We start from the raw sequence: 72,089 nt of genomic DNA, 5'->3' as shown, positions 1-72,089 counted from the left end.
GAAATCTGACTAGAGCAGAGTGACATCATAGAGGAAAGATACTGAGACTCACTGAAACAATATGCAAATACTCAAAGAATAAAGATGTAATTGAAGTAACAAGAGAAACATGTATTTGAATATGAAGAAATCGTATATGCAAAGAAGATTGGGTAGCCTTCGGATTAATAAATGTATATACGCAGAAACGCAAGGTAGATGAGACATATAGAGGCTTGCTGCAAAGGAAAGCATAAAATGGCTAGAGCGGCCATGATGGTAAGAAGGACATCAGCCTCACATTAAAACCATTCAAGCTACCTCAGGGACAGATCAGGGCTGCAGAGTTAGAAGACACAGGAAAAACAGTATTGTGTGAGGAATAAAGAGGAGTCTGTTGGCTTGGGATCAAGGATGCTATTTAAAGGAATAATTGCAAGGCACAAGGGGACTCAAAAGCATAAGACACCCAACACAATTAAATCAAATAGCAGTTAATAGAAGGTCTAGATGGGCAAATTTGTGGCCTCCTCACATATGATTCAGAAGTTGCAAACAAGAGCTATTCATTAAGACCAAAAAAAGATAAAAGTGTGCCTACACTACCTTGAATGTCCCAGAACAGAGAGCAGGCTTTGAGGTCAACTACAAAGAGAAGCCTTGGTTTGGGGCCTGACCGATAAGAGACGATGGACTGATTGTGAAAGTGGGGTGTAGTCTGATGTTGCTTGCTGCACTTGCATTTCATTGTGCTTATGTGCTGCTCACAAGCCGAATGTCCAAGGTTGGGAAAGCATGCCAACCAATCAGAGGGTCTATGATCAAAAACTATTTTTCCACTATAATCAGTAGTATACATATTGTTAAATTGTATTTCTAATCTCTGACCTGATGGGCAGAGGTTTAGGAGTCCACCGTAGTTTAGTGGAACAGGCGAACCTTCTGGACTAGCCAGACCAATCACGGTAGCTTGGCAAGCGGACAAGACTAAGTCTCAGGAGGTTTGAGAGTGATCAGAAACCCACAATTTCACATGCAGTAAAACTCCACAGAATATGCTTGAACAAAGGTATATCAAAAATACATATACATTTGTCATAGCCCTTAATAATTAAACACGGATAAAAAACAGTATTATCAAACAGTTACCACACACGCCTTTCACTATTTAACATATATACAAAACATTTTGGCAAATGCGGTAAAGGGGAAAACACAGCCACACCCCGTAACAGAAGAGTAGGTTAACACAAATATAACATTAGGCAGTTTTTCATAATCAATCTGTAACTCCTTGCCTATGACAATATTAAATGCTCTATTACTATTAGTCCCTATGAATTTTGATCACATTGACACTATTGTTAACTGCCTACATGCTCACATTGCTGCTAATATTAACTGCCTACCTAACTCTGAGTGGTTTGTTTGTAACCGTAGACACTTATGGAGGTCTATTGCCTCTAATCAACACTGCTAGGGCAATTGATATCTCTGCACACAGCTGCCTGTTGTTCCATGCCTATCACCAAATGTGTCTAGCAGTTTGTACCTATATATAGTCATAACTACGTAATCCACACGTGTGTTAGGTCACCACTACTTCACATGAACCAGTCTTCTTAAAAAGTGACTTTCTCACTAAGCTTTAGCATGTTCACTACAGCTATCAGCCAAATTATTTGCATTGCATTACTCATATTGAGCCTCAAAATCTGCCTTGCGAGAAATCACACACTGGCCCTTGGGGACCTACCTACTATGACAGCCCCCAGCTGTCCAAGAGCACTATAACTAAACAGCCTTTAGCTATGGATGACTCTCTACACCAAATTCCGAGTAACCTTTGTACAATGGAATCTAGGAATACTCGTCTTAGAGCTAGACTAGCCAAAATATATGAGCCCCATAGAAGCTCACTACCCTTCTCTATAGGAAAAAGGACACCTAAAATCTTGCCTGCCCTAATGCGTAAGTACTGAGTTAGCACACAACTGCCCTCCTAGGACAAAAAGTTGCATAGTCCAGCTCTTTAATCCTAAAGACCAGCTATCTTCCCACCCAGCAACTACAGCCCTCACTAGCCCACCTATTAAAGGAGCTCTAATAAATTCTAGATCCCTAGTAGCTCATGCCAGGGAGATTGCCGACCTGATTCTGAGGAATAACTTAGACTTCCTCGCCATCACCGAGACATGGGTCCATGCTGCAGCCGGCCCTGTGCTTATGCTAGCAGTCCCCAATGGTTATACAAGGGACTAGAGGTGGAGGTATTGCCATTATCTGTAAATGCAGCCTCTCTATGAGATTAGCCCCCTTACGACATTCAATCGTGTTAAGTATTGTCAGACAAAGTACCTTTGATTAACTCCCAAACCCTTAATATCCACTTGATGTATCGCCCCCGGGCCCAACTGAGACATTTGAGGAAGACATTAATACAATCCTAGCTAATAACCTCAAAAGCTCAACGCAAGTACTACTACTAGGTGACCTTAATCTGGGTTTCAATGACCTTTTGGATAAGCCTGCCCTAGCAACGGCGAATATTCTATCAGAATTAAGCTTCACCCAAAGAAGGACAACCCCACCCACAACAAAGGTAGAATACTAGATTGGGTGGCAGAGCACAACTGCCATGCCAACATCCTTTCCATCTCACTGCTAGCCTGGACAGACCACTATCTACTCTCATTTACGCTCTCCACCAACAGACCCCTACCCACACCTGCCCCCAAGGCTCCACCTACACTAACTAGAAATAATAATAGTAATAATTTGGCACTTATATAGCGCTACAAACCCTCAGGTATCTGAGCGCTGCTTATTATTACCCACGGTGTGTGGTGCTCATTTATCGACCTCGGAAGGATGAAAGGCTGAGTTTGGCCACGCCGGGATTCGAACCTGCATTAGCAGGCTCTGCACGGATGTCAAAGCGAGCGCTCTACTCGCTGTGCCACTTGATCAGCAAAATGAAAAGAGTATCACAGTGGATAGGCTTATCCCTGCCTTACTCCTACCCTTAACTCACTTCCTGACAGTGCTAACCCAGAGAGCTTGGTTGAGGAGTATGACAAAATCATGGCCTCCTCCTTGAATCAGATCTCCCCCCTTAAACTCAGACCAAGTAAGCCAAAAAAACATCTGAACAAATGGTTCACACCTTTCGTAAAAAACCTAAGACAACAAAAAAGAAATTGCGAGGCTGCTTGGAAACTACTACCCTCGGAAGCCAACAAATTAATGCTCACCAAACTGTCATCCCTCTACAAAAAAGAAATCTGCCTACCTAAATAATCATCCTACGACACTTATATCTCCCAAGCTAACTCTAATATAAAATAATTATTTACTATTCTCAAAGAATTAGAGACTTCCATCGCTATACCAGACACTTGTAACAAAGATAAAAAATGGTGCTCAGACATCCAACATGCACTTGCTAATAAAGTATCTACCTTACAAAATAAAATATCCCAAAAAAAAGATCCTTTAAAGAACCTGCCATCACCCAAAATAACTGGGAACACAGCCTAAGCCCAACCTACCCGATTCAACTTCGCCAAAGTATCTATCCTTGAAGTGGAAAGAATTATTCTTTCCCTCAATCCATCCAATTGCCAGGGTAATCTCTGCCCTGCACAGCTCATTAAGGATGTGGCTCGATACCTATCACCCTTCATATGCAAGCTTATCAACGCTTCCTTTGCCACCAGCACTATTGCCACTAACCTTAAACAATCATAGGTACGCCCACTCTTAAAAAAAATGACTTTAGATCTCTCAACACCTACCAACTATAGGCCAATGACAACAGTCCCCTTTCTTCTAAAAATATTAGACAAGGTGGCCTACACGCAAATACAAAAATATTTGGAATTACACCACCTGCTAGGACGTAGACAATCAGGCTTCTGCCCACAACACGGAACAGAGACTGCGCTCATTGATCTCAAGGCCCAATTCGATGAGTTTAGAGACAGTGGCAAATCAGCCTTGCTCCTCCTCTTGGACCTCTCAGCTGCATTCGATTTGGTGGATCATAAAATTGTATGTAACCATCTCGACACAGCAGCATACTTCTCTAAGGCTGCCATAACTTGGATTAGATCCTTCTTTATTGCCAGAACTATGAGGGTCTTCTCGCACTCTGCAGCGGCAGACCCCATACCCATCACTTGTGGCGTACCACAGGGGTCATGCGTTTCGCCCATACTGTACAATACAATATCTTCACCAAGCCCCTTTTCGATGATCTGGACCATCTTGGTATCACCTACACTAACTATGCAGATGATACCCAGATCCTCCCCCCACTTTCAGGGGATTATGACAAGGATGTGGCCTTGGTGAGCAGAGTGTACATCATCATACAGGCATGGATGGCCATGCACAGTCATCATCCTGGGTACCATTACTAACTTTAAAAAACAGGGACCTGACTACCTCTCATTTATATTCAACAGCAACTTCATTAAGGTAGTACAGGAGGTAAAAACATTAGATTTTTATCTCGACGCTTCGCTCTCATTTTCCAAACAGGTCAGCACGTTAGCATCCTCTACGGCCTATACATGCAAACTTATCAGAACAGGTAAGCCATTTCTCTCTAATAACAGCTGTACCATCCTGGCCAGAGCCCTCATCCTGTCTCGCTTGGATTATTGCAATGCCCTGTACATAGGTTCCCACAAATCCATCATTAGAAGAATCCAAACCTTTCAAAACAATGTGCTTAGAGCGGCACTAGGTATTTCCAAGAGAAAGCACATCTCTGAGAGTAGACGACAGAATAACTGGCTCCGAACCAATGACAAAATCCTCCTAAAAACTCTGTTGCTTACACATAAATCGCTTAATAACGCCACCACTATGTACCTCTCTGAGAGATTCCACAAACAGACATCCCTAAAACCTACCAGATCAACAAACAGGGATCGCTTGTCCATCCCTAGATTTAAACTATCCACGATTGGAGGTAACAGTTTCCCTGTTAAAGTGGCTAAATTTGCATGATGTATAACCCTCTGCCTGTGTAACTGAATTGTAACTAATAACTCCCACTGGTTACCTCCAAGTTTGCAACCTCTACTTGGTGTACTTTGGTGTACTTTGTCTATTACATCTGTAAATATTTGTATATCCTACCTTTGTAAGAAATTTATTTCATCTGATGATTCACCATATGTTACCCCGTGGCGGTAACTATAACTTTGTACATAATGCCTTGTAATATTTGTACATAGCGGTATGCCCTGATTTGTAAGTAATGTATCACACTTTATGATTCTCTGTAACTAAGCTTTGCATTGTCTTGTATCTGCTGCGCCCTGATACCCTTGTGTCTGGCACGCATTATAAATAATCAAACAAACAAACAAACAGACTTAAGCAATCCAGCCCTCCGAAGTGGGGAGCATTGTGCTCAAACATACAGTAGTGGGTTGAAAATGCATGACCGTTCATAATCAGGGAAAGCAGGTTCTCTTCAGGGAGCTGTAGCAGTTCAGGAAGGGTGCTGAGGTGATGTAGAACAGTGTCCTGGTACTATTTAAGGAGGGTCCACACTTGCAGGCAGAGTGACATTCGAGGTTTAGGAATAGCTAGGGAGCACATGTTAGCTGAGCTAAGGTGAGTAGATTTTTGTGCGTAAAGAACAATGGCGGTGCCAGGGGACCACTGGTAAGTGATGCAAGTACTCATTGACCCTCAACACAATCTTGGCCCAACTTTGCCAGTCTAGGGCAGGTCACTTGTAGGTTCAACCCCTGCAGTAGCGTGTGTCGCTCCGGCTATCAGTGGCCGCGAGGCGGGAGGATCGTCTGTGGGGGGACAGTAGTCTTTTCTCAGCTCTCGATGAAGAAAAGGAGACAGTTCCAGTGCAGCACATCTCAGGGCAGGAGGGCAGTCAGGCAAGACTCCTACAATGACTATCACCAGAGCAGGGCAACAGAGGGACCACAAATGCCCATGGCAGGGCACCCTCTCTTAAATCAGGGCGCAGGGGAGCTAGGACTATGAGATTTGGCGGGAGAGGGCACAGGACCACAATCAGTTGATTTCTCAAGTCTTGAGTGTCAACTCAGAACAGCGGCGCTCCTAGGCAATACCCTGTGTTTGAGCTGTTCAGTTTGCTGGATGGCCCAGGAACATTTCTGATGAGGCTGTTTGTGAAGGTAATCAGGAGGTGCCGAAATTAGTAGTCCCCACTACTCCAAAGGTTCAAAGCGCCCCTGCAGGCCTTGGGTGATCGATACAAAAGCAAGGGTCCAAGCACCAAGCCTTCAAGCACGCCTCCAGCAGTTCCATGGATCAGCCTTAGCATTTCACGATACTTGGTCAATTCTGTAGTTTGAAGTGAACTGCAGTTGATCAACCGGGAATGGATGCAGAGCTCTTTCTCTTATCCAAGATTCATTTTGCGCTCAAATCTGGTATAGCCAAAGGAAGATTTGCTCTCTTGCATGCACGCCAGACGTGGGCCAATAATGTGCGGATTGGGACCAAACAGTTACAATCCTCTTCCAGGGCACTAGCACACTTGGCATGCAGAAGCCCACAAACGTTGCGGTTTTCGTGGGAGGCTGCATGCCTAAATAACGAATTTCCGGGTCTGCTTGACCTGGGGGAAGGCAAAGGGACAAAATGTGCAAAGGACAGAACAAAAAACCACGTGGCATGGCAATTTTCGGTAATGGCCATGGTCTTGAGCCAAATGAGGTATGATTTATTAAAAAGAAGTAGAAATACTATAAAAGCACCATTGTACAATCACCCAGAAATCCTTAAAGGTGAAAACAAAAAGACCCCTATAGCGTGTTACTGTAAGGTACTTGGCACATTGATAACAAGTTACGAAGAAATGGCAACAAAGTCATAGACCAAGGAAAACATAGTTTCCCTGTGCTGACAGTTCGAAGGACAAGTCAGTTTCTCCATAACAGATGAGCAAAAAGCCTACAGTGCAACTGAAGGCTGTGCTCCACTGGAAAAAGTCAGGTTAGGTTAGCCAAGAAAGAAAAAGTTTGGGGGGTCCATAAATGGAGGGAAAATTGCACCTAAGGGAAAGCTTTCCTTACATGTATTTAGAGGTAGTTTGAGGTGTGCCCACCAGATAAGGGGCAGCCAATTAAGTTATTATCATGTATGTTTACTATAGGTAGATATGTTCCCCTAACCAATCCCTCCCTTCAATAGGTAATATGGAATTGCTTCTTATCAGGAGGGTCTCCAATCGTGTTTTAGCTCACTGCCCCCTTCACAGAGGAGAAATAACCATTTGCATATCAGTGTGGTCCCATGCACAAGGGCAGTCTGCAAGGAAATGCTAGGGAATTCTCTGAACAAGAGTACCATTAGCAACCCCAGACACATATTTCAGCCTTGTTGGGCCTCCTCAGTGAGGTGAAGCTGAGCCTCTCTAATGCACAGTGAGGAAGGGGTCTACAGCTGGATTCACCTGGGTTACCTAGGGTGAAAACCCAGGTTTTACAAATTAAGCAAGGATGCTGCAGCCCCTCTACTGAGAACAAACATGTGTCAAATACCATGTTCTATGGAATGTCTTCCGCTGAGGAGGGTCTACAACCTTTGTAACATGTCACTTTCCTATAACCCTTTACGCTTTGCATAAGAGCATATGATTAACTTTACAGTAGATCTGCTCCTGCACAGGTACCACTGGACAATGCCATTTCTCAGACAGCTGCACACGTTTCGAAATAGTAAACTTTGAGGGAACCAGGACAGCAGAAGGACTCATTCAAAGTGAATAACAGATGCCATACAGAGGATTTAATAAAGGCATTCTTATGACATGCAAACTCTTAAAGAAGTTCCTTTGCAGATGTGTAAATGGGCAGACATTTGAAGCACTCCTTCGATGAGATTGTGTGCAGTATCATATTGTTACCTGCCCTCTAACCCCCACTTATCAGTGAACAAATCATGTGGTGGGAAACTGCTACAACTTTTCACAACAAAGAGGTGTGAGGGAAATTACGTATTTACCTGTTTTATTGGGCACCGACACTCAACAAAAGGTTGTTAGCCTTTAACAAAACACACAAAGGCTCATAAACCGGAATCTAATTCAGGGACGAGCACCAACCCTTCAGAAATCCTTAAAAACAAGAACTTCCATAAACAAGATACTTCCTGTCACTCAGAGAATTCAACCTAATGACCATCACAACAATATAAAAAAAGACTCTTTTTTATTCATACACAGAATATAGAATACAGTTGTTCAAGGACAAATAAATTCACTGATTTGTCAAAAAGTACATCTTCATACAACAGACAAAGGACAGGTACATGTAAAAATATAAATAAACAAGGAAGTGAATACTTCCTTCCTCTTTACACAAGGCTCAAAAAGGCTTGACCAGTATGGCCTTGCTAACAGAAGACATATTTCAATCACCAATCCGCTTATACAACTCACAATTGATCCATTCAAAACCAAATTAATACATACCAACTCATCCCAACATGTTTCATTCCTCACACACAAATCATACCATCAAATCAAGGGAAATTCATCAGGGGAAACAAATGTCTGGGGAACATGTACAGTATACAACAAAAAAATGAAGTCACAACAGATAATAATCTAGTGAAAACCTGATAGCTGGATCTAAAGCTACTTCTTACACCGTAGAGTCATCAAAACTCGGTAGCAGCTTCAATGTTTGCTGCTTTGTGGAAGAAGGTGATGGTGGTTCTCACCTGAAGGAGAAAAGGAACATCGGAACTACACCTTCTGTCCTTAATATTAATTCATATTCACCATTGGGTAAGTCAAACGTGAACAACTATGGTCTTTTAAATTAAACCACATTGCACATTTATTAATGTGTTTGCTCATGGCTGGCTCTGGACATTAAAACAGTACACACTGTCACATTAGCTCTATTCCTCGTTGTCAGATAAACAAAGACAAAGTCGGATGGAATCAGACTCTTCATTTATTTGCACATTTTTTGATCCTGGGTGCTTGGACTCAAACTCTATGTGTTATGTCCGGGCCATTCATCACTCTAAACAATCCTACGATATCCCCTTTTTTGCGGTCTAACTCGGGCAGACATCATATTCTATTCGGGAACAACACAAATGTACACCCCAAGAGGGTACTCACCCATGGAAATAAGGGCGGGGTTGTAAACACTAGTAAATTGATCGTCAATCTCAGGAGATGAAAACAGACAAACACACCGGTGAATAAGAGCGTAGTTTTTATATGGTTTTTGTAGCTGCTGTATGTCACTACAATGGAGGCCAAAGCAACACAAGAAAAAGAAAACAAAAAGACTGATGTTAAAAACCAAACCCCTGACAAATCAGATGGAATCAGAATCATCGTGGGTTGAGCCTCCTAAATTGGTCATTAGACATGATCTGAAGTGTTACCAAATCCAATTTTCTGTGGGCGTCAGGGTTCTTTTATTCACGTCAGTGGATATAGGCACTGCATTCACTCTACTGAACCTACGCAAACTGTAGAGTCAAAGACATCAGACGGGAACAGTCAGTAAAAGGTTTAAATGAGTGGCTATGTCTTACTAAAAATGCAGACGCAACCCAAACAATCACCTGCGAACATGTGGTGTTGGCGACTGTTGGTGACCCTTATGTCGAGTACGCATTCAGATGTTTCGGGTTGTCAACGGCCTGGTCAAGTCAATCCAAATTTGGCTGTATTACACCCCTGGTTGCTGATGAAACAAACACGTGTCTCAGTATTTCATTCGCCACAAGTGCCTGTGAATGCAAATAACATAGAGGAATTCTTGTTACTCTCCTATACAGAAATTCACTAACGATTTACATATCTCTGAGGGTGTTGCACGGTTGCATTAAAATGTCATGATCACACAAGATCATGATCCCAATGGAGCACGTGTTGGCACCATGCTTACCTCAAAAGAACTTGTAGCGTCACCCAACTCATACGTCTCTTAATCACGGCTTAGTAAACTGGCATTCCTTTTGTCGCGCGACCGCCTCCATCCCGCAATCAACGAGGCGACTAGTGGGTAGAGGGTCAACCGCAGGTATTAATTACACCGTGCCGTGACTGCATCGACTCCTAGTCACTTGATTCAGAAGGTGTGGTCTCGTTTGGCTCCGGCTCAGTGTTTAAAAATTATTAATCAATGAGACCGCTAAAATAAATTCAGCGAGTCTCAACTAGACCATAACGTGGAAAAGAAACTCGTGTCACCACAGGGCGTGACTGCACGAAAACAATTAACAATGTAACCACTGACATATGTTCGACAGGTCTCAGGGGGACCATAACATAAAGGGGAAACTCCAGTCACCAAGGAACGTCACAGCCTGAATCACAGCTAACATCCTTCTTCTGTCGAGTGCGCTCAACAATGACCCAGAATGGGATCAGCATATCCAGGATAGTGCTCAAATGTAAAGGAGCATGTATTCCCGAATGCTATGTTATCAAATGGCTTTTTATAGCATTTGCTTTAGAGGAAAGGACATCGTTGATTTACATGGAACTATTAGTAGTGCACTAGAGATGATTTGAGAGCACAGAAAAGGTCTGCAGCACAGAGTGAAAAACTTAACACTTTGGGCCTCATCACAAGTATGGCAGTAACCCTTAAATGCGGCAGTAGCGCTATTACTGACGCATTTAAGGGTCCGCCAGATCATGGCCTTGGCAGATTTCCCCCCAGCTATGAGCTGGGGGGAAATCTGCGGCAAATGTGCTGATTATCAGCGTGTTTCCAGCCGGCGGGAAATCCGCCAGCGGTAATAGCGCAAATTTTCCCCATTGGGCCAAACGGGGAATGAGGATTCCTGATTTGGCCAATGGGGAATGGGCAATAACCGTTCCTCCAAACCCGTGAACCAGCGCTAGTAGCGCCGGGGGGTTTGGCGGTAGGGCTATTAGCATCGGCGCTAATTGCGCTGGCGTTACTGCCCAACTCGTGATGAGGCCCTTTGTCAAGAAAAAGGGGGGAGAAACTCTTAAAGAGGTCAAGATAGATACAAGGGAGTTTACATTTTTAGTCAGACAAACTACAGTCAGACTGTCCAATCTACAGCAACTTCTACAAGCCAACTCCAGTTTGTAATGGCAGGGAAAACATTGAAATGGCAATGATACAGAGGGAAAATGAATGCACATTGATAGCGTGAAATGCTCATCATTCAAGAAGACAACATTCTCCACTTCCAAAAAACACTTCTTATAAGGGTACCTTTTTTATAAAACAAAAATCCACATTGAGGCGTGCAGAAAGTCAAACTGAAGAAAAACCTAAAGTGTTAAATGCAATCTGAACTATAACAGTCCTAGCAAACACGTTTATCAAGCATCTGCTTCCAGTCAACATGCAAGCAAAGATTTATTATGCTGTCAGTACACTGAACATTATTGACCCAGTCCTTTTCTCATTCAAGTCCCTCATATGTCCATACTATACTATGAAACACACAAAATGGTCAACTTTAAAGTGAAAATATAAGCTGCAACCACACATTCTGAAAATGTGATTAATTGAACAGGTAACAAAAGCTGGCTGTCACCAGCACGGCCACATTAAAATGTGTTCTACATCAGCCAAATCAAGGTAGTGGTGCTCTCCCAGGAAAACCCTGCACATTTACAGAATGAGATTTTCTTTAAAAAAGGCAAGTACTGACAGCAAGGGGGGCCAGTTAAGTGTAAGCTCCTGATGTGATGTGTAAGTTGTGTGTCAATCATCACCTTCAGCGCCTGTGTTCATGTTAATTCCTTTGAGATCTTAGTCCAGGAAGGCATGACTGTGATTCCTTCTGCTGCATGAGTGAGAACTAGACTTGCAAGGACTGCTTATCTGTTTCTTTGGTTCATCTTCTAGTGGCTTTATCTTGCTTCAGAATCTCGCTTGTCCTCTTTTGAGCCTTCATGGTAGTGTGGATGAGGCCTCTCTTCTAGGCAACAAGAGGTCACCTCATCTAGCCCATTGGACCCATCATAGCCTCAGCCCTATTCCTCCCACACTTTGCCTCTGATAGAAACTCATCAATGGCTTTCCTCTCCAGGTCCTCCTCCCCAACTGTGGAGGACATCTCTATTTCCACAGGTGCTCAGTGGACAGCAGGGACAGCTTCTTTCACTCTACACTTGCCCCAATTCAGTTGCCTGATGGGTCTGACTACGGATGGCTGTCAACTGCATTCAGTAGTGACTAGTTGCCAAAACTATTATTAAAGGAATGTTATCTTTAGAGGCTATATGAACATGCTTTTGTGAGGTTCATGGCAAATCAATCGGGGCAGCTGTAAAATTCAGAGAAGTGCCTGGATGGCATGTCATGCATGTACTCTGCTAAAAACATTGAGAGAGTGGTATTTTTTTGCAGCACATTGGCTGGCTGGGCAATGAGGTGTCCCTGTGCTATGTCCATCTTTTAGAACCATCTTGCTAATTCAAATATTTGAAGTCATTGTATTCCTTTCGTTCTTTTTGCCATACCAACCTTTTGCCATGCCCTGCATATGATTGAATCCCGCATATAGTTGCTGATATTGCACCCAAATGGACAGTGAAATCCCAAAAGACAACAGATTGATTCACAAAGTGTTGTTCAAGGGGGGGGGGGGGTTCATTGTGAATCAGACACACATTGCTGTCTTTCATTTTGGTTGATATCCGTTTTAAGCATATTTGATAGAACAATTTGATAGACTGTATTAACTGTTCAAATGAAAACAAATTTCACCCAATATTGCAATTTTGAGTCATAAAGTTGTTCGTCTGCAGGGATAGAGACACAATGAGCCTCATCTGGAGTCTACACACACAAATGTGTATTGGTCCTGATGATTAGATTTGTTTTTATATTTATTTGCGTATTTATTTATCGAGCCAGTCCTCCAAATCGACACACTTAAAGTGAAAGGGCCTCATTACACGGTAGGCGGTGGACCGAGGTGCTATTAGCACCTTGGTCTATGCCGGTAAATTACCGGCACCGCCTTGGCGGAAAGGGGAATTACCGCCCTACTCCAAGGTTGGTGGGGCGGTAATTCCCCCTTCCACCATTGCCCTTCCCCATTCCCATTTTTGCCCCATAGGGCATAATGGGAATGGGGAAGGTGCTAATTACGGTACTGCAAATTTGCGGTGCCGTAATTAGCACTAAGGTCCCATTGCGGGTTGGGTCTTAACGCCAGCAAAAAGCAGGCGTTAAATTCCCCAACCCGCAAAGGAACCTCGTAGTACTGCGGTAAGAGTTAACGGTCACCGTTACCATTAACGGTGACCGTTAACCCTTACCGCCGTCCGTGTAATGAGGCCCAGAGACTCTTATACCATTTGATGTAGGGTGGTATATGTAATCATTGGATTGTTAACAATAGGACACTTGGCTCTGAAGATGAAGAACGAGGAGGCCAAACCTTGTATAATGTTCACAACATCAAAATATAACAGGTCAAGCAAAGGTATTCAAATTTGACTGAGGAACTATGGTTTTATAACAAGGGGCCTCATTATGACCCTGGCGGAAGACCATGGTGCTATTAGCACCATGGTCCATGCCGGTAAATTACCGACTCCGCCATGGAGAAAGGGGGAATTACTACCCCATTACAAGGTTGGCGGGGCGGTAATTCCCCCTTCCTCCATGGCCCTTCCCCATTCCCATTTTTGCCCCATAGGGCTCAATGGGAATGGGGAAGGCGCTAAGTACGGTGCCGCAAATTGTGGCACCGTAATTAGCACCAACGTCCCTTTGCGGGTCCCTACTTTAACGGCTGGTATACACCAGCCGTTAAGGTCGGGTCCCGCAAAGGGACCTCGTAATTAGGCGCTAATAGGTTAACGGCGCTGAAGCCTTTTACGGTGCCGTTAACCCATTAGCGCCTGGGTCGCAATGATGCCCATGCTCTTGAAGGTGAGGTTGCATCAGAAGGTATGGTACTTCACAGTTTGTAATGAAGCATAGTACTTCATTACAAACTGTGGGTGCCACACTGGACGGGTAAAATGAGGTTAGCTGATACCAGCAAAAGGTGGACCAGAGAACATGAGAATGAAAAGACACGAATGGAACTTTTCCGAACACATATATCTCCCTGATGGGCAACAAAGTGACACATGAAAGAGTTAGATTGAGTTGATAACATTTGAGTGGTTATTTCAGAAAGCCTTTGACAAACACCTAAACCTGTCCAAGAGTCATCTCTAACCTTTATGTTTGCTAGAGCTACTGGTAGTGGAGGCCAACAGTGGAGAGCTACTAGCGGGCGATATTAGGGTGGGGATGTTTATAAACTTTGGAATGTTTACTAACATTTTTTGCACCGATTATTTCCCCTCTATAAATAGACTGAATAGCATGTGCCATGATGATTAAATTAAGAACTTCAAAAACCTCTTTGTTGCATTATTATTTATTAGCAGCTGTCTCATAAAAAGACTATCACAATGTATGAAAACGATTGGGACATTCAATGCGAAGGCTGAAACTGCATGCTATCCACCAGGGCGCTGTAGTCTGGTGTGTAATTTGATACAGCAACTTGGACGGAGTCACTGAGATGTTCATCAGTGAAATGAGTTAAAAATGTTGATTTGAGAAAGTTCATGTCTAAAAAAGCAGATTCTTTTTTACAGGGCAGTGGGCTCCATTACTGGGTTCCTGCAATGGGAACTTACCGGGTCATTCCGACATAGGAGGACCCGGTAATTCATCCTTGCAGGAACCATTCCCCATTCCCATTTGAGCCCTGATAGGGCTCAATGGGAATGGGGAGGGAGGTAACAACGGGCACATTACAAGTGTCCCATTGTTACCTCCCTCTTCCCCTCGCAGGACCCAGAAAAGACGTCTGGTTTTACCAGACGTCTGATCCGGGTCCCGCAAAGAGAAACTCGTAAGAGGCGCTCCCGTAATGAAGGGGGCTGATCCCGTACCGGCCCCCTTCATTACGGGAGCGCCAGGGTTGTAATGAGGCCCACACTGCTTAATAGACAAGGCTCCAGAAATTAGGGTGAGATTGTCTGCTTTTCAATTGAATGTTCCATTGCAGGCTGACAATCTCCATTTCCATTGCAAAATCATCTAGGTTATACAGCTCGCTCATGTGTTCAGCAAGTTCACAAACATTGGGCCTCATTACGAGTTTGGCGGTAGCCATGGAGCTGTTAGCTCCATGGCTGCTGCCAAACCGGTCTCCTTTACTGGGTTCCCAGAATGGGGAATTACTGGGCCATTCCGAAAACAGAGGGCCCGGTAATTCCTCCCTCTGAGAACCCGGGCCCAGGCCTTCCCCATTTCCATCTGAGCCCCCATAGGGCTCAATGGGAATGCGAGAGGGAGCTAACAACGGGCCGATTACGAGCGGCCCATTGTTTGCTCCCTCTTTCCATGGTGGGACCCGGTAATGACAGGCGTCCTTACCGGGTCCCGCGAGGGGACCTCATTATTTCATGGGACGTGTTTACCGGGTCCGCCTCCATTAGCTGAGCCCGTTAACCTGTTCCGCGAACCTCGTAATGAGGCCCATTGACTTCCATGAAGGGGTTTGAGGAGAACATTGAACAGGGTTCCAGCTTTTCAAAACCCCTGCACCTATGCTGAGTCAGAATTCATCCACGGATAAGGAAGGCCAAACACTCAAAGGGCCTCATTACGAGTTTGGAGGCAGCCATGGTGCTATTAGCACCATGGCTGCCTCCAAACCGGGATCCATTACCGGGTTCCTGCAATGGGAACTTACCGGGTCATTCCGACATAGGAGGACCCGGTAATTCCTCCTTGCAGGAACCATTCCCCATTCCCAGTAACAACGGGCACATTACAAGTGTCCCATTGTTACCTCCCTCTTCCCCTCGCAGGACCCAGAAAAGACGTCTGGTTTTACCAGATGTCTGATCCGGGTCCCGCAAAGGGAAACTCGTAATAGGCGCTCCCGTAATGAAGGGGGCTGATCCCGTACCGGCCCCCTTCATTACGGGAGCGCCAGGGTCGTAATGAGGCCCACACTGCTTAATAGACAAGGCTCCAGACATTAGGGTGAGATTGTCTGCTTTTCAACTGAATGTTCCATTGCAGGCTGACAATCTCCATTTCCATTGCAAAATCGTCTAGGTTAAACAGCTCGCTCATGTGTTCAGCAAGTTCACAAACATTGGGCCTCATTACGAGTTTGGCGGTAGCCATGGAGCTATTAGCTCCATGGCTGCTGCCAAACCGGGCTCCTTTACCGGGTTCCCAGAATGGGGAATTACTGGGCCATTCCGAAAACGGAGGGCCCGGTAATTCCTCCCTCTGAGAACCCGGGCCCAGGCCTTCCCCATTTCCATCTGAGCTCCCATAGGGCTCAATGGGAATGTGAGAGGGAGCTAACAACGGGCCGATTACGAGCGGCCCGTTGTTTGCTCCCTCTTTCCATGGTGGGACCCGGTAATGACAGGCGTCCTTACCGGGTGCCGCGAGGGGACCTCGTTATTTCACGGGACGTGTTTACCGGGTCCGCCTCCATTAGCTGAGCCCGTTAACCTGTTCCGCGAACCTCGTAATGAGGCCCATTGACTTCCATGAAGGGGTTTGAGGAGAACATTGAACAGGGTTCCAGCTTTTCAAAACCCCTGCACCTATGCTGAGTCAGAATTCATCCACGGATAAGGAAGGCCAAACACTCAAAGGGCCTCATTACGAGTTTGGAGGCAGCCATGGTGCTATTAGCACCATGGCTGCCTCCAAACCGGGATCCATTACCGGGTTCCTGCAATGGGAACTTACCGGGTCATTCCGACATAGGAGGACCCGGTAATTCCTCCTTGCAGGAACCATTCCCCATTCCCAGTAACAACGGGCACATTACAAGTGTCCCATTGTTACCTCCCTCTTCCCCTCGCAGGACCCAGAAAAGACGTCTGGTTTTACCAGACGTCTGATCCGGGTCCCGCAAAGGGAAACTCGTAATAGGCGCTCCCGTAATGAAGGGGGCTGATCCCGTACCGGCCCCCTTCATTACGGGAGCGCCAGGGTCGTAATGAGGCCCACACTGCTTAATAGACAAGGCTCCAGAAATTAGGGTGAGAGTGGGCCTCATTACACGGAAGGCGGTAATGGTTAACGGCCACCGTTAATGGTAACGGTGACCGTTAACCATTACCACCTTACTACGAGGTCCCTTAGCGGGTTGGTGCTTTAACGCCTGCTTTTTGCAGGCGTTAAAAACCAACCCGCTAAGGGACCTCGGAGCTAATTACGGCACTGCAAAATTGCGGTGCCGTAATTAGCGCCTTCCCCATTCCCATAGAGCCCTATGGGGCAAAAATGGGAATGGGGAAGGGCAATGGTGGAAGGGGGAATTACCGCCCCGCCAACCTTGGAATGGGGCGGTAATTCCCCTTTCCACCAAGGCGGTGCCGGTATTTTACGGGCATGAACCATGGCGCTAATAGCGCCATGGTTCACCGCCTTCCGTTTAATGAGGCCCTAAGTATGATAGTTCCATGTCTCTGTTTCATCCTGGGATAACTTTCAGTCATGTGAGCTACTTTTGTAACTGACAGGGTTTCCGAATGAACAACGTGCTCTCTGCAACCCTGGCTGCTGCTGAGCTGCACTCCCTCCTCTCACAGTGCAAATAGCTTTGTGCACGGTGAACGGAGGAGGGTCTGCAGCAGCTCGCCAGCAGAAAAAAAAGCGTTTGTTTCCATCCACCTCCCCCCACCCTGCTTACCAGGAATAGTGCAGTATGAGCCTCCTCTTCCAATGAGAAGCAAACGCAACTCCAATGTGCCAGCAGCAACATGGTGTCATGTTGTTTGTAAAGCAAAAAAGCCTGGGCTATCCCACAGCACAATGGAAAACACCATTGCCAATGGGGGTACCGCGTTGAGAAAAGAACTTCTTCCCTGTTCCCCAACCCAGTCTTCACCTCTCCTTCCCCTCCCTTTCATTCTTGTTATGGCACTTGCATGATCTGAATTGTCTTACGATTGAGTAGGAACGTTATTGTTTGTCTTCTTCCCTGTCCCTCCTTTGAGCCTCCCCCCAACTTTCTTGTTATGGCACTTGCACAATCCGAATTGTCTCACGACCTACTAGGAAATTTATTGTTTGTCTTCTTCCCTGTTCTCTCCTCCTTCTCCTCCTCCCAGTCCCCAACATTCTTGTTGTGGCACTTGCACAATCCAAACGTCTCAAGACCTAGTAGGAATGTTATTGCTGTTTTTTTCTCCCTTGTAACAACCCCTCCCTTGTCTTCATTCACCTTGAAACACCTGTTTGCCGTGTAGGTGCATTATAAACACCCAATAAATTCAGAAAATAGATGCACAGAAAAAAATGGCATGCCACAGTAAGACATGGCTGCACTAGTACACCAGTAAACATGCCATGTCAACAATGCTCCAGTGAACCTGTGCCCCCCCCGCACCTCACACACACTTGCATGCCCCAATTCAACCACCAGTCACTCACCCCTACACTTTCTCTAACGTTCACTCACATTTTCACCCAGAACATTCACATTGTGTTCTGCACACGCACCCCCACCCAGAATATTCACACACAATCGCATTCATACCAAAACACCCAGCAGTTTCTATCCATATATGTTCTCTAACATTCACTCACGCTACATTCTCCAGAGGGGCAACCCAGAACATTCATAGTCACATTCATTCATACCCATTCACCAACCTGTCTCCCACGTGATTAGTGTTTATCCTGTGATAATATCCAGTGTTATAAGATCTTGCCAATCCTAAAAGAAACTCATAACGAATTAGCAGCGGTACCTACTTACCTTATTAGACGTCCATCACCCCATCTGATGAACGTATTCATGAGATTCAGGTTCAATCTTATAAAAAACAGAGAGAATATTTGCAGATGGGAATGCTTAGATCCAATCCATGCAACTTTTCATTTTTGTGTGTCCTTATGTGAGTGTTTAAGACATCTTGTATTAGAATGTGAAACATGCATCATTTGTGCATTTGCTTATTCTGACAATACATAGGAAGTACAGAGCCTGGGTAAACCCCTAGTACTTACATATGCACTGTTAAGATTTGTATATAGATTGCATTTTATAGTTATGTAATATGGACAATTGAAATGAAGAGTTTTTATTAATATAGGATAACTGTAAAATGATGGTGAACGTGTAAGATATTAAGAACATAAGAGGTTGGAAGCTTTATCATATGCACTTCAAATATATAATGTGTAATTAACTGGATTGATATTTTAACATATTAATTGTATATATGTGTACAAATTTGTATTTTTTTCTTTTTTCCTTTTCCTCTTTTAAACATGTTTTTAATTAATTGTGAGTAAGGCCTTCAACAGTGTGGAAAGTGATCTGCTTTGGATAAAAAGTCATTATATGAATCCGCCAACGTACACATTCGACTGAACTCTCAAGGACTATTGACAAAACCAATCCATACTTACAGAAGCTTAAAACAGGGGTGCCCCTTAGCACCAACTCTTTTTAATTTATTCTTAACTTATATGGGTGAGTCCCTGGATAAAGTTAGAGCTTTCCCCCCAAAAGTTGGAGACCAAGGATTGGCAAGGATCCGCTATACACATGACCTTGTGCTGATCGATAACAACACAAATTGGTCTGCAGCGAAGCTTTCAGGCACTCAATAGATACGTGATAACTAATGGGCTAGCCAAGAATTCATTCAAAACCAACATCTTGGTATTGTTCCTGAATGGAAGTAGGACGAAGTTCACTCTCAAATGGCATGTTGAAAAGATCCCATTGATTCAGATCATTCAGGTGACATACGTGGGGGCCCTCATCAACAACAGTATGATTGATCAACCATGTCAACTGGCTCAAAAAGCTAAATTGAAAATCTTGATAACTCAAGGGAGACTCATCCTGAGAAAGTATGGCAAGTTATCTTTCCTCTCCGTTCCTGACCTTCTACAACCTAAAGGTGATTCCATCCCTAACGTATGGAGTGGAGGGGTTCCCCATGACACCATGGGAAATGTGGTCTTCGCTGTCGGGCACCTTCTGGAGGACAATTCAGAGGCTTCCGAATTTAATTCCAACATCAGCGATTTGACACAAGCTGGGTCTGATTTCCTTACATGCAAGGGCGACTTGGAAAATGTTGGCCTTGTTCCACAAATGCATGATGCCTTCCCCAACGGAACCTTATCTGATCTTGGCGATGGAACTGATGAATATCAGGAATGTTTTTCTAGACCAGTGGAGCAATGGCTGTAGGCCGTTTTTAGAACAACTGCAAATGGCCCTAGAAGAACTGATTAACAAACCGGCAAAGGTGAAGCGGAAGATGTGGCAGGACAGTTCGATCAAAACCCAAGAGGATACAAATTCCCATTGCCTGCTCTCTTCAATGAGATTCAAAAACAAGTCCTGTGGCTGTACTCCCAAATATTTAATAAAGTTTTCCAACTCGTGGTATAGAAACCAGGTCATGCATTTCGGACTGAACTTATACCACCCAAACAAATTCTACAGATCTATAAGCAGACAGATACTGTGGGATGCAGATTCACGTCTTGGTATTAGGGAGACGCTTAAGCACGTCACACTGTTCTGTCCTGGACTGTCTGAACTATGAACGAAGCACATAGGCAGAATTATTGCGAAATGACACTGCCTGAACGCGGAAGAGATTTGGACATTTATCCTGTTAAGATAAACCTTTTCGTCAACCTTTTGCCACATAACATTTTTAAAGGATGTGTTCGATTTGAACTTGAGTTGTGCATATGCTTATAGGTCTGTCAGCTGAACACTCTTACCAGGATTGGACACACTAACTGTGGAAAATGTAGTTACGATAAAGGTTTGTAATAAACCATAAATCATTAAAAGAAAAAGAAAAAAGTAAGGTTTTTAATGAAACCGTGAGCACAAAAAAAGAAAGTAAAACGGACATACGCGCACACACAATACACAGTTACAAATAATTCCTGCTGCAGCTTCGGTCTGGCATTCTGCATCCATCCAGGCCTCCACCTCCCACGCCACGCAACAAGAACCAGGGTGCAGGGAATGTTTCTGCTTCCTGGTTCCTGTATGACGTTGAGAAGGGGAGCTGTAGAGTGCCTCCTTCCCACAGCACCAGCTGCAGTCTGCCCTCACCCTGAGATTAGTCAGGGTGAAGGCTGAGCCAGGGCAGACTGCAGCTGGTGGTGTGGTTCCTGCTTTGTGGAATTTTGATAGCTTATTCGCTGGAAAATCTAGGTATTGTTCAATGGCTAATGTTGTTTACACCTATAAATACACAGAGGATGAAGTGAGTCGAACACAAAGCTCTAGCTGGATTTTCAGTGTCGAATTGTTAAACAAGGGAAGTAGAATTGACTTGAAAGTATTTCCAAATGTACAGGTTTCATCTCATAAACAGGGCAGACCCATCCTTTTAAACATGTTTTTAAAATATCTGAACCATTTTAAGTTCACTGAGCCTTTAGTTTTGCACACATCTCTTAATGTGTCAAAGAATATGTTCAGCTCTGGTGTGCTCCACAGTTTCAGCAAGTATTAAAAAGGGGTTTCAGAACAGTGGTATGGTCAATGTCCCTAATGCCCAATTCAAAATAGATAGGTGGAGTGAGTTTATTATAAAGCAAGACCTAAAGTTCCTTGAGGAGCTTATTCTCGCTAATCTGTAGGGTTTTTGTTTTTGTACAAAAAGTTTGTATCTAAACGGTCACATGTACAAAAAGTTATACAAATGCTAACACCAAAAGTTCAAACACCAAAAGTCTGAACTTTTGGTGCTAGCATTGCAGGTAAGTTTAAAAAACAAAAGAAAAAAAACGCAGGGGCTGCGGGGGTGTCCCCCCGCAACACCGCGCTCACTATACTGTGTGGTATAGTGAGCGGGGTGTTGCGGGGGACAGCCCCACAGCACACCCGTGGAAAAACAAAATAAGAACGTGGGCTGTTGGGGTGTCTCCCGCAACAACCCGCTCACTATACTGTGTGGTATTGTGAGTGGGGTGTTGCGGGGGACACCCCGTAGCACACCCGCGGAAAAAAGAAAAGAAAAGAAAAAAAACGGGGGCTGCGGGGGTGTTCCCCGCAACACCTCGCTCACTATACTTAGCAGTATAGTGAGCGGGGGTTGTGGGGGAAACCCCTGGAGCCCCCGTAAAAGAAAAAAAAAGAAAAGAACCCTGCAGTGCCAGTTCCTGATCATGGAAGTGAAAGGGAACTGGCGCCGCAGGGACCCAGCGTGAAGAGAAGGTAAGTGGGGTTTGTTTATGTTGGGGGTGTGGGTAAGTATGTATGTTCGCATGAGAAAGATGTGAACTTTTGGTAGTTCGCACCTTTCTCTTGCGAACATTCTGCCCACAGTAAATTCAGCCGGGGTCGGATCACGTGGATTCGGGTTTTTCTGGTATAAAGCACCATATCTCTGCTCCATATTTATCCGTTGGGACCACTTGTGCTCTTTGAATCTCTAGGGCATGAGATATGGTCCTTCCCCATAAACATGTATAGAAGTTATTTTCTGCCTCTGCCCTTCTTGTCAGTGTGATTACAAGTTCACAATTTGAACAGTCCGGTTAGATGTTCTATTGAAGTGCGTGCCTAAATAGTAATATGATTCCGCAGGTTGCAGAGGATTTTTATCCGCAGAGAAACTCAGGCTTAAATCACCTTAAATTCCAGCCAATTTACAGTCTATTCTTTTAGTTATTAAGGTCTTAATAGAGAAGCCTTTTCCTTTGCAGATAGCAGTGAAGGCATGCAATTGGACTTGCACCCCACTGGGTGTTTTCAAGAATAATACTTCATCATCTGCGAACAGCAGGGTGCCCCCCTTATGCCCATGCATACTGGGGGCATCCTCCACTAGACTGTTTAGTGTTGTTGCAATATCATTATTGTATAGTCGAAACAGCATTGGGTCAAGGCATAACCCTGTCTGACTCCCACGTCTATCAAGACAGGCCTAGTGCATTCTCCAATTGCCCCACAATTTTATCAAAGCATATCTGATTTTATACATTAAATATAGCACGTGTGAGCCAGGGGATTTCTAGGTCCAATAGCATCTGCCATATTTGTAAATGTTGGACCAAATCTAAGGCTGTTTGAATATCAACAAATGTCATATGGTTCCGCTGCTTTTTAAGGCATACAAACTTTTGAATAATTGAATAAAGCCTAAATGACTGATCAATAGTCAACCACATTTTTCTAAAGCCTGCTTGCACATCTGAAATACTGTGATTTACCCCACTTATACCTTTGATTTACTTCAGCCTTGCCAGGATGATTTTTGAGTATATTTTTGTCAATTCATCCAAAATGAGATTGGGTGAAAACGTGTGTGTCAATTTTGATTTCCTTTTTAAAAGATTGACACAGGCATGCTGACTTGCCTACTGCGTGGAACTTAAATTGAAGACATTTTGCAGAAAAGGAACATAGATTACAGCATCACTTTTGAATAGATCCACCGGAAGCTGGTCCAGTCCAGGAGCCTTATTGCAACGCTGGCCTATAGTTGCCTTATTTATTCTGGTCAGGTTGAAAACTAAATATAAGGGTGGACACCTTATGCCAAGGTTGTTTTTCTTCTCTTCCGCAACTTAAATGACTTTAAAGATCCCAATTGACCGTAACAAATGAATTCTTACAACCTTCCTCTAAACGCAAGGGCCCTCATTACAACCCCGGCGCTAAACCATGGTTGCTGCCGGTGTTGTAACGAGTCCACCATGGTGGAATGTGGAAATACCGCCCTATTCCAAGGTTGATGGGGCGGTATTTCATCATTTCGCCATGGCCCTTCCCCATTCCCATTTTCGCCCCATAGGGCTCAATGGGACTGGGGAAGGGACTAAGTACGGTACCGCAAATTGCGGTACCGTAATTAGCACAGAGGTCCCTTTGCGGCACCCGTAAGGGACCTCGTAATCAGGCGTTAAGGGTTTAACGACGCCGACACCTTTTACGGCACCGTTAAACCCTTAACGCCAGGGTCGTAATGACCCCCAAGGTGTGCTAGGTGTTTCAGCTTCTTTGAAAACTAAATATATACACACCATGGAAGGCACGTGGTACATTTCGAGTTATAACTTGAGAAAAATCATCATTTGTGTTAAAATAAGTTTCATCATTGGCATACAGATTGTGTAAATGTTCAAAACATGTAGTTTCACTAATGTTATTATGTGTGGCACGTGCATCAATATTTGACGCCTTTGTCACTTCATGGCAGAATGATTTTTTATTATGATTTTTTTATTGCATTTTTAAGGCTACCCACAGAGTGGAAAGTACCTTCTTCTTTTGGCAATCTTTCCTGAGTATTTTGTTAATTTGAATTCTTCCCATAACCTTGTTTTTGAATCTTTTTAATATTTATCGTACCACTTGCAGGAGTGACTGGGTAATGCTTGTATCCTTTCTACTATTAACAAAAGGGTTTCAGCTTTAATCAGCAAATTGTCATAAAATGGCATGGGGGTAGGGGTGAGTGTAATCTTTCTTTATGGGTATAATTTCATTATAGAATTGTGGGATTACTGCTTATTACAGACCTAATTATGTTTTTTAAGATTCAGATACGGTTGGGATTAAAATCTCAGGCCAATTAGTAGGCATATTAGCTTTAGGACCCCCAGTACTGAGTTCTACTAATAAAGGGTAGTGATTGCACTCAATCGGGTTCATTTTCGAGTTGGCACAATGTAAATGGAAGGCCTGTACGTCTTCCAATCAAGTCATGCCCCATTTGTAAACATTTTTATGGGGGATAGGAGGAGCGGAATGCATCTTGCATTTCTACTGCTCCCTTCCTCTCCGCCATAGAAATACTGCCAGCATTTGCACTTGGATAGATTTTCATGATGGCGCACATGCTGTGGAACCCTATGGGGACCAGCGGTTTTATGCACCAGCAAAATGAAGCACACCTCATAGGGATCCATTCAAAGCGCTGACTGCCATGCATACATGGCACACAGTGTTTGTTTGTTTGTTTTTTTAATGTATATGGTGCACCAACCCCAAAGGTATCTGGGTGCATTACAGTTATACATAGGTACAGATTACAAAGTCATTCAGAGTCCGATACATAGTTAAGGCAATAAAATGAGATAATGTACATAAGGTTACTTAACAATTTCTGACAATTACAGAGTTATTCACAGAGATTTACAAACAAGCATAGCAATGTAACTGGGAGAATGAAACATTCCTATGGGACCACTTAAAGATCCTAAGAGAAGAGCCAGCTTTTGGCTTTTTTTTTCGGAAGCTGCAGAAGGAAAGATCATATCTTAAGGAAGTAGGCAGAGATTTCCATAACTGTCGCCATAACAGGAAAGTCATTGTCCCCTACTTTCTTGAGCGTATATCTTGGAACCCAAGCTTTTGTGGATGAGGGTTAATGCTTTGAACTGTATCCCATCCTTGACTGAGAGCCATTTGGTGGTACGTCTAGTCTCTGAGATATGATGCATTCTGGTGATGCTTAGTGCAGTTAAGAGTTCATTGTTTTGTAATGTTTTAAGTTTATTGACATTGTGTTACTTGACCCAAGATAGAGTGCATTACAATAGTCACATTTCAAGAGAATTAGGGCTGTTGCTAACGTAATGCTGCTGGTTTTGGAAAGGAATGGTTTGCAAGCATGGATTAACTCGCAGTTGTCGGCTGTAGCAGAGGTGGTGGCATTTATTTGTCTTTTTATATTCAAGCCTGAGTCTAGATACAATCCCAATGTTTTTACCTCCTTGGCCACTTTTATATTGATACCGTAAATGCTGAAAGATTGAAACTGGTTGCTTAGTTTGGATAGTCTAGCTGGAGCGCCTATAAGGAGGAACTCTCTTCTCATCATCTAAGCAGTGGCCATGTGCAGCCATCCACCCTTGAATAATAAGGTTTATTTTATTCACCAGAGTGGAATCGGTGTCAAAGTCGCCTGACATAGGTATGAGAATCTGGGTGTTGTCTGCACAATTAGTGTAGGTGACACCCAGTTTATGTAAATTGTCAAAAAGAGGCTTTGTGAAAATATTATACATGGTAGGCGATACATCCGAACCTTGAGATAATTCCACAGGATAAAGGTAACGGCTCTGCTGATGCCATAGTTGAGAAGACTCTGATGGAACAATTGTCTAGAAAGGATTGAATCCAGGTTGTTGCTTCCCAGAAGAAGTGGGCGACTGTTAACAGATGCTTACAGAGTACTTTATGGTCCACTAAATTAAAAGCGGCTGAGAGGTCTAATAGGATTAGGAGAGTCAATTTCCCTTTGTCCTTTAACTCATCCATCTGTTTTTACAGATCGATAAGAGCAGTTTCCATTCCGTGTTTGGGTCTAAAGCCTGACTGGCGGAGCCCCAAGGGATTGTTGGTATCAAGGTATTCTGAATCTGTAAGTAGGCTGCCTTGTGCAGTATTTGTAGGAGAAAAGGGACTGTTGTTATTGGTCTGTAGTTAGTCGGGTTGTTTGGATCTAGGGAAGGTTTTTTTTAATTTTTTTTTAAGAGCAGGAGGACCCAGGTGTCCTTTAAGTTAGTAGGAAGAGTGCTCAAGACAAATGAAGAAATAATTAATGTAGAGATGAAAGGGGTTAAGTCTCTAGCTGCTTCTTTGATTATTGTGGCTGGGTAAGAATCTCCTTGACATCTTCATGGTTTGAGGGAGGCCGTACTCTCCTCCACTTCCTTGGTAGAGTCTGGGGCAAATTTAAAATGAGGAATTGATTTATTAGGGTCTGGTTGTGAACCCTGGAAAAGTGGGCTAGTGGCAAGGTTTCGTTTTTTTCTTCTATTTTATCTTGAAGGAGAGATATTTTATTGGATAGCGCAGTTTAAATACTTGTGCAGCGAGCCTTGTCCTTGGTACACATGTATCAATTGGAGGAGTGGGGGATTCCACTTCTCTTAGAATGACAAAGAGTTATCGTGTATCAGAGCTAGCTTTGTTCATCCTGTCATTATACATGTCACTTTTTGCTTGTAAGATTTCTGATTTATATTTAGATGCAATTCTAGTAAAGTTGACCTTATTTAGCTCTGTAGGGTTGTTTTTCCAGAGGTACTTGGCATTCCTTTTTTCTAACCATAAGGCTTTGAGAGTTGGGGTAAACCACAAATTAAGGTGAGCTCGAGGTTTACCTTTACACATTTTTAGTGGTGCAATGTTCTCAATATCTCTGTTAAGGGTACAGTTATATAGGTCTACCAGTTTATTTAATTTGCATGGTGGAGTGCAAAGGTGCACGACAAAAGGCAGTGTACACGCATGTACGATGCCTTTGAAACTGCACTTTTGCACTCTGCCATGCAAATGATAAAAAATGTGCGGCAGTTACCCACCTATGTGTATGTCTACATGTAACGGGTCCTTGCAGCGGAATTACCGGACACACGAAAATGAGCCCAAATGTGTTCAACTACTTTAAGTGATGTGATAGTGCTCCATGCTTCCAAATTTACTAAAATATAATCAATGTGACGTTACTTAGATGTGGATCTAACTGTAGGGTGTGAAGGAGTGTCGTCTTTAGTTCATCCATTACAGGCTCCAAAACCTTACAAGTAAATAGCATTTGCTATAGAGCCAGCAAGGGAATATTTTCTCACACAGGTGGGTGTTAACTAATCATGTATTCCACATATTTCATCCTCCAATAAGGAACCATGATTTAGACATATGCTGGTTTCAAATTGGCTGTTTAAGTCATCTGCAATGACGACTTGTCCCAATTTCTTGGAACTGAACTGGTCTGATATTGTCATAACGGCATCATTGAAGTGTTTTGCCGCATTTAAGGTTGGTCTAAAGTAACCATTAAGAAGCAACAACATGACACTCCTCCAAGTTTCTGACTAAAACCCATTTCAGGGCAGCGGAGGCGGAGACAGTTGGTGGCATCTATCAATTTATGGTGTACCCCTTATAGCCCCCCTGAGGGGCGACATTGTTGGGGTTTGGTTGCTAAAAAAATAAAACTCTTAAAATAACCTGGCTTGTAGGCAAACCAGATAGGCTGATTTGATTAATTCTTTCGAGTCACCATCGCTGATGTTCTACTCCCTCTTCCATATTCCAGGAAAGTATTACAATTTGGGTAAAGGGAACATTTTGTATCCGCAGGGAATAGAATATGCTGAGTCTAAATCATAGGTGGGTCATTTAAATTTTGTTAGTGATTTTGTTTCATGGATTTCCAGTGATCGGTTTCTTTTCCACAGTGCTGGATTAGATGATAAGACAATTAAATATCCTTGACTGAGAGTATTTGCTGCACCTATACCACAGACATGGCTAGCAGTAGGAAATTGCCTGAGGTGAATGGTTGAGCCTTTCGGTAATAGAGCTCTAAATTCTATGGCAAGAAGACCATTAATCTTATAATTGTCAAGCAATGTTAGCTCAATTACATCCAAGCCCGTGTCAGATACATCTTCCAGGAGTTTTGCTTCAGCAATGTCAGACCTGACCAAAGGTAGGCACCCTTTCCTATGCCGCAACCAGTGAATACATTTGTTTATGAGGGAGTCCCTGTTTTCATTCGCACCTTAGGGTGTATCGGTTCTCCGGTCATGTAAACACAGCTTTTGTCAACCACGTTAATCACTAGACGCACAGAATGATGATTGGTTCTATACACAGGTTTACGGCTCTCCAATTGGGAAAGCGATCCAGGAAAGTTGTCTCACAAATACAACATTCATAGGTTTTTTTCTGCAAAATGTTGGGGATCCTTCAATCGGTAATATTGTGGAAAACCTTGTCCTATTTTGGACTTAACATTCTGATATTTAGCTGACCAGGTTTAAGTAAATTATTCCTAGGTGCAAATAGGGAGTGTAGTTTGCCCATATGGACGTCCCTATTCAGCAGGTCAGTTGGGTGCTTTTGATAACAATTTTTTGTACCGCTTTGCTCTACTAACACAGGGGATGTTATAATCTTTGTCACAGGCTTCAATATGCCTATAATATTTACTAAAAGTAGCTTCACAGAGGCCATATCTGTATTTAGAGATTCCACTGTTTGAATTAAATCCTGGAAATGTAAACGCCCGATTTTATATTCGGTCTCCTGGGGATTGGGTTGAGTGTTGGCAGAGGTTATAATTTCTGTTGTTTGGTCATTAATTCGGTTCATTGTAAAAGTAAGATTATTATCTGCGGCACTCGTAATTCCAGATGCAGCTTCCGACTGTTGGTTGGATGGTGCACATACTGCATTGTGAGGTACAATAGATATTTCAAAGTTGCGCCCTGCCTCTTGCACTGGGTTATGTGGGATTTCCACCATGCCTTGTGCAATATTCTCTTGGGTAATATGAATTGGCAAAAGATCGGGCAGTTAAGCAGGCTTGAAAATATTTTCAGATGCTAACGAGTTCTGTTTCATAGATCCACGTTTTGAATGCAGTCCGTGAAATCCAAAGCAATTGTTCTAGCTTTCCCCAGAGGTTTTAATAATTTTTGCATGGCAATCGATATAAGGAGGGGCTCACTCTCACTTACTAGATAATTAGCCTAGTTTATTGGTTGCACAGTGGCTGCTGACTTACGATTATAGGGGGTTGAAGAAAGCTCACAGATGGCTATATTCTTCGCCATCTTAGAATACACCGGGCCATCTACTCTCTCCATCCCTGCATGGGACTTGGGTTAGCCAATGAGGGAAAAACCCCGCTGTGATCCCAACATGACTTTCCGGTCTCAGGATCTGACCTGGGTCCATCTGTTATCAGGCAGATGTAGCAAGATTCCTGGGCTGCTCCGACTCCTCCCGCTCAGGCTGTCGCTGACTAGGCATGTCTTGGGCTTCTTGCATGTCTGAGCAGCTACAGCTGCAGAGACACATCGGCCAGGTGTGGCTATGTGGGGGAAGCAGAGCAAATGGGACCGCCATGTAATCGACATGAACCCTTGTAATACCTAGTTTGTCACTGATTCCTCCCTCCGCGAGGTTCGACCCAGTTTCGATTCTGAAGTCCCTGCTCTACTTTAACTGTGCCACGTTTCTGCATTCCCTATTCCTTGAACCGAAAGCTAGAGGTATGACCCTTGCTACAGCATTGTGCATCCAGCTGCACTGGACGGTTCAGTCGCTTCCCACACACCACCCACGATTAGTAACTAGTTTTGACTGCAGTGATGAGTTTGCTTCATGCTGGAGTTTAAGCTTTTCAGGATGATGAGGTCTTATTTTATTTTGCTTGGACTAGAACGTTTGAAGTTGGCGCTCTTCTTTTGAATGGGACAGTGCAGAGTAGTTGGGTCTGAAGAGATGTAGCTTTGGTGGGGCCTGGATGTTGACTGTGTACAGAAGGGTGAACATATTCTGTGCAGAGAAATGATATGCATTTTCTAAGGCGTTGTTGGTGGCTGCCAGGAAGGTTATGTGCTTTCTAATGCATCGAGATGGAAGTTCTTAAAGGAAGTGAATGATTTACATAGGTGTGATGTTTGAGGTGGATTGAGGAAACTGGATATGGTTGGCAAATGTGGTCTGTCCGGTCAAGGGGCATGGTAAGTAGGTAATGGATGTCGTGAGCACTCCATTCAGATGCTATGAGAGTACAGTGACAAGTCATTTTATGTTCATGGTCTCTAGTAGCCCAAAGAGTACACCTTTCCTTTCATTGGGGAACAGGGTACGTAAGATTCCGAGGAGGATGAGTTTAGTTTGGAGGAAGCTGCGGTAAATAGGAGCATTATTTATGCGAGTGAGGTCAAGTCAAACTGGCATAGTAGTCGGAAGATCTGATGGAAAGCATGTATGAGCAGGAAGGGACAGCTGGGCACCATCATAGGGTTTAGAACGATGTCCAGGAGGTCTCCTGGGTGATTACAGTCATGACATTTGCTTCCCATGCCTTTGGGTGGTGTATGAGTGGGTGCTATGGCCAGATTCCAGCACTCGCACTGTGATGCCGGGCACAGTGGTGGCATATAGCAGATTCCAGAGTATTGAGATGGTGACATGTGAAATATCACTAAAAAAGAAGCATGCCTTGATGGTTAAAGATAGGAATGTCAAACTAGAAGCACACGTGGATTTTGCAAACTGAGAGTATACTTTACTCTGGCTGTCAAATCAAATTATAATGTGACTGTAAACAAACACATTACAGCTGCCAAACGGAAGTTTACTGAAGTTGAAACATGGGAATCTTACTGGATTAGTGAAATTGATATATACTAAGACTCTGCAAGCTAGCAATATTTTTGGGATTGTGGGAAGTTTGCATCTTAGAATCCATTAGTGCCATGCATACATCGTTGTTTGTTGTACCAGAACAATGATATGATTTGTGCTGTTATTAGTGTTGATTCACTGAAAGGATTTGCAGAAATGCTTTGGTTTAATGACCATGCAGGTTATTGTGTCCTTTTTTGCTACTTCCAGAGCAAATCGTGACATTGCAACAGGGAACGACCAGCCATATTTAATAATTGTGGTGGTGCTCCAACTAGGAATGTAAAGGTGCCAGTAACAATGGTAATAAAGGTGCCTTCAAAAGGTGCTGTCACCTTTTCCGAACCGGCTCACTTCGAGTCTGCGGTAGAGGCTCTGAAATATGTATATGCAATGGATATGAAATATGTATATGAAGGTGAATTGTCGTTCAGCAGTTACTTTTTGGGCAGATTATTGCTGTGTGGTAGAAGATGAAGATTTGCTTATAACCATTAAGTGAGTTCATAACGGATACATCTCCAGAGATCTTTGTGCATCCTGCACACATACATGTTTGAACTCTAAAAGGGCTCTTTCTTTCATCATTACCCGGGCAATAAAATAAATACCAAATATTAAGGTAATAATAACATGGATTAATTGAAAGTATTGTGACGATACTGGTGTGAACTGCGATGTACTGTATATCAATGCTTGCACCAGGTAGCCTTTTCACTGTTCTGGTTTCTATTTTACCAGCAATCATAATGGCTGGTAAAACAGTGAGAGACCAAGATTCACATGAACAAATGATATTTCACACAGGTCACCCCCTCAATCATACCATTCTATATGCTTCCCTGTGACAGCTAGCTTATATAGGGGCCTATACTGCCTGAGGAGACACAACAATGAGTTAAAGATACACCACTAGGGAGAGACTTGTGCATTTGCCAAGTGTGAAGGATTGCCATCTGCCAAGGTTATTGTAGACTTGTCTCTTTTGATTTGTATTATTGATACAATGGTGCTGGTAATCATATCTCAGAAAGGGTCACCTGCTACCTAGGCCCCACTTTCAGCAAACCCCATGCCAAAGCATAGTGTATAACTGTGCCCTGCTACACCAATAGCCTGATATGCAGTGCCTGCTCTCCAGTGGCACAGAGCAGGTTCAGAGATCACAGAAGACCTCTTGAGATCTATTGTGATACTTCAATGCAGGGCTGCATTAAAAATAGGCACCGATGTTCCCACACTACATAATTATAATAAATCACCATCCCAATGACAGTTACCATCTTTAAACATAAGCCATATCTAAGCTATGGTATGGTAAATGGTATTTCTCTAAATTGTTAAACACATATCAATTTGAGATCATACGTATGTCGGCTCTGCATGCCCAGCCCAACCATGAACAGGCTACGTTAATTTTCCCTTTACTGGATGTCTTGCTGCACCCAGCAGAACAGGAGCTAGTGGGAGTTGTCTTTCATTTGATCCTTGGTTTGTTTGGATAACACCTCTATCCAGCAAGACAGCCCCTTAGCAGGGATTGTCCTGGAAGAACGTACCAACGGGGGGAGTTTCTAGTGAAGACAGAGAGAGCTCCACATGTTTGGGAACAGGTATGTACCTCTCTATCCTTCATGTCCCCTCTACATTGTCTATCACAGAATACTTTGCATATGATGCAAGATTGCAAGAACCCCTAGTCACAAGGGAGGGGATTGGACCACTTTAAGTAGGCTTGCTTTGCCAACTGATATTCTTTGACTGTTTCCCCCATCATCAGCATAAATCCTCAAGGCCAAGATACCAAACATTTCTGCAGAGACAACCTCTACTTTTTTAACAATGAAGTCCTTGGTTGGTATCGTCCAAGCCTCCAAAAGGGTGGCCTCCATTATGTGTAGAGGCCAGCTGCTGCACTATAAAGAACATGTCTATCTGAACTTTAAAGTTAAGCCATGTCTTTTGCAGCATGATTATGTCATGGTTATTAGAAATATTGGTCCTGGAATCGTCATCCAAAAAGCTTTTGAAATCCTGTGTATACTATACCAAAAAGGACCGATTGGGGCTGGTTAGTGCTCCTTTCCCGTATCTCTTAACTTTGCAAATTCCCAATGTAAGATACGCACTACACAGGACCAGTCTTACAGGAGTTTCTGGTTGATCTTACAATGCACATTTTCTGTGCCAACCTCTTTGTTCATATTCCCCATCTCATTTCAAAGAAGTCTTAATATTTCACCAATATCTTTGGGTCTATTAAAGTCCTTTGGCGACTAAATCAGAGCCTTATACTTTCTTCATCTCCCAGTAAATCGCATAACCCAAATGTTGAATTGCATCCACTTCCTCCAGAAACAACTTTGCAACAAGTGGGGACTTAAGAGCTAATTTAAACAGACCTGTATGATTACCATCTGGGAATCATGCATATTCTATAGCTTTACTACAGAGAAGGCAACGAGTAGGTACTGTAGCTGCTTTGTAAATGTGTTTTAAGATATTTGATTTATTTAAGATGACTTCCATGTTTGTTTTTTCTATAAGTTCCAGGAATACCCTGTTTAGTTGTCAGTATTCAGACATGACTTTTGTCAGTTCAGAATTCATTCCAATGGGCATCATATTATGAGCGGGCCAAGGGGGATGGGGAGATGTAACAATCCTATCAGAGAATCCACTCAAGTCAATGCTGAATCCGGACATAATGCTGGAAATAGTGACTGCCCACCATAAGGGATGTAATCATTTGTGTTCTTAAGCATACCAAAGATCCTGGTCAGGGAGTACATTGAAGCCAGGGATTCTCCAACCAACAGGCTACCCAGTCTGTTTTCTGTCTGCATGCTCTTCTCTTTCCCCATGTTCCAAGATGCATGTTTTGACCCCCGTTGAAAATTGGCTCCAGTCATTGTTGATTGGGACCAGTCCTCGAGCATAATGACATTTCTGTCCTGTATTGGATTGGAAACAGATGCATATTGGAGGGCCTCAGAATTTACTTGTGGTAAATTGATGACTAATCTATCATCACCATTACTTTGATCTCTTAACCTGCTTTCGGTCTGAGTACTCATTTCTTGATTTGTGTTTGTTCCAGGACATTTTTTATTCATTCAAAAATCGGTATCAATCGTTGAGGAATTAGAAGCGGTAACAAGCTTGAACCGTGACTGGAATACAATACTCCGTTTGTGTATATTTCTCCTTATTCTTTATTTAGTGCTGAGTACTAAGATCATCTATATACTGAGATGTTACTTTCCGACATTCATTCCTTCGAGGATCCCCCACATTTTTCTACCTCCTCTTCAGTCAAGTGCAGATTTCTAAGAAATGTTCTGGCATATTTCCTGGCATTATTTTTCCTGCAACTTTTAGATTTTTTGAGTGGCCTTTTTTGCATTGTGGTTAGAACAGATCCCCTTCCAATTATCTCCTTGTTTATTCTCAATTATTCTATTAATGTTTGATGGGAGTGGTAGGGATTACGTTCTGCTGTTTTTAAACACAGTCTCTGCCAACTTATCACACTTGTTATTATTCAATGTATGGTCTCTCCTCAAGGATGTAGGTCACAGTCCTTGCTTATTATCATCCTCCAACACTATTTTAGGCAATGAGCCAGCGCCCTCTATTAAGTCCCTCCATTGCTGCAACATGATATTAATTTCGCTCAGGTATAAGGTATGTGCTTAACATTTTAATTTGATATTTTCATATAAGCTCACAAATGAGCTTAGAACGAGATTCATGGCAGAAATAGAGGGATCTCTTAATTGAACTTGTCCCTCCATCACTAGAAGTGTATGGTGTAGATTTCACTCTCTTCCCCTAGCTCCTATGAGGATAACAAGCTATTCTTTGATGGTACTGGATGGACTGTTAATAAAGATGGCATTTCCTCTGCATCAACATGCGAGCTTTGGCTTTCAGAATGCTGTGAAATCCACTGTAAAAGTCTTGGACAAGGTGAATCTTTTCATTTTCTGTTCTCCCAGCCGGTATCACCCCATCACTGCGCATACATTTACTGCGCATACAGAAATGTCGAATTTCAGCATCACAATTTCACCACATACATATGTGGTGGATGGGTAAAGTACATTATATATGTGGAGGGTTAAGCAGTGCTGGAGTGGTCTCCTCCTCATATGTATGTAGTGAAAAGGGGGAACATTTAAAGAATACATTTTCGTATGCACAGTAAATAATTCACAGAAATCACATAGATCCATCGCAGCCTAGGAATGTTTGCACGCAGAGTGGCAGCCTCAGCAAGAGCCACCACAGTGTACTATGGGAGTGGGTAGGGAGCAGAGCTTGCCTCTGCTTTTCAGCATTCTTTCTTCAGCTCAATAGCTGAGGGCTTCAGAACTTCAAACTCTCCCAAAAGAGTTGCAAATTAATTCTTCCTTGTGTCCTGCATGATCCAAAAGTGAATTAAAAAGGAATAGCAGACCCTTTCCTTTTATGGGCAAAGGTCCACATGTGATTGGACAAAAGCAAGCCTGTTCATCCATGCTTTAGCAAGGAAGCATGCACTTTATGATGTACCCACCAACCATGGGGTATATTGAAATTCATAGTCATAGGTCTCATAATCTGTATGCAACAAATATGAAACTTTGATGGTGCCCTAGAATACGTAGATTTGTCAAAATAAGAAACACTAGCTTCAATCTAATAATCCACCACTGGACTCCTTTTTGTGGTGACATGCTCATTAAATGTCTGTTTAACAGTTTGTACACATCAGGATACTTTGCAGAATAAATGCTGTAACTCTTCTTCCATGTCGCTAGATAATGGCATTTGACATTTCAGAAAATGTATTGTCAGGCACTGAGAATGGCGAGTTGTAATCAGCAGAAATGTGACACGATAGTATCTAGATGACATGTCATATTTTAAGATAATTTAACCTTAGACAGTAACTAAGCCCAAATATCGAGATGAATGCTGAAAAAGCATTGCAAAAATGTTCTACAGTTGTATTATTTCGCTCCATTTGTACATCCAGCTGCAGGTGGAAAGCTGAGGACAATGTACCTCAGTTTTCAAAAAGCCAACTAATGGTTTCCAAAATCTGGAACTGGCCCTATATGGTACAGGATGCATTTGATGAATCACTCTATAAAACGTCCATGCTATTTGAATTGCATTCTAAAGCAGATGCAATAAGTACACAAATGCCATTACACACCAATAGGCATGTCGGCCCTTTGACAGTGCACACACTCCAAAAGCATGCACATGCTCTTCAATCAATGAATGGAGAACTACTAAAAGCAGTATGTTATTAAATTAATAGTTTTCTATCTTCCAGGATGACTTGCTATCAGGTTGTCATGTCCCCAATGCAAATATCACCTTGCAATTTTAGTGGGCAGGACAAGCAAGTTATTTCATTACGGGAGATTGTCCTCAATCTGATTTGTATGTTTTGTATTTGAGAGCAACATTTGAACATTTTCTCATCGAAAATAGCCAATTCATCAATACATATCATCGCCATTTTGGCTGTAAAATCTCCACTCGATGTGGCTGATGAAGCTGCGCGAGCAGTGGTTTATTACTTCACTACTAAAATACTCATTTAAAAAAAGAAATGAACATCTCATAAAGGGGAGCACCAAAGTGTTCACAGCGGTGCCCTCTTTGCAGTTTTCATTGCTTGCACTATACATTGCAAACAATCAATGTGAATCCTGGTGCAGTGCAAACAAGTGTTAATGCATTTCATCACGTACATGTGGAAGGTGGTGTTTACAAAAGGTTCATTCGGAATCTGCAAGCTTTTAGCTGGTGCTAAAAGCTGACAGATTTCCCTGGAATCCAATGATTTTCTGTCCACATCAACATCAGATGCCAACGAAAATAGCATGTGTTTATGAAAGGCAGAGGAGCTGTGGGTGGTGGACATGTACATGTTGGTCCATTTCCCCTCTCTGTCTGTTAGAAACTAAAACACCCACAGTATTACAGGTAGTGTAAAAACATGAATACACCTTTTATATATGTGTTTGCACAGAATTTGATTGTTAATAATGGTGCCATTGCCTCCATGATGAGTCTACCTACCGGGGCTGCTGCGCTCAGCAGGGTCAGACCTGTCGGGTGCAACAGCCCTGGCATGAAAACTTGTAGCGTGGGGCGTCTGGAAACAAGGATGCCGGTGAGCTTACCAGCACCCTTTTTTACCGGACCGCCACACTCATCATGAGGCTCATTGTGTGAGGTTACAACAGGCCAGGTTGTCATTATTTGCAACTTTTGCATCAATTTAATATGAAGAGTCACAGATATCTCTGGCTAGGCAGAACAGTGTTTGTTTTGCTTTACTTTTTTGGTTTAATGTATATGTCTATTTAATATCATTAACTTTATTGATCAATTTCAGTTGCAATGGTGAAAATGTTTCTGTTCTCCAACGCTCTAAGCACCCACATACCCCATATGCCAGCACCCCTCACATTCACCAATCCCTCATCAACACTTACACTACCAAATCACTGACTAGGCCAGTCATGTGCATGCTCACATGCTTCTGATGCACTTCCAAGTCAATACTTGCACTCCCCAAACCCTGCAACACTCCCAACAATGCTGCCAAGTCACACCTTACGCTCCCCAGTTCTCCCAATCTGCAGCTTGCTGCCTCTTTCTATCTGCTCCCCCTGTGCTTTCTGGCCCACTGCCCCCCCCCTTTGTTTTCTGGCACACTGCTCCCTTTCTGCTTTCTTGCCCACTGCCCCACCACTGACCCTCATCTCCCTCCCTGCTCTCTTGCCCTTCAGTGCACCCTATGGTCCTCTGCTCTCCCTCTTCTTTGTTCCCATTTCATATTATTTTTAAATGCAGATTTTAGGCCAGATCTTTAAAATATGGGGTATCTAAAAATAGAACAGAAGATGTGCTGTTTTTAAATGCCCCATTTTGGGAAATTAGCAGGTCATTTTATTTCCAACGGTGTCCTGTATATTTCCAGGGGGCTGAGCCATAGCGCAAATGATGTGCTTGTCACCCACCCTAAATAATTTAGTATGCAGTGTGCTCTGCTGACACCAATGTTCTGCAGGCTCCTTGCACCCACTCTAAGTGTGTCATGCCAGTTGCCATAAGGCCCTTCTGTACAAGACAATACTTATCAGATATTTGCAAACTTTATTGCATAAGCAGTGCAATTTGCATCGTGCACCACAACATGTTAGTTGACATTGGGTCTCATTCAAGTCCGGTGGTAACCGGGCTGGTAAAAACCGCAGGTTGCCGTTAGACTTGCAAATTTTACCAGTGCCTGACTTCCCGATAACACTGGGGTAGTACAACTCCGGAGGCTGCGAAGTTAGGCAACGGTAATTATGTAAGTCCCCATTCCCATGGAGTTTGATAGGACTGCATGGGAATGGGGACCATGAAAGCACCGGCACTGATAATAACGGTGCCGGTCCTTGCCTGAAAGTCTGCAGGTGGGTGCCGTTCCGCCCACCAGGTCTGACCTTGGCGAGCGGGAAGGCACCAACCCGCAGACTCGTAACGGTGCCGGATGGCACCGTTGTTACCGAACCGGCACCCTCGTAATGAGGCCCATTGTGCAATTAATTACCTTTCACACATGGCAATGGGAAAAATAAAGAATAAAATGTGTTTCGTGTGACTAGCCGATGCAGAGGGTAGCATGTGCTGTAAAAGAGCACATGGTTTGTAATACACAATTTCAAATGCCTATAACAATCACTGTAGCTCCTTTCTAAACAATTCATTTATTCTGGCTGCAGTGTGAATCAAATACTCTCCTTGATTCTTTGGGCAGAATTCAGAAACAATGGGAACACTGAAAAAAAGACAGATTATGCACTTTTGTGTGATGCCTTTTTCATTCATTCTTTTTCAGAAGTCGGTTTCTTAAACAAGTACATGTCACTGAATGCACAACACACTTTCGAAATCCCCCAAACCTTGGCTGTCCCTAGCTATCCAAACTAGCTAGCAACATGTGAATACTACTATGTGTCTCCACTTGCATCACTGGTGGAAAAACCACTGCACCATTCATCTCAATTGCTATAAAGACTGTCTCCTTCTCTTTGGTCTCTCACCTCTGCCTAATCAGCTTTCTAGACTGACCTCATATTACCCACACACATTTAATAACGCATGTGAGACACCTGAAGGTGCTCTCATGTCTATTCCCTGGGATTTTCTGCTCAGGTGGCCAGGGAAAGGCCACTAGTTTTGGATCCAAACCCTGGGGTGGACAAGCAAGGGAGGATCACCTGGGTGGAGGGTCTTTGCAGATTGGAGGGAGAGTACCTGAATGTGAGACATGATATCCCCCTTTTTCTAATACTGACTTATCTTCCCCTCCCTTAGCCTTTATGGGCTATCGTGATTCTCATTCTATCATCCCCAGTAATATTCCTTTAAGTACTGAGGAAGAAGAAGAGGCAACTAGAAGCAGTTCAGATTCACTCTGGAACTGTGACGAAGAAGAGAGGTAAGGAATGTCACAATAATGGGCTTAACCAAGGTCAGGCAATTGGGAATCCATTGTTTCACCTGCAATCTATTATTAATGAAAGAGAGTAAAAAAAGTGGAAGTCATAGAGGTGTAAGAAGGGCAAGATATGCAGATGGTGGAGGAGGAGAATGAGAATGGAACCAAGTCTGTGCTGCTGAGGGGCTGGAATCTGAGATGCTAAGGTGCCGGTTGAAGATCCCGGGATTCCTGCCAAATGGACCGAGCAGGACCGGGAAACTCTTGTGGAAGAAGGTGGAGAGCAGACGCTGCTGAGGAGCGGGGGCGGAGCCCAGCACAAAAGCCAGCGTACCTGGAAGGAATTATCCAGCGTACCTGCACGTTGTTTCTTTTGTGTGGAGGGGTAGGCACCGAGCGGAGCAGCTGCAACCCGGTAAGCCTCTCAAAAGAGACTGGAAACTCCGGGGCTCTCAGAGGGGCTGATGAGCCTGAGTAATTATATCTTGCAAATATTGCATACTGAACTTGATGAAAAGGGCTGCTGAACCCGCATAAGTAAACCTTGCGATTATTGAACGCCAAATTTGATGAAAGGGGCTGTTGAGCCTGTGCAAGTAAAAGCAACACAATGAATACCGAACTTGATGAAAGGGGGCTCTTGAGCCTATACAAGTAAAGGCAATAAATATAGAATACTGAACTTGATGAAAGGAGCTGCTAAGCATGTACAAGTAAACACTTGTGTATGATCGCGATCCAAATACAATATCATATCTTATCATATCAAGTAAAACTTGCATCTATTGAATACTGAATTGTTTGAAAGACATTATTCAAGCTCACACAATGGAAATTAAATAACGGGAAAGCATGGTGAGAGTAAAACCTAGTGAATGCTGCAATGTTGAATATATTAAATGACAAGGTAGTTGCTACCTAGACAAGAATACAAAGTGTTAACAACTATAAGAACAGTCTGGTGAAATCAAGTTCCCCGTGGCTGGAAATCACTTTGAAAGGCATATGTCTTTTCTTGTGAACTATTAAGCATCAGCTTTGGGGAATCTATGGTTGTGTGACTTTTGATGGGTGGACGGTGTGGTCTGATAACTGTGCCTAGACCAGAAAGATTCCTAGTATAAACATTTCCAAAATTGAGACTCAAAGCCCATGTGTTTACTGGTTGCATGAGCTGTGATGGGTGGACCGTTTGGTCTGACAACTGCACACAGATGAAAAACCACAAAAGGTTGAAATGCTGCAAAGAGTTGAATCATTGGTGAAGTTAACCAAAGTAGGGGTAAAGCATATCGCATGATTTTTTGCTAACTGGTATTCAGCAGAAACAAGTAAACTATTGAAAGTACATCTTGGGGAAGGGAACCCTGAGAACACAACTTGGAGAATATTCATCTTGGGAAAGGGAATCCCAATACCACAGTGTTGTGTGAACTTTGTTACCTTTGGAACTTGGGAAAGGGAAACCCAAGACTGACAAGTGCTGTAAAATGTGATATTTGTGAATCTGCAGAAGATAACTGCAGAACTTGACCAGTCCTCACTGTTACAAGACTACATTGGAACTGCATTGATCTTGAGACAGAGAACTTTAGAAGAACTTAAATTGCCAATCATTGAATGTTTACTTTGGAATTTGGTTTACAACATGTTCCCACTAGTTATGTTGTAGTTTTGAGAGCAAGCATAGGTTTTTGACGCAGACTTTTGATTTTGACTTATAGACACAGACTTTCCTTAGATTTCTTAGGCAGGGAAATTCCACCATAGCATTGGGTTAGTTAGGCGTTACACCATCCTGATTATTAATAAAGCTTTGTTTAAATATATCTCGGTTGTCTGTGTCATCTCTCTTGATAGCATGCCTGTCTCACACCCTCCTGCATATGTTCCCACCAAAAAATTGTCAATATGGTCTTCTCTTCATACTGATGACTATTACACCTACTTCATCTAAAAAATCGTAATGTCGATCGTAATGTATCCACTCCCCTCTCCACTTCCTGTTACACCCGCCTTTCCTCATTCACTCACTTCTTTCACATCTCCCACCAAACAAATATATGTCCCCCACTCGACTTACCCTTCTTTGGCCCTGTTTCACTGCAAACTGTCAATTAACTTACACCTATCCAATCCATATACCCGTCCTTCTGCTTCAATCTCCCCTTCTCCTCTTCTTTGCCTGCTACAAAATACTCACTTTCATTCCCCATCTTAAGAAAGCTACTCAGACCCCATAAAATCCCTTTAATACTGACCTGTCTCTTTCCTCCCACACCACCCTGAAAATACTTGAGAGGTATCTTTAACCATATCATTAACTACCTTGATGCACATGGACATCATTCAGGGGTCGCAGACCTCTGCTGATTTGCTGGCGCCATCTGTCAATCCCTTACGACCTCTGAGGGGGCGTGGCCAGAGCTAAAAAGCACGTTGCCGCCTGTGCCTTTGGTCCTCTTTTGCAGCATGTGTGGTTCAATGGTTCTCCCTCGTGGCTGCATGTCGCATCACGGTCAGATGAGCGAGCTGCTGGGCTTCTAAAAAACAGTAAGAGTGAGTGAGCAGGTCAGGGAAAGGGGTGAGAGTGTGCTCAGTGCTGGGTGGGGATGGGTGCGGGTGGGTCCTCCTTGTCGTGTGTGTGCTGGTCACGGGCTGATAAGCTGCACGTTTTCTCCGTAAACATCTCACTCTTCTCACCCCCTCCACCCCAATTTCCTGTTCTCTCACACTCTTATCTCACTGTCTCCTCTCTCTCACTCTATCCTGGGGACTAATTTGCAAAGCTGGTTTAATGGGAATCGGGCCCTATGTCTCTCCCGCTGCATCTCTGCGCTTCCAAGGCGGGACAAATCTGTGCACATTATCACACACACAAATCCCAATTTCCTGGCTTCAGAATTCCCAGCAAACAAGGGCGGGGCCTGGGGTGGCGGGTGGCTTGGCCTGGCTTGGCATGCTATTCTGAATAACAACACTTTTCTGTCTTGCCTTCAAAACCCCTCGTAAACCCGTTAGTTGAACTGTAAATACTCTGTAAATGAGTATTAATCCCAGAATTCACGACAGCAATATCCCCGAGCCATTACCAGGAATTATACGAGTCTCGCAAATTTACTAAAACAAGCGTTTGGCTGAAAAAGAAAAACACTTCAACCAGTGGCATAAAGTGTGTCATAACCAGATAAGGCCAGTTTGGGGTGTCGCTGTCACCTGCTCACCAGCCAGACCCCAGCCTCGCAGTTTACCTGCAACACCAGAGTGACCAGTCTCATACTGTCCCTCTGATATCCCTTCAGAGACGCGTATATGTCTTTCAAAGCACACACAAGGCCATGTGTAGTGCCTCCTGCTCGAAAAGCAAAACTCCAGCTTCCTGGGTGCTTGACAATGTAACACGCAACCGCGTGTAAAAACTGGCTGTGAAATAAACGGTCGTTTTCAACCTTTGCAAACCCATATAAATGTTTTCCTTTTCACGTGAAAATGTACAATGGTTTTCATTATACTAGGTAAAATAGCGCAGCGGGTTAAGCGCCACCTGCTGTGTGATCTTCAATTTAAAGTTTTAAACTTATCAAGTCCATGCTCGACCTTTCATCCTTCTGAGATCATTAAACGTAACCACTCTAACCTTTCTTCAGCTAAAAGCACCTATATACCTCTGGGTTTTGTGCACTATGTTCCAAAAGGATGGACAGGTAGGGTGACCAGATTAAAAAAATAAAAAAAACGGGACAGGGAAATTTACATACAAGTAGCACTAACTTTCGAGTGGCATTCCAGGCTCGGTAGTCAGTAGCGGTTGGAGGAGAAGGGGGTTTAAGTGTTACTGTTCAAATAAACGAACACTCTCTTAAGTTGCAAAATGCAGCATTTTTTCTTTGCGAGATTGTACATTCATGCCTGCCAGCTATGAAGACATACCACCGAAAACCGGCACCACTGAGTTTTCCAATGGAAAAATAATCTTGAGAAAGGGGGACAGAGAACCCTATTCTGGGACAGACAGGTCTGACAAAACTGTGACATCTCTTCACCCTGTGGGAATCTGGGGTTCCACCATAGGTACTTCCTGGCCCAAGGGTCGCTGTGCACAATGGTACTCGCCGATCCTGTTGCTTCTCGATCCTGCTCCTCACTGCCATGCTTCTGAGTAGGGTGTGTACTACCCCTCCAACACACTTTCTGTGAGTGCTACATGGTAACACTTTGTTATATGTGGTAGGTTTGAGTGTTTTTTTAATGGATTGGTCAGTTGGGAGAGTGAGAGGGTGGATGAACAGGCTGGTGTGAGGTCGAGCGTTAGGTAGTATTGATTGCTGAGTGAGTAGATCTGTGTTTGATGGGTGAGTATATGAGCGGGAATACTGCATAAGAACATGTGTTCTCTGCTGAAACATTCTCCCTCTCACCCCTTCTATTCTGGTATGCCCTTATCCCTACACCCGCCTATCCACCCCTGTTACACCAGAATGTAATTTTGCTCTGTAGTCATGTTGAAATATAAGGGCGGATCCACATAAAGGGATTTATCATTTGGGTTCATAAACTTCCATGATAATATGGGCCTTGACACACTGCTACATATGATGATTCATTCTTGTATTAAATGTGTGTCATATTACATCGATATTGTAACCATATTTTCTTAGTGTACTGAGGGATAATCCTGTGGGATGCCATTTCCGGTAATGTCACGTGGGGGTGGGGTCAAATGACATCACTTATTGTGATGTCACTCAGGGGCGGGGCATGTGATGTCACTTCCGCTACCCCTGGCATTTTGGTGAAATGACGTCACTGAAAGTGCACTCTCCCTGTGATTCCCCTCAGTCAGGCTTCTGGAAAAAAACACTCCACAGAAATGTCTCTTACTCATGTATCTAACTCTTTAACCACTTCTCACCCACCTCTGCTCTATTCTCTTAGTACTTGAACCCCCCCACCCTATGTTAGATATAGAGGAGTGTCCCTCCTTCCTTAAACTCTACCCTTGGCTTTCAGGGCACCATTCCTACCTAGATAGACTCAGGGAAGTCATTTCACCAAAATGCCAGGGGTAGCAAAAGTGACATCACACGACCCTTTGTCAAACGGGAAATTATATTGTGCCTCCTATTGTAATGAATATATGTATATTGGCCTACGACAAGCTGCTTGTAAGCCACTTGCGAAAAAATCCGCTTTTCAAGGTCCCGACCTTAGAATCAATGTACACCGCAATTTTTAGGTCAATCCACCATTTTAGGTTCTCTCTGCGAAGTCACCCTGTGAGCTAAATGGTGGACGGTGTCATTCCGAATGTAACATGGCCGTCTTGACCTCTGTGTACAAACTAATGTGTAACTTGCCTGCAGGCCACCTGTTAGGGTCATGAACTGAGACCTTGTCCTTCTTTGACCTGTGTGTGAAGGATTACTTGTGCCAATGAAGCTAATCTGCGAGCATATGTTAAGAACAATGTATCCAAATACTGAACTGAGAACACTTGTTTAAACTACATTGTATAGATGTTTGAGAAGGTTTGAACGAGAAATCCTAAAATACACTGTTGCCATTAAGGCTTGTCAGTGAATGTATTAAAGGCAAACCCTAAGTGTAAAGATGTGAGAACTCAGCAGGAACCCTAGATCCGTAATGTATTAACCAGTATTAACCCACAGTAGGGTTGGGCATCATGTTTCTAAAGGTATATAAGGTGTGACTATTCTAATGTATAGTCCCACTCACTGAGCACACCGAACCACGCTGGAGTTTGTTGTGTTGTACTGAGTGCTGATAGCTCTCTGTTGTTTTGTCCTTATAAACTGTTCAGTATAAAATAAAGATCTTTGTATGTTCCTTTATAACCCATGTTCGGTGTATTTCCTTTTGGGGTACTCAGCCTCGATATCTTCTTTTTGTTTTCACAGTTGACGCCTGAACAGGGACCCTCAAGATTGATGTCGAAGGTTGACACACGCTATCGGACCGGGATCGGACGATGTGACAAAATAAAGGGGCCCCTTTCTGAAAGCGACGCGACACCTCAGCAGCGCAGCACGACCCGATCCCTGGACGATTAGCTTGTGGTCTGAGACGGCATCTTGACGAGGGTCCACTTATCGAGGCGGGCAGATTTGCCAAAATCACCAAACACGAGGTAAAATTAGTTAGGAAAGAATCTTCGTAATCCGATCGGACCTCCTTAGGATTGATCAGGTGAGTTGTGACCCGATTCTTAAGTATCCTGATAATTTGTTTTGGCGCATTGCATCTGCAAATACAATTATTGACCAGGTAACACCAATATGTTGATATGCCTGGGAAATTGTCTCCCTGCTTCAGGGTGGTATTCCGCAGCGATAGGCAATCTTTGAAATGTAGCCATCCGGCACCACAGTAGGGGTCGCCGGCTTGTACTATGTCCTGTAAGCATGGCATTGGAAGTATAGTATTTAATGATATTTAGCACAGACAAACCAGACATGCTTCAGAACTTCAGTGGCCAATCAATGGGAGTATTGAAATCCCTTGTATTGAGTATTTAGAGTCAATTTTGTTAAAGAAAAAGGCTAGACCTGCAGCATTTGATGTTTTGCAGAATTGGAAAAAAGAAGCATTGCAGCAGCTTAAGAGTAGAGAAAAACATGCGCGCCGTCATAAAACGAACGCCGAAAAAGCATTCTTATATGACCAAGATAAACAGTCTGAGTCAGCTAGGAATATGGATATGGCTTTCTCACTTGGCATTCAGAAAATCTATCCTTCTAAAGACCTTCATGTTTCCGATGAATTTATTGACAAATTGTTAAATGAGCGAAGGCCTGGTGCCACTGCACCACCTCCGTATGTTCCTCTTCCTGCTGCTTTGCCTCTTCCTGCTGTTATTCCTGCTCTTCCTGCTGTTGTTCCAGTTGTTCCTGCTCCTCCTAATGTTCCTCTTCCTCCAGTCGTTGTTCCTCCACCTGCTCCTCCGCCTCTTCCTATTGCACTAGTAATAGTACCTCCATTGAATTTACCTGCTCCCCCTCTCCCAAGTGGTCCTGTTGCCGCTTGTAGTCGATCAGGGTGCGGGATCAAGGGTTGTCACTCGTAATACTGTACCTCCAGAGACGAAGCAGAATTTGATTGCATGGGCTAAACATTGTATGGAGAGGGATGATCGAGCTAATGTTCTTGCCACACTTTCTAATATGGATAATTTTCCTGAGAAAAATGTTTTTATTTAAGGTTTAGGGATTCATTTATGTGTAATGTGGGGCACATTAAATAATGCAGATCTCCCGCAAGGGTGAGGGATCTAAGCACTTTAGCGTTTTCAAGAGATACTGTAGAGAAAGTACATGAGCATGTTGAGAGGATATTTGAGTATAGAAATTAGTTGGAAAGGTTACAGAATGAGGATGACGATGAGGATAGTATGTATGTATAGAAATGGTTCCTTCCTTGTTGTAAATCGATATCTGTTGAAGTACAAATTTGTAGGAAAGACGCGATTAGATGGATCTCAGGCATGTCGATAACTCCAGGTGACGTATATGACACATATAGTCAGTATACGCCAGAAATGCAGAGGAAAGTGATACAGGTAATGGTAGAGTACCTGCAGGATGAATGTGTTAAGAGAAAGATTTGTTGTCCCACAGAATTATTGAGTGTTTATAAGAGAGCTTTTTCACTTGACACTTCTTCGGCTGCTTTAGCGCTCAGTTTGGCTCTGTTGCTTAGTAAGCGTTCGGAGTTGCCCACTTCTCAGCTGCCTATGAGAGAGGTTCCTCTGACATTTGTCCCGAAGGTCGAGATTGCGGCCGATGCTGCAGCGGGTACGGTCCTGCACATTATGTATCGCAGTTTGTTCACGTTCTGTTCTCAAGACAGGAAGTGAATACCATTAGACAATCTATTCCTGACATTAGGAAATATGCGACAGGATTCTATAAAGAAATAGAATCTGTCTTGCAGTCCTCAGTATTCACATTGGGTGATATTGATCTGTTATTTCCTGTACTCCTGCCCGTAGATTTGTGGAAACAGGTTAGGACTATAGACGACGTACCAGGATTGGGAGATACATGAGCTAACATAATTAGACTCAATGGTGAAAGGCCAGCTGGTGAGAGACCGCCTCAGGTGATATTAACTTTACCTGATAGAATCATTGTGAAATTGAAAACTATAATTCTCGAAAAGAGAATTATTTGGGACAAGCTTACAGCCTGTGTCCAAGGGAGGTCTGAGGGTGCTACCGAGTTCTTTAATCGGTTCGAAAAGGTATTCTCGGATTTCAGTGGACAAGACTTAGGCACAGAGTCTGGGAAAAGATTATGTGTGGACACATTTGTGCGTGGATTGCTGCCTGACATCCAGTCACAAATTATGTCTTCTGAGAGCGCTTGGCAGGCAAAGTCCCAATCAGAAGTACTGCACATGGCTCAGTACTATGAGAATCATGTCAATAATGAAAAGGAAAGAGTCGAGAAGAGAAAAGGTGATTTGAAGACCAAAGTATTATTAAAGCAAATTGTTAGAGGCCCTAGAGGGGGTAGTTTGCAGATTAGAGGTCAGTATGTTCCACAAGGGAATGTGCCCTTGGGTCCTGTGACTATTAACCAGTGTGCCTATTGTCAGCAAGAGGGTCATTGGCGTGCACAATTCCCCGTCCTCCGACAAAGGTCGAATAACACATTTGGAAATATGGGTAGACGATCCAGAGGTTGCCCGGGTGTAGGGGGCCCTGGTAGAGGTCAGTTTGCGCAGGATCCTCAGCAGCCTCTTTCACAGGATAATCAGACTCTGAGTGTGGATACTAGAAACATATTTGATCATCCTTCTGCTGCATATCTCTCTGAAGAACTTCCTTTCAATGACATTCTGTTTTGCTAGGATTGCCCGAAGCAGGGTTTGGAACCAACGCCTATTCCCGTTAATCAGAAAGGTCCCTACGTTGAAATGTTAGTGGGAAATAGGAAACATCTATTCTTGATAGATACAGGGGCACAGCAGTGTTCCATTGATCATTCTCGGGTTCCAAACATTCCACTGTCAGGGCAAACCAATGTTTCTGTAGGGTTTTCTGGCACACCAGTTGTCTGCCCAGTTTCTTCGCCGGTACCAATTTCTTTGGGTACCTTCACGGACCACTGTCCCTTCCTTTTGACTTCGAATTGTGGAGAGAATTTGCTGGGGTTGAATCTGTTGAAAGAATTAAATGTGGTAATTCATTGTTCTTCTGATGGAGTGCGTTTGAAGATTTCACCACAGCAACTTTCTGTCTCTCAATTCTTAACCAGACCTTTGCCGACAGAATTCAGTGATGTACCAGAGTGTCTAAGGGCAATTGACGACAATGATGTCGGTGTTTTTCAGATCGAGTCTTTTAAAATAGCCTTGAAACTTGGGATAAAGCTGCCACGCATTCCACAATATAAGATTTCAGTTGAGGGCGAGCAAGCTTTTTCCGATTTTGTGCATCGAGGGGTGATTGAGGAAATTACAGCCAGTTTGTGCAATAGTCCAATTTTACCGGTGTACAAAAAAGGCAATAATGCAATTCCATTTCGTTTTATAATTGATTTGGGTGCCATGAATAAGGTGGTCTCTCCGCAATTCCCAATTGTGCCCGATGTAACGACAATATTAACTATGATTCCGGCTACAGCTACTTACTTTAGGTTCTTTCTTTAGTATTCCTATACACAAGGACAGTAGATACTTGTTTGCATTCACCTTAGGGGGACGTTCGTTCACCTTTACCCGTGCACCTCAAGGTTACACGGGAAGTCCTAGCATCTATAGTAGGGCTTTGAAAAAGAACAGCTTGATACTCTTGAATTGCCCTCTACTTGTACATTGCTTCAGTATGTGGATGAACTGCTTTTAGCTGCCGACTCTGAGAGTGCTTGTAAGGAGGGCACTGTATTACTGCTTATTCATCTGGCTAAACATGGACATAAAGCTTTGCTTAAAAAGTTTCAATACTGTTGTCAGGAGGTCGCCTATTTAGGCTATCTCCTGTCAAAGGAGGGAAGAAGATTGACGCCTGAAATGATAAAACTAATTTCTGGCATATCTGTCCCAAATACACAGAAGGAAGTTAGAGCCTTGATAGGTATGGCTTCTTACTGTAGGTTGTGAATCCCAAACTTCTCACTAGTGATTAAGCAAATGTCGGCTTTGACGAAGAAGGGCATTTCTCCGCCATCGCCGTGGAACATGGAGCACCAGCAATCATTTGATCTGCTCAAGACTGCATTGTGCTTGGCACCGGTTTTGGGCACAACAAACTATGAAAAGGCCTTTGTGTTGTTTGTGCATGAATGTGATGGATATGCTTTGGCTGTATTAACGCAGGAACATGGAGGGAAGAATAGGCCATGCGGTTACTTTTCTTCCGCCCTTGATCCTGTAGCATGCGCTTTGCCAAGATGTTTGCGAGCTGTCGCTGCTGCTGCTGCTTCTGTAAAACAGAGTGGGGGAATGGTCCTAGGCCAGGATCTAAACCTGATGGTGCCTCACTCTGTAGATGTTCTACTGAACAGAACTCAAACGCAACACCTCACTTCCGCATGGTTGACGAGATATGAATTGATCTTGTTCGCTCCTCACATACAAATTAAGAGGTGTTGTGTTCTTAATCCGGCTGAACTCTTACCTTTCTCGCGAGGTACTGCTTGCAGTGACGAAGAGTCACATGACTGTCTGTATACTACAGAACAAGAGACGAAGGGTAGAATTGATCTAAAAGACACTCCTTTGAACAATCCTCAAGGGGAGCTGTTTTGTGATGGCTCATGCTTCAAACTCCCGGATGGTACATCCACAGCTGCTTATGCAATCACTACATTGAGCACGGTTGTGGAAACCAAGAGAATCACGCATGACTCTGTGCAGGCCGCAGAGATTATAGCATTGACCCGAGCTTGTGAACTTTCCGAAGGGCTTACAGTAAACATAAATACTGATAGTCAGTATGCCTTTGGAGTGATTCACAACTTTGGGAGACTTTGGTCAGAGAGAGGGTTATTAACTTCACATGGTACAAAGATCCAGCATGGCTACCTAATAGTACAACTGCTCTCAGCGTTTGCGCTCTCTACTCAGTTAGCTGTCATGAAAATGTACCCACTGTAATCGAAAGATTATAGATGATATAGGGAAAGGGAATGCTTTAGCTGATCAGATAGCTAAACAGACTGCCACCAATCTCTTTACGGAGGTGTATGTTTCAAGGGAGACTGTAAATGCCTATGCAATGGATGAGGGTGTTGCGTCCGTAAGGGATATCCAAGCCAATGCCACATTGGAAGAATCCAAGAGGTGGGCTGAGGGCTTGGAGAAACTCGATGATGATGGGTGTTGGGTGGACATAGTTGAAGGGAAATGGCTACTTCCTGACGCATATGTGATGATGATGGTTGTCATGGGCCATGGCCCTACACATATATGTGCCCGGAAGGTTACAAAAATGTTAGAGAAAGTTTGGGCGAATGACAAAATTTCAAAAATAGCTCAGCACTATGTTCAGGATTGCATGATCTGTTTACAGCACAATGTTGGAAAGGGAACATCAACTCTGAGGGGAAGTTTTGGGCCACCTTCTGTCCCCTTTGAGGTCATCCACTTTGATTTCATTGAAATGGAACGGTGCAATAATTTAAAATATGTCTTAGTTGTCATCTGTGCTTTTAGTAAATGGGTTGATGCTTTCCCTGTCAAAGACGTTACAGCCATGACTACTACGTCATCTGGTCGGACAATGGTCCACATTTTGTCGCTGCTGTAATTCTGCAGATATGTGCACCATTACAGATCGACAAACGGTTCCATTCAGCCAGACATGCTCAGAGTGCCGGACTAGTAGAAAGACACAACAGTATCATCAAGAACAATCTCGCTAAGACGTGTGCCGGCACCAAACTAAAATGGCCGGACACCTTACCAATTGTGTTACTAGCCATGTGTACAACCCCTCAAACTAAGACTGGCCTCTCTCCATTTGAGGTGGCAATGGGGAGACCTGCTAATATCTGGAACCTTCCGAAATGTCGATCTTTAAAGAATGTCAAAAATGTACTTCTTTCAGATTACTGTAGCCAGTTGACTAAAAACCTGTATTTGATTTATCACCAGGTGCGAGAGGCTTTACCTGTGCGATACGAGGGCCCGGGCCACAGTATTCGGCCCGGAGACTGGGTGCTCACCAAGGCATTTGAGCGTTCTTCTTGCCTTACACCTCGTTGGCGGGGCCCATTCCAGGTCTTGCTGGTCACACAGACGGCGGTGCATGTCGCAGGCAGAAAAAACTGGATCCACACAACGCATCTCAAGAGACATCCTCCCCAGTGCTACACGATACAGAAGAAACAGAACCCCTCGCTAACGCTGCAACCAATGATCCCGAAGCAGTAAATAGCATCGAGAGAGCATTGGAGAATCTCTCTGAGCCTGTAAGGCTTGTGGAACCAGTCATTTCGTCTCCACACTCTCCAAAAGTTTTGCTTCCAGAAACTGTTGTTCCAGATCTTGCATCTTCACTTGCTTTTGATACACTGCTTCCAACAGGAAGTGACGACACGTTGTTCTCGGATCAATCAGTACCATGAACAACAAGGTACAATTTACGTCCAAGGAAATAGACTTACGGCACGGTTTGGCTGTGCATTCCGAGAAGGAAAAGAATCATCAAGGGCTTGCCTTTTGCCCAAATAATTGTTTGAGAAAGGGGATTCTGTTGTCTAGGGTTGTGGAAGGACTAAGAAGTCTCTCGGGCCTGGAGGTCGCCGGCAAAACAAACATTGGGGTTTCCGTTTGAAGACTGCAATGCCTGCAACCACTACCGCTCGTACTGGACTGATAAATGGTGTGACCAGCCGGGAAAATTGACAAATTGCCTGGGTGCCGAAAACGTATTGCTGCCTTTTTATAATGTTAATTGGTTTTATAATAGTCGCTGTTTTATGCTCCTGGTACCTCGAGGAAGTACATCCATTAGAGACCTTGTTACCGACTGAAAATGTACCTTGTGCTTTTGCATACCCTGTCTCCTAGGGACTCCCAGAATAGACAAAGATATTACAACAATACACTGTTACTTATCATGAATGCTACACATGCCATTTTTAATAAGTCCAACTGTTGGGTCTGCTCGCATTTACGGCAACATGGGGATAAGGGGCTAGGTTGGTATATTCACCCTTTGCCTTTGACAACTGCTTTTTACACTTCTCTTAGAGCACTGTTCTTTGGCCGTTGGAACAATAGCATCTCGTGGAACTTTGATGGCACTAATTTGAATAGTTTCGAAAAACGTGTTCTGACTCCTCTGGGATGCACACTTTTCGCAAATAGGAGTAAGCTTAATGTTGCTTCTATTAGGCCTTCTGATAGACTGTCTCGTCCCTTTCAATCTTTGATTTCTTTCAAGATGGCTCCGATAGGCAATAAGGATGCCATGCCTCCTTCCTACGTGTTAACCATAGCCCCGATTCAGTTTCTTTCTGCATACAGAGGAATGCTACTCAGTCAATGGGAGATTTTAAAGGTTGTGCCAACGTTGCGAATTTGACTGGGGAAGACAGACCTTTGTATGTAGGCGAACCTGTCTACTTTGTTTGCGGTAATGTAGCATTTCCATGGTTACCCAGGGATTGGCAGGGAACTTGTTATTTAGGGATCCTGTTACCCGGGGTATTCATAGATAGTACTGTAGAGGTTTCAAAGGCTCGTCCACAGCGGGACGAGAATGGTGACACTCCAGCACAGGTTCTGGGAGATGTAGCGAAATCATTGGTGCCATTTTGGGGACAGATAGCAAATTCTGAAGACATCAGAAGACTAGCAAGAGTACTGGATAGAACCATCAACCGGACCACGGACATACTCTATAATATGACATTAGAACGAAAAGCAATAAGATTAGTAGCACTCCAGAACCGGATGGCATTAGATGTCATTCTGGCTGAACGTGGTGGAGTGTGTAAATTAGTAGGGTCCGCTTGCTGTGTTTTTGTTCCAGATTCCTCCCCAACTATCATCAAGGCAATACAGAATCGGCACGTCCCTAGTTCAGAAGTGCATGTTCCCCAGGGAAACTGGGATCTTAGTGCTTGGTTCTGGGACTTCTTGCGATCTTGGCGTTGGAAGGTGCTGTCAGTCTTATGATTATTCTTGGAATTCTGTTGTTTCTTTGCTGTTGTATCCAGTGTTTACCTAGTATATGTTCGATGCTAGCGGGATGTTGCGCACAGGCAATAGGTACAATAGGACATAAGGTGTATGTCACAGATAAAAACTCCGAAGAATATGTGTTAAAAGAAATTTTAGTAACTGATCTAACGGCAATAGATATTTCCGACAGCGATTCAGGGTGCATGGATGATGATACATGGAGTTGTTTGCAAGAGGATCAGAAGTAGTTTTAGCACTTGGCATAGGCCAAAAGGAGGGTTTGTCAAACTGGAAATTATATCATGCCTCCTATTGTAATGAATATATGTATATTGGCCTACGCCAAGCTGCTTGTAAGCCACTTGCGAAGAAATCCGCTTTGCAAGGACCCAACCTTAGAATCAATGTAAACCACCAATTTTAGGTCAATCTACCATTTTAGGTTCTCTCTGCGAAGCCACCCTGTGAGCTAAAATGGTGGACGGTGTCATTCTGAATATAACATGGCCGTCTTGACCTCTTTGTACAAACTAATGTGTAACTTGCCTGCAGGCCACCTGTTAGGGTCATGAACTGAGACCTTGTCCTTCGTTGACCTGTGTGTAAAGGATCACTTGTGCCAATGAACCTAATCCACGAGCATATGTTAAGAACAATGTATCCAAATACTGAACTTAGAACACTTGTTTAAACTGCATTGTATAGATGTTTGAGAAGGTTTGAACGAGAAATCCTAAAATACACTGTTGCCATTAAGGCTTGTCGGCGAATGTATTAAAGGCAAACCATAAGTGTACGGATGTGTGACCTCGGCACGAACCCTAGATCCGTAAAGTATTAACCAGTATTAACCCACAGTAGGGTTGGACATCATGTTTCTAAAGGTATATAATGTGCGACTATTCTAATGTATAGTCCCACTCACTGAGCACACCGAACCACGCTGGAGTTTGTTGTGTTGTACTGAGGGCCGATAGCTATCTGTTGTTTTGTCCTTTGAAACTGTTCAGTATAAAGTAAAGATCTTTGTATGTTCCTTTGTAACCCGTGTTCGGTGTATTTCCTTTTGGGGTACTCAGCCTTGATATCTTCTTTTTGTTTTCACACCTTGACCTCCCTAATGACACCACTGGCATTGATGGCATTTGACCCTGTCCCGAGTGACATCACAGGAGGTGATGTCATTGGTCCCACCCCCAAGTGACATCACAGGAAGTGGCATCACCTGCTTTCATACAAAACTCGAATGACACTTTGCACACTTCTGCCATAAGAACACAGCTACCTTTCATGAAAAATGTGAATGGTAGGAACACATATAATGACTATCCTCTCTAGCATGGCAGGGGTAAAAGTTTCAAAGCTGCAAGCTACTAGCCAGGCAGAAAAAAGTAACTTGTCCCCTTGATATCCACATGCACACAACAAACCATTTCTTATTCGCTGCAAGTGAATCGTCACTCGCCCATGGCTAGTCACAGGTATATATTTTGAGGCATGGCCTGGACAATCAAAATTAGTTCCTGCTATAGTTTATACTTATCTGATATGGTCCCACATGGAAATCGTTTAGGGCAGGTTACAGCCATGCATTGTACAAGCAACAACAGAATTGGCACCATGACACGCATCATGGTTGAGTCTGCGTGCAGGCGAGTGCAAGTGAATCGCAATGTACTTACCTACCCAAACAACATAAGTGAGTTTTTGTGAAATCTGTTCAGGTTGTAGATTAGTCGTAAACTATACGTTAATGGCTTGACTGAAATGTCACACACACACACACACTTTTCAGACTAAGACTTCGGGTGCATATGCCATATTGCCAAAAACGCTATTTAGGAGGTAGTATAGCCGTAACCGAAATGTGTGTTTCTGTGTGTGCTTAATTTACAAAGGAGCTCTGATTGGGGGCAAAACATTCTGTTTTCATTGCTTTGTCGTGCATAATGACCCAAATGAATAGTACGGAGACTGCAGTCAACATGGTTAGTGCGCCTGTGCAGTTGGGTAACTTATGTTCTTCCCGCGTGGCCTCAACGGATCTTCTCCTCAGGAGGTAATCAAAGCAGGGAAGGCTGAGCAGCCAGCTTCTGACTGGTGGCGCTACACAAGGGGCTGCTCGCAGAGCGCGCCATGCCGCCACCCCTGCTTTTCAAAGTAATATACGAAAACATGTGCACAAGCATTTCTCCAATTGATTTAGTTAGCTGGTTTTACACAAAGCTTTCGGAAAATACTAAAACATACAGGAAAGGGGTCACCAACTTAATGTATTGATTCCACCAACGCAAGGCATACATTGAGAATATATAACACGCGTAAATATCGACAACATAAGACATACTGTGGCTAAAAGATAGCATCTCTGGGGTCACAGCATATTACAATCTGCAAATGATAATTTACAGTTCATAGCGTCAACCTGCTTTTCAGGAGCGCTGCACTGCTATATCTTTATACAACTACAACTCTACGGAACAAAGCAGCCAGACAAACTCAAGCTCATGTTCTTACTCGAACTATGGAACCCATTTCTTACACTTTCAAAGAATTGAAATTTCTTCTGGGGTCTCAAACATTAATCCATAAATCTCTATGCATCACCCAAAAGAGCCATGTTAAGAAAGGCCCTTGATATCTGGCAGCCAGCATAACGGTCCACATGCCCACCAGAGAACCAAAGACCAGTTTCTCCAAAGCTGCTTTCCACTCCCCAGTACCACAGAGGCAATCATGGAGGATGCTCATGTGTGGTCCTCAGAGCGAACATGTGAACACCATCTAGCACAGAAATGAAACCGCTTCTCATTGCTTCAGATACAAGCTAGAAACCCACTTTTTGGAATACTATGCCTTTAGTTAAAACTGCCTTCTTGGTTCAACTCAACAGGAACGATCCTGCGATCTCTGGTCATTGCTGGTTGGGCTTGGTCCTGATATAAAGTCGCAACACGTTTGTGCTCGGCGTCAATCATTGCCCTAACTTGCGGAAGTCATCTCCCCAGCTAGCTTCATAGACATCGCATCCAAGCCAGAACCGAATCTAGTTTTCAGCACCCTCCTTTCGCCACTACTATCTTGTGTTGGATGTTAACTGCTGGTTTGAGGTTTGCACCCTCACATCACCAGCAAATTCCTGCAAGATATCAAGCAATCCTCCTGCATGCCGTCCTTGAATGTCAGCCAGCACTGTGATACGATGTCGCGCTGTGCACTGCGCTGTGTTTGGTAGCAGTCTCGGTGCAATCTGGTGCGTTACAAAACAAATACAATTTCGTTTTTTTTTAGTTAATAGATTTCTGATTACTTGCATCTAGATGCGTCAGATGCATCTGCTTTTGTTCGCTTGGCCTTAATATGTACGACAGAAACAATGCGAAGCACAGAGAAGACTACAAAAATAAAGGTAGTTTTTCTGTATGAGGGAGACAACGATTGGGAAGCGACATAGAGCATAATTATGAAAAGCAATATCCACAAATGTATGGACTTCCTTGAAGTAGCTCCGCGCATGTAAGAAGAGAGGGCAACCCTAACCAATCACTTCGAAAAGCAACTGATAGGGTGCCCAGCTTTGCAAGCAGGGGTCCAGGATGCCCTGCTTTGAGGGCATAGGCCCATGGTGCCCTGCCTTGAGGGCAGAGGCCCAGCATGCCCAGCCTTGAGGGCAGGGGCCCAGGGTGCACTGCCTTGAGGGCAGAGGTCCAGGGTGCCCTACAAGCAGAGGCCCAGGGTTCCAAGCCTTGAGGGCAGAGGCCCAAGGTGCCCTGCCCTGCAAGCAGAGGTCCAGTGTGCACTGCCTTGAGGGCGAAGTCCCAGGGTGCCCTACATTGAGGGCAGAGGTCCAGGGTGCCCTGCCTTGCCAGCAGAAGCCCAGGATGTCCTGCCTTGAGGGCAGAGGCCCAGGGTTCCCAGCCCTGAGGGCAGAGGCCCAGGATGCCCTGCCTTGAGGGCAGAGCCCCCAGGTGCCCTGCCTTGAGGGCAGAGTCTCCAGGTGCCCGGCCTTGAGGGCAAAGTCTCCAAGTGCCCTGCCTTGAGGGCAGAGGCCCAGGGTGCCCGGCCTCGAGGGCAGAGGCCCAGGGTGCACTGCCTTGAGGGCAGAGGTCCAGGGTTCCCGCAAAGCAGAGGCCCAGGGCTCCAAGCCTTGAGGGCAGAGGCCTAGGGTGCCCTGCCCTGCAAGCAGAGGCCCAGGGTGCACTGCCTTGAGGGCAGGGGCCCAGGGTGCCCTGCATTGAGGGCAGAGGCCCAGGGTGCCCTGCTCTGCAAGCAGAGGCCCAGGGTGCCCTGTCTTGACGGCAGAGGCCCACGGTGCCCTGCCTTGCAAGCAGAAGCCCAGGATGCCCTACCTTGAGGGCAGAGGCCGAGGGTTCCCGGCCCTGTGGGCAGAGGCCCAGGATGCCCTGCCTTGAGGGCAGAGGCCCGGGGTGCCCTGCCTTGAGGGCAGAGGCCCATGGTGCACTACCTCGAGGGCAGAGGCCCGGGGTGCCCTGCATTGAGGGCAGAGGCCCATGGTACACTACCTAGACGGCAGAGGTCCTTTATTGCCCTGCCTTGAGGGCAGAGGCCCAGGGTGCCCTGCATTGAGGGCAGAGGCCCAGGGTGCCCTGCCTTGCCAGCAGACGCCCAGGATGTCCTGCCTTGAGGGCAGAAACCCAGGGTTCCCGGCCCTGAGGGCAGAGGCCCAGGATGCCCTGCCTTGAGGGAAGAGGGCCGGGGACCCTGCCTTGAGGGCAGAGCCCCCAGGTGCCCTGCCTTGAGGGCAGAGTCTCCAAGTGCCCTGCCTTGAGGGCAGAGGCCCAGGGTGCCCGGCTATGAGGGCAGAGGCCCAGGGTGCACTGCCTTGAGGGCAGAGGTCCAGGGTGCCCTGCAAGCAGAGGCCCAGGGTTCCAATCCTTGAGGGCAGAGGCCCAGGGTGCACTGCCTTGAGGGCAGGGGCCCAGGGTGCCCTGCATTGAGGGCAGAGGCCCAGGGTGCCCTGTCTTGACGGCAGAGGCCCACGGTGTCCTGCCTTGCAAGCAGAAGCCCAGGATGCCCTACCTTGAGGGAAGAGGCCCAGGGTTCCCGGCCCTGAGGGCAGAGGCCCAGGGTGCCCTGTCTTGACGGCAGAGGCCCACGGTGTCCTGCCTTGCAAGCAGAAGCCCAGGATGCCCTACCTTGAGGGAAGAGGCCCAGGGTTCCCGGCCCTGAGGGCAGAGGCCCACGGTGCCCTGTCTTGACGGCAGAGGCCCACGGTGTCCTGCCTTGCAAGCAGAAGCCCAGGATGCCCTACCTTGAGGGAAGAGGCCCAGGGTTCCCGGCCCTGAGGGCAGAGGCCCAGGATGCCCTGCCTTGAGGGCAGAGGCCCAGGATGCCCTGCCTTGAGGGCAGAGGCCCGGGGTGCCCTGCCTTGAGGGCAGAGGCCCATGGTGCACTACCTTGAGGGCAGAGGCACTTTATTGCCCTGCCTTGAGGGCAGCAGAAGCCCTACACATACTCAATATCTGTGAAGCACCTTTATGCAACGGCAAATCCTATATGCCATATAGGCGCTGACCCTATATTACCATACATCCCGTGTTAATGCCAGGTATGCCATTGTAGTCAAAGGCCATACCATTTACTGCCTTTTCGTGATAGTCCGAGAACACGGGCTTATATCACATGTCCAAGTGTGCATACATTCTCTCGCCTGCCAAGGGTACACACCAAGACAATAGCGTGTCCAACATAACAGATAGACACTCAGGTCTGCCAGACTTCAAAACAGTTAGGCCAATGAGTTCCCTGCTCTACCCACAGCGATTCTCCAACTCCAGTGACCGTGTGTATCCATAACAATAGAGGAGCATGTCTTGCACACCGACACACTGGCCCTGGAGTTACTGTTGATAGACCTCGCCATGACAGCTGGGGCCACCTCTGCATTCAGAGCTGCTATTACACAGCACACAAGGGGAACTTCCACCAAACAGATTCTCCTAGCAGCCCGCATGCTGCACCACAGGGGCTGAGGATGCAGCACTACACACTGGTGCCTACGCATGGGCTCCTAGTGGGTGGGTGAAGATGGAATCCTAGCTCGCGGGTGACCCTGTAGCATTACACAAAGGTGCTTCCACAAGGAAACCGGTGTCCCTTGTAAAACAAAAGCAGCCATCTACCCCACCCTCTTTGTGTGTAAGGCACGCAAGGTCCCATGTCCTTATCTAAAGGGCTAGCCTGAGGGACCAACCACAACAGTGCTGGCTTCCCACAGAGACCAAGCACCCCACTCCCAGAAGAGGGCAGTGGGCCGTGGGTCTTCCTTGTAAACCACATGTCAGTCTCCAAAGATATAATCACACTGAGTGCCGCCGTCCTTTGTTTGCAGGCCCTCCATGTGTTGTTATACATACAAACCCTTAAAAAGATGGCACGCCAACCAACACAAACTACGGGTGAACACGGCCACACAGAGTCCTGGAACCCACCCGATCGCCATAGCTGCACTTTCTACAACCCTCCTAAGCACCAAAGTGGTCCCAACTTAGGCATGCAGCAATTTCCAATAAACCTATGGACACACCCTTAAATTCTGTTTGTCCCTGGGAAGACCCTCACCCACCTGGTGGGTTGCCTCCTCTCCATAGGTCTTCATAAAGTGGGATTACCATTCCCACGGTATAACTAGGACTCACCTGCATACCGTGCCCCCATGTTTATATGTAAACCAGATGCCTCCCTTCATTGATGGCTTAAGTGTTCATGGCTCTCCCTAGTGCAGGCTCCCATGTTCATTCCCAACTCACCTTCAAAGTCTGCTTCCATTCTCACCACCAGTCCATGCTCCCATTTTTACTTTTAGTCCAGGGTCCGCATCCTGTGACTCCCTCCCCACCTTATTCCCTGGTCCTCATCCCGCCATTCCGCCCGGCCTCCAGCCTGGAGTAAGAGGTACACGGCATGCGATGTAGTCCGTGTGTAGATGAATACCTGCTTTACTGTCTGCCGCCTGTGCTATTTCAGCATGTATTAGCTCTCCTCTGGCCTGTTTTCTCAGTCTCCATTCACAAACCACCTGCTAGTAGTTTTAATGGTGATTGGGGCTCCATTAGGCTGATAAATGACTGATTACACACCAGCTAGTTGGAAGATGGTGGTCGTAGTATTGTGGCATACGGAGGAGGGTGCACAGCAACAGCCTGCTGAGTTCACATTGGTGTTAGGCTGGTCTTTAACAGGTGGCTGTGTGTGCTCCCATGACACAAAAACAACACAAACTCTGGGCACAAACTGCTCTTTTTTGAAAATTTCCAACTGCATCGTAAAATCGCAGCTGCTACAAAATCCACATATTAACCCAGCAGTCTGTGGACGGAGCCAGCCACTATTTCCCAAGTCATGTAAAACGGGTTGCAGCAGTGGGGTGGTGTGTGGGGGGAGGTCTTAAAATGCAGCGCCTGCTGTACCATGTAGGCTGCTCTCTAAGGGGCTCTCAGAACACATGAGGATACAGCTTGACAGATGGAATCTTTGCGCAGCCCCCATGGGGATTTACAGACGCCGGCCATGGCATATTTATCACAGAATTCTGGAATCTCCAAGGTCCCGTGATTCCATTATTCCAGGGTCCAAACCTTTTGCTTCTTTCCCTGCAGCCCAGGCAACCTTCTTCCAAAGATGAGGCGCCACGTTCCCCCTGGGACAATCCCCCTGTGGTAGCCTCCCCAAAAGTACAACACATGTCTTGAAAATGAACTCTTTCTTAGGAAAAGCACAGATTGTCCTCTCCCGCTCCGGGTCTCAGATGCTCTTAAGAAGAGAAATGCACTCAGCGTACTCAAAACAGCGATGCGCTTAACCGCAGCAAGCCTGTAAACGTGCACTTTAATGGACGCCTCTTCACAAGCAGCGCGCACGCGACCATCAAGACATTTCATGGCGCTTCTTTCCTGCTCCCCAGTGCCGCGGAAATCATGGCTGGCTCAGCCTGGGGCGACAACGCTTGGAAGAGTCTCGAACCAAACCAGCAACTCGAAGACCCCCACACCTCTCACACTGCGTGCACAACTCTGACTGCAGTGAAAACATGTTACAATTATTCCTCCCAGCCCGCTCACTGACTGTCTTCTCTCTACTAACACACCTTACATTTTGTTGATGAAGCTGAAGCACCGCCACTCCACGGGCTGCCCTAATGCTGCTGAGCTGCTCCTGCTCTCAGCCTCTCCCAAGCACACTTGCTGCTGCTACACAAAAGGAGCCTGTGCCCAGTGTGCCTCCACCTTGGATTCAAATTATCCACATACCACCATTGCAGCAGTGTGATTGGAGGACAGGGGTCTCAAGGGATTGGATAGGAGTCACAAAGGATTGGATAGGGGTCATAAGAGTGACCCCTAGCAACACCTAAATGACATCCCTGGGTGGACGCTTTCCTCTCCAACTTCTTCGGCTCACTCTCTTGGAACTCTTATCATTCTTCCATTACATGCCTTCTTCTTCTTCTTCTTCTTCTTCTTCTTCTTCTTCTTCTTCTTCTTCTTCTTCTTCTTCTTCTTCTTCTTCTTCTTCTTCTTCTTCTTCTTCTTCTTCTTCTTCTTCTTCTTCTTCTTCTTCTCCTTCTTCTTCTTCTTCTTCTTCTTCTTCTTCTTCTTCTTCTTCTCCCTTGTCCTCTCTATATGCATCACCAGTTGCTTCACAGCAACATTTCTGTGGATGGCATCATTTTGAATAATGCATAATTGCTCCAAGATGGAAGTTATTCATCTCCCTGCATCACATTCTCACCAAACTTTCCTACCACATTCCCTCCTGACCTTTTCATGGATCACCCAAGGCTCATAATCTTGGGTCTTGTTTTGAGAGCGACCGTAGCCTTTGACAATTTATAATGGGTACTACTGCTATGGTTGCCAGGATTAATCTACTCAACATGAGGAAACTGTGCCCCACCTCACCCATCATGCAGCCCTGGTCTCTAATGTGCTGCTGTACCGTCCCTCGTGAAATGTGCAGGTCACTCTTGATTTTAAGGTGACTTGCATATTTCATTAATGAGCGCCAAATGATAAAAGTGCATTTTTTGCGCTCTTATCGTTTGTGCTCAGTTTTTATAATCAACCCCTCGCCCCCTTTGTGCATCTTTTGCATCTTTATCTGAGGAAAGTGAAGGAGAAATGCACAAAACCCTCCCTCCAATAAAAAGAAAATTGAATGGGGCCTTTAAATTATTTTTCCAAGAAGATTTGTAAAAGCTCTTGAATTCAGGTCATGTTAATATATCTGCCTGACAATTACCTATCCCAACCTGGACAAAACCTCAAAAAGGTAAACCTTGAAAAGGACCACAACCATTTTGCCTCTCATGCTTTATTATGTTGCAACATTTAATAATATCCAATGGTTGTGCTAGTCACTCAAGTCTTGCCATTGATAGTTGCATACATCTATAACTAAATGTAATACAGTAAAGTGACAAGCCACAACATTCAGAGGCCGATTCATGGAATAATTAGCGCGGCGCAAGTGGGCAAAAACGTGCGATTCGCAGTGGAATAGCGAAAATCGCAGTGCAATTGCGAAAATCGCACGAAAAGCAGCGCACGTCGATTCATGGAAGGCCGTGCGCGAGAAAACCAGCGGATGTGCGATAAAAAAGTGCGCGGCGCACGTTGGCGCACAGGCCATCTAACAGCGTGCGCCAGGTCACAGCGAAAATCGCACAGGCCACAGCGAAAATCGCACATAGCGCGGCGCACGCAACAAAAGTAGGCGGAACACGGGCGTAACACTCGGAATGGGGAACAACTTGCCAAAACGTGGGCGTCACGGGGGAAGTACAGGGCACAAGTGCGCGGAACGCCCACACGCTCGCCTACAACACGTATTCATGGAATAGAATAGGGGAAAAAAGCGCACGCTCAAACCAGCGCACAGGCACAAACATGACCGCCACAAGAAAGCAGGCGGTAGCGTCTCTGCGGCTGTAAGAAATGTGCGCCAAAAGGTGCGCCAACAAATCGCACCTATATACTGCCATAATGAATGTCCCATACTGTGGCCCTCCAGGAAAAATGACGTGCAAAGGGGTACCCACAAACATGGACACCCGCTGACAAAAAATACGTGTGCGTGTATACCGGGGTGCGCGGGAAGTCTAACACGCGATTTCAGCAGGGTACGTGCATCACAGGGGTTCGCGTGAAGTTTCACACGCGATCGGGCCTGGGGGAGCGGGCTACGTGTATATCAGGGGTTCGCGTGAAGTTCCTCACGCGATCGGGCCTGGGGGAGCGGGCTACGTGTATTACAGGGGTTCGCGTGATGGGGGAGCGGGCTACGTGTATTACAGGGGTTCGCGTGAAGTTCCTCACGCGATCGGGCCTGGGGGAGCGGGCTACGTGTATTACAGGGGTTCGCGTGAAGTTCCTCACGCGATCGGGCCTGGGGGAGCGGGCTATGTGTATTACAGGGGTGCGCGGGAAGATCCAGGGGTGCGCAGGAAGTTCCACACGCGAATAGCCTGGGGGCGCGTGTATTCCAGGGGTGCGCGTGAAGTTGCACACGCGAATAGCCTAGGCGCGTGTATTACAGGGGTGCGCGGGAAGTATTTCAGGGGTGCGCGGGAAGTTCCACACGCGAACAGCCTGGGCGTGTGTATTTCAGGGGTGCGCGGGAAGTTCCACACGCGAACAGCCTGGGCGCGTGTATTTCAGGGGTGCGCGGGAAGTTCCACACGCGAATAGCCTGGGCGCGTGTATTTCAGGGGTGCGCGGGAAGTTCCACACGCGAATAGCCTAGGCGCGTGTATTTCAGGGGTGCGGGGGAAGTTCCACACGCGAATAGCCTGGGGGCGCGTGTATTTCAGGGGTGCGCGGGAAGTTCCACACGCGAATAGCCTGGGCGCGTGTATTTCAGGGGTGCGCGGGAAGTTCCACACGCGAATAGCCTGGGCGCGTGTATTTCAGGGGTGCCCGGGAAGTTCCACACGCGAATAGCCTGGGCGCGTGTATTTCAGGGGTGCGCGGGAAGTTCCACACGCGAATAGCCTAGGCGCGTGTATTTCAGGGGTGCGGGGGAAGTTCCACACGCGAATAGGCTGGGGGCGCGTGTATTTCAGGGGTGCGCGGGAAGTTCCACACGCGAATAGCCTGGGCGCGTGTATTTCAGGGGTGCGCGGGAAGTTCCACACGCGAATAGCCTGGGCGCGTGTATTCCAGGGGTGCGCGGGAAGTTCCACACGCGAATAGCCTGGGCGCGTGTATATCAGGGGTGCGCGGGAAGTTCCACATGTGATTTGACAGTGTGGGTCCTCCCAGGTGTACCCTGTACACCCTCCACGGCCCCTGCAGGCAGCCCACACCACAGGGGACTACCCTGCATCCCTAGTAATGTCCCGCAGGCAGCCCACCCACCATGGGCATGCCCCCCAGCAAAGGCACATGTCTCCTTGAACTAATGAACACCAACTCATGTCCCCTTGCACCCCCACCCCCCAGCACTGTGGGGCACCTGCCAGCAGGCCCCCACCCATGTCCAACCCATGTCCCCCACCACCCCCACCCCCCAGCAGTGCAGGGTCACCCTCCACCAGGCCCCCACTCATGTCACCCACCACCCCCACACCCCAGCAGTGTAGGGTCACCCTCCACCAGGCCCCCACTCATGTCTCCCACCACCCCCACCCCCCAGCCACCAGGGGCACCCTCCACCAGGCCCCCACTCATGTCACCCACCACCCCCACACCCCAGCAGTGCAGGGTCACCCTCCACCAGGCCCCCACTCATGTCTACCACCACCCCCAAACCCCAGCCACCAGGGGCACCCTCCACCAGGCCCCCACTCATGTCACCCACCACCCCCACACCCCAGCAGTGCAGGGTCACCCTCCACCAGGCCCCCACTCATGTCTACCACCACCCCCACCCCCCAGCCACCAGGGTCAGCCTCCACCAGGCCCCCACTCATGTCTCCCACCACCCCCACCCCCCAGCCACCAGGGGCACCCTCCACCAGGCCCCCACTCATGTCTACCACCACCCCCAAACCCCAGCCACCAGGGGCACCCTCCACCAGGCCCCCACTCATGTCACCCACCACCCCCACACCCCAGCAGTGCAGGGTCACCCTCCACCAGGCCCCCACTCATGTCACCCACCACCCCCACACCCCAGCAGTGCAGGGTCACCCTCCACCAGGCCCCCACTCATGTCTACCACCACCCCCACCCCCCAGCCACCAGGGGCACCCTCCACCAGGCCCCCACTCATGTCACCCACCACCCCCACACCCCAGCAGTGCAGGGGCACCCTCCACCAGGCCCCCACTCATGTCACCCACCACCCCCACACCCCAGCAGTGCAGGGTCACCCTCCACCAGGCCCCCACTCATGTCACCCACCACCCCCACACCCCAGCAGTGCAGGGTCACCCTCCACCAGGCCCCCACTCATGTCTACCACCACCCCCACCCCCCAGCCACCAGGGGCACCCTCCACCAGGCCCCCACTCATGTCACCCACCACCCCCACACCCCAGCAGTGCAGGGTCACCCTCCACCAGGCCCCCACTCATGTCACCCACCACCCCCACACCCCAGCAGTGCAGGGTCATCCTCCACCAGGCCCCCACTCATGTCTACCACCACCCCCACCCCCCCAGCACTGTGGGGCACCTGCCAGCAGGCCCCCACCCATGTCCAATCCATGCCCCCCTGCACCTGGGTCCCAACATTCCCCAATCATGTCCGTAATGCCCATCCTCCCCTGCCAAAAGGCCCAACCAACTATCACACCCACCCACATATCAAAGGCAATTACATGTTACACCCCCAATTTAAATAATGCAATTTAACACATGTCTGTCACACACAATGGCTGCAAGTGAATGACAAAACACCCAACATGACATGCCTGAAAGCAATGAGATGATACGACACATTGAAGATTAAAAAAATAATATGTATTTAACAGCAAGTAGAATGGAAATGAAATAAGAAAAAACACAAAGCAAATCAAACAAAACAAGATGAATGTCCAAGAAAATAATCTGAAAAATTAAAATAAGCCAATGAAGAAGATCATCCTGGGTCCATGAGCCCTACCAAATTAAACCTAACTGACTACTAACTAAAAAGTGAACTATATACAAAAAAGTGGTGCATTGTCCAATCGCAACCAAAAAAAAATCAAAAAAACAAAGGAAACCTAACCCTAACTATACAACTATATACAAAGGCAGCGGGCTATTCGGACGGCTCACTGGTTGTTGTCATGGGCCAGGGCATCATCGAACTCCTGGTCAATGGCTTGGAGGCGGGCATGTTCCCTGGCCCCGAGGTCCCGCAGGGATAACGCAGTGTCAAGCTCAAACTCCCTGCGAAGACCCTCGAGGCACTCAGCCCGCCTCAGCGCCCTCCGCATGGAGTCCTCCGCCCTGACCATCGTGAGCCGTTCCTCCTCTGCCCGCTGCCGCTCCGCACCTATCCGCTGGAACAACCTGTCACCACACGGAAACCACTCCCATTCCAGGGTTCTCCTGCCCTCCGGCCGATGCCTGCACCCCTGATGTTGATGGCCCCGAGCCATGATGCCTCCCACGTTGAGCCTGCTGCTGCCTCCGACGCAACTGCCTGTGCCAGCACGACGGCATCCAGGCTGATGGAAACCACCGACGCCGTCGTGCACGTGCCCTGCCCGATGATGCCGTCACATCCTCCATCTGCTGGGGTCCAGTTGCTCTGGTGTCCACCCCTGCTGGATCTCTGACTCCCGACTGTGGCAGGGATGGGATCCCCACCGAGCTGGCTGCATTGGTCGGGCAGGTCCACAGGGGGCCCTGGTGGCATCTGGGCTGGAAGACGGCAAGGAGAACGACTGGTGGATAGCCTGCACAGAGGAGGAGAGGGCCGCCACATTGGCCAACACATGCAGGAAACCCCCGAACATGGCCGATCCCAATTGGGCCACGTCGGCACGGTGCACTTCGTGATGACGTGCGTGCTCCTCCCGGGAAGCACGCACGGCATCACGAATCACAGCCGTGCGCATCGCGACCCCAATCAGGACCTTCTCCACACGGCCAGGGGTTCCCACGTCCGCAGGTGGAGGGGAGTCAGGTGACATGGACATCCCCTCTACCTGCGGACAGGCCTGGGACGGGGCATCCCTGCTGGTGCATGGTGGTGCACTCACAGGGTCAGGGACAGCGACATGCACAGGCCCCTCCACGGTGACCTGTGCTGCCTCCTGCCCCTGGCCCTGGACTGCACCACTTGCACCAGCAGGGATGCCCCCACCAGGCCCCATGTGTGCCCCAGTGGCGGCCTCCTCCTCCTCTGTGCAAACCACCAACCTGGATGGCTCCTCACCGTCTCGCACCGTAGCAGGCCCCTGTGGGGGCTCACCCACCCCTTCCGCTGCAGCCGTGGGGGCATCCCCACCGCCTTGCTCCACAGCGCCGTCTCCGCCCTCTTCTTCACTAGCCGCTGCGTAGAGGGAGACAAAGAACACAAGCATCAGGGCACTGTACAATGGTCCCCTAGACAGGAAGCAATAGCAGATGAGCACCACTGTCAAAGTACACTTCCATCATGTCCCTCCACAACACATGGGTCAGTCCAGGCAAAACACACACAGTAACAGGCATGGTGCATGCCATGGACATTTCCATGCATGTCCAATGGACTCTTGAAACATTCAATGATATGTAACTCACATGCATCATGGCTCATGCCCATCACATGCACACACTTCACCTCAGTCACATCCATCTGGCCCCAAACACACCAAACACAGCGGATACAAGGGTAATTTGGCTGCTTTACTGAATCTCTGCATTGTCACACACATGTGTCATGCATCCATGGCATGCACAAGTCACAGACACGCAGGTCAGGCACACAGACATGGCTACCATATATGTACCTGGCATCAGCACCCATCCCTCACCCCCACCCATGTCCAGGTACAGAGACTGGCATGCTCTCATGTTCAAAATCTGAATAGGGCTCCCCATGCGGCATTTCAACACATGCAACAACCATGTGCATCGCACATCACTGGTCGCACATGCATTACCATGATGTCCCTGCACACATACATGCATACATGGCCTATGGCACACATACAGGCAAGTATCATAGAACCAGCACACCGCCCTGTCTCACACAGTAATGCATGGACACTTACCGCTCAACTCCAGACGGGCCTCCCTCTCAAGGATCTGGGCGTGGAGCGCTGGGCGTACGCGTTCCAGGACCCTCATCTGGATGGAACTCATGCGGCCCCGGCCCCCCTCCACGAGGCGCCAGGCCTTCACAAGGGTCCTGGACCTCAAGTCCTCCCAGCGCTTCTTGATCTTCAGGACGTCGCTGGTTGCCACCCCCTCCGCGTTGATGGCAACCACACAGTCGGCCCAGATCCTCTGCCGTCCTTCCTTGCTGGCACGGGACGATCCAAAGAGGGCATCATACTGCCCCGGACATGCTCCACCAGGACACCAACTTCGGTGACAGTGAAGCCGGTGCCCCTCTGCCCCTCTGGCCTGGGGTTGTCATGGGGCCAGATGTGGAAGTGCCCGACATGGCAACCCCAGAGGCAGGTGTGGGTGGGCAACTGGGTCCTGGGGCTGGGATGTGGAGCGATGTAATCCCAGTCGGGAGTCTTCAGTTCCAGCAGGGGTGGACACAGCAACTGGACCCCTGCAGATGGCTGATGTGCAGGCACCAAATGGCAGGGCACGGTGGCAGCAGGCAGGCAGGCAGGCAGGCAGCAGCAGATGGCACGTGGGAGGCTGCTCGGGGCACTGGGGGGCAGTAACTCGGCCTTCTGGGCAGGAGCGTGGGCTTCCGTGTGTTTTCGCGTGGCCAGCTTGATACGGAGTGATTTGGCACGTGAATATCCTGCACATCAGCGTGAAATCCGAGGAAAGGCCCTTAGCGCGTAAGCGCGTCAGCACGCATACGCGATTCTATTGGACCAGAGTCCCTCAGCGCGTAAGCGCGTCTGTGACGTGACCCGCACGGGTGTTCCCCACTCAGCACGTGATGACGGGGCACACGTGGAGATACTGCACGTCAGAGTGTCATCGCGTGTAATTGGACAAAAGTGCGCGTACACGCGATTGGCCTATGTACGTGTATTTAATGGGTGCGCGGCCACTTACACACGCAAGTACGTCAGCGAACCTGTATCCCATGGTGCGTGTGAATTTCCACACGCTATTGGACTGGGAACTGGATTCCAGGGGTGCGCGGGTCACACGCTGTATCCCGTGGTGCGTGTGAATTTCCACACGCTATTGGACTGGGAACTGGATTCCAGGGGTGCGCGGGTCACACGCTGTATCCCGTGGTGCGTGTGAATTTCCACACGCTATTGGACTGGGAACTAGATTCCAGGGGTGCGCGGGTCACACGCTCGCCTAGAACACGCGCAAAGCATAAAATTGCGGACTTTAACAATAACAAGCTCAGACGCCAGGATGAACATACCGTTCCTAGCAGCAGTGGCAGTGGGCTACCAAAGGAGGAGGAGGAGGATAGTCAGGGCCAGAATATTCACACCCAGAACCAGCCTTTTCGGGATGCCTGATGACCAGGTGTATGGGAGGTACAGGTTTCCACCACACATCATACTGGACCTGGTGAGTGAGTGGGAGGATGACCTCACATCACCCACCCTGTGCTCCCAAGCACTCAGCCCCCTGGAGAAGGTCCTCAATGTACTGCACTTCTTAGCCACTGGATCATTTCAGCGGACAAGTGCCATAGTGGGTGGGGTGTCACAGGCCACCCAGTCACGGTGCCTACACCAGGTCTTGAACATCATGACTGCACGCCCATCAGTCCGCAGGCACATATACCTGCCCAGAACACCTGCAGAAAGGCATGCTGCCGCCCTGGATTTTTACGCAGTGGCACGATTCCCCAAAGTGCTAGGTGCCATCGACTGCACCCATGTGGCTCTACGTCCCCCCAGGGCATCTGAGCACATCTATAGGAACCGCAAGCACTGGCATTCCATCAACGTGCAGGTAGCATGTAATGCCAAGGGAATCATCACCTCAGTATATGCCAACTATCCCGGCTCCACCCACGACAGCTTCATTTACCGAATGTCCACCCTAAGCCGGGACCTAGAAGCTGGGCGGCATGGCGATACATGGCTGCTTGGTGAGTATGTATGCCACTGCACATGCATGCATGTTGGATACTGAGCAAGGTCACAACCTCACCAATGATACCAATCCCCACCTCCACAGGGGACAGTGCCTACCCTCTCAGCCCCCACATGATGACGCCAATTCGGAACCCCACCACGCCACCCCAGGTAAGATATAACACAGCCCACATTACAACCAGGGGCATAGTGGAGCGCACATTCGGAGTGCTAAAGTCACGCTTTCGCTCCCTTGACCGTTCTGGCGGGCAGCTGTTATACGCTCCCCCAGTAGTGTGCAGGATCATAGTGGCAGCATGTGTCCTGCACAACGTTGCAACACGCCAGGGCCTGGCCGTGGACATGGTGGTGGCCCCACATCCCCAACCACATGCACAGCCGCTGTGCATGGGAGGGGAAAGGGCACGGGGGGAGGCAGCCCGTACACAGCTAGTGGCTAATTACTTCACATAGAAATCACACCCCTGTGGAGTGCACACTGCCCTGGCACATTCCATCTGACAATCAATGATGACTCAACCTGACACTGATCCTGAATGTCTGGAGAATGAACCGGGAATACCATGTCAGCCTGAGATTGTTCACCTGGAAGTGTCACAATGTGTGCATCCCTACCCACACAGACACCACCAATGCAGTTTTGTGAAGTTACACATTGAAGCAGCTAAAATGAATACCCACTTGCAAAATGCAACAAGAGGACAGTGCCATGTCAGCCAACCCAACCCCAGCACTGCCACACGACACACCGTGCCATGTCATGCTAATTGCAGGTAAACAAAGTAATCCCCACAACATGACATCACTCTCACTATGTACAGTGGCATTATTAGAAACCTGCAACACCTGAAATGCTCACAGCAATGCCGGACCAACAACATACTTGAGCACGTAGTACCATTAACATGACATCACAAATGTTACATATTAGTAGTCTCACCACCTGGAAATGCCTGCACTCCCACCACTACCAACTGTGCAGTGTTGGCGCCATGTAGAGTTGTAGGTGCACTGCTGCCAACATGGTCCCCATCTCCAGACTAGAGGTCCTTGTGTGGACTTGAGGAAGGGACCTGCAAATTGGGAGGTAGACACAGAAGAAGAGTTACACATCAATGCAACA

This window comes from Ambystoma mexicanum, chromosome 2p (genome assembly GCF_040938575.1).
Source record: "Ambystoma mexicanum isolate Mex_15411 chromosome 2p, UKY_AmexF1_1, whole genome shotgun sequence".
NCBI classification, from domain to species: Eukaryota; Metazoa; Chordata; class Amphibia; order Caudata; family Ambystomatidae; genus Ambystoma; species Ambystoma mexicanum.
The sequence above is the reverse complement of the archived record's forward strand: the minus strand, read 5'-3'. Positions refer to the sequence as shown.